We start from the raw sequence: 68526 nt of genomic DNA on the forward strand, positions 1-68526 counted from the left end.
CCAGGTTTAGGAATGAAGATGTAACACTTTGTTTATTTCAAGACATCCAATACTTCACACATGAAGACTCATCTTGTTTTGAACATATCTTTCTTGATCTGTATATATCCTCAAGGCCAAGTTGTTATCTTGGGGTACCGTACATGTACCTTTGAGAAAGAATACCTGCATCCTTACCTGGTTTGCTCCTTCCTTCCAATTTGGGTTACCCTGTCTCTGTTTCCTCTCAATCTTCTCGTCGGTAGCAATGTGAACTCTCAGCCAGTCACCCCAATCCTGGCCCCTGTCTTACAAAGAGTTATGATTGATCCGATCAACGTCAACTATATTATGGAAATCCATCAACGTCATAATTTTTCTTCAGGAAATTTGCACAATGTCCTGTAAACAAAGAGAAGCACATTGGATTTTCAAGCAAACAATGAATGCATGAATATACATCATATCTAGAAAATATTTTGAACAAACATGCAGTTTAGATTAGATGTTGACGTTGTGGGCTTTCCATAGTTGTGATGGACTGGATCAATCACAACTCTTTGTAAGATGGGGCACTGGTCTTTATAAATTTCACCCCTCTTTCAAACAGCTAAATTTCTTGTATATTTCATATATTTTGTTACTTGTATATCGTATTAGTTGTATTTCATTCCATTTAAAGATGTAAAATATATTATCTAGGTTAAGGCCTGACATTATTTGAATAACATTAAATCTTGGTTTATTGTGTCTATTAAAAGGCTTTTGAACTTTGTCATGCCTGCTCAAGAATGACAATTTTTTGATAATTTGAATTATTACGAATGCAGTCTTTGCCCTGCATCATCATGACACTCATGTCACTGCTATTGGTAAATGATGGGTCCAGCATAGTATTATGATTGCCACTTCCACTTTGGATTAAACATTTAGAATATTTCCATATACAAATTTTTAGCTTGGATGTGAATGAGCCTTTAAGAGATGCCATCAGTTTAGGTATTTTCTTTGTTTGAACATGCATCAGCCTTTGTTTCCCCTCTTGATTAGTGTCATTGACTGCATTTAGCTTTGACCGGTTACCCTTTAACAAGCATTCCCGGTCATTATAGGCACTCAGCGGGACACCCCAAGAATAGTGCTACAGTCTTGCCATGTTTGGCGCTGCCAGAGTTCATCGTGATGGATCATTGAATTTTGTTTGCGCTTGAGTTTGTTTCCACTGTTTTTCTAACCTTTGTCCACAAGTAATATTCTTGATTTATTATCACCGACTCCATGGCTCTGATGATTATACTGTCGCTGGAGTCTGCTGCAGGCCAGTCATTTAAAAGGCTGTAAATGCTTGAGGTTGTCACCGGCACTTCATCCAATTAAGAAGTTCAAGGCAGAGTGATTGAAGAAAATATAGAATTGTCATTGGTCTGTTGATAGTACAACAGTAAGAATAAATTTCAGCATCTTATCAGTGAAGATGTTCAGATGAGAAAGTCTCATTTTAGCTGTGGTCATCTGGAAGGTTCTTGGCCTTTGTCATAAAACTTGCTATAATAACAAATTTGCAGTATCAGTTCAAAGCTACTGAAATCATTCAATATGGTTGGCTAATAGTAAATTTGTTATAGAAATTGTACATTTGTTGTTTTAACAATAAGTCCTTATGAAATGGGACCCTGATTTTTTAAAACTTGTTATGCACCAGTATTAATTCAAAGTAAATTTTTCAATGTCAAAATGCCTTTTTACAAAATTTGAGAAGCGTTGTATGTAAGCTATGCTTACTGCTGTATCGAGAACATCCCTGAGGGCCTGTAGTCATATCACATTTCTTTGCATCTCTCAGAATGAACGACTAACATCCTCAAGCTGCGTATCTAGATCATGACGGGAGAGCTGGAAAAAGAAGAAGATATATCAAGAATTCATTTTAAACTTTCATATTGTCTATCGCATATTGGAATACTCAGGGTTCATGAATATTATGCACTGTAAATGCGTGCATGGCTAATCTTTGGTTGGACAGAAAGTTTGATCAATAACGGAATGAGATTCTAGAACGATTCTGAAAATATTGTACAGATGCAGATTTCTTGACTGTTGTGAAAATTTTCTATTGATTGCCTTCTTTCTTTTCATGTTTTTCTTCCCTTCTTTTCCTTTAGAAAATACTTTAAAAGTGTTTATTAGTCCTTTTAATTGTATATATTTTTATTCATTTATTTTACTAATCTATTTGATACTTCTATTTCATTTTATTCATTTTTCTATTTCATTTATTTATTCTTTTTCATTTATTTTTTTGTGTGTTTGTTTCTTATTTTTGAAAGGGGGGGGGGTCTTTCTTGGACATTTTTTAATGAGCCTTGCACATTTGTGTATGTTTTGTCCTATTTATTACAGCTTTAATATGTATGAAGGATGTAATATGTATTTTAAGAGCATTGTAAGACATATGTCAGTTCTAAATGAGATAAAAGTGTAACCAGAATCCAAGCACTAACCACCTTGTCAAGGTCTATACTAATCAAAGTAGAGTGTTGGGATATGGCTAATTGCTTCAATTAACATTGACGTCAGTAGGTGGCAGAAATATCATTTTTCTCTCTCTTGTGATGGCTTCGGACGCTTCTATGTTGGTCTGCGCTTTCTTAATTTAGAATCAACAAGTCATGTACAATAATCAGTTGGCAGGAAAAGTGCAGACTGGGATTGATGTCAAAAGGGTTATGTGTTGTGAATTGAAATACATACATTTGCAGGTATGATAACCAAATGTATGCTGATCCAATGTTAACATCTCAAAATAAAATATTTTGTATTTACTGTTTTGTTAAATTTATTCGTATGAGTTTTTAAAAAATTCTTAAACTATTAAACTTTAATACTACTATTATTATCATCATATTATCATTAATTCAATATATTGATACAACTGCTGCTGCTGCTACTACTGCTACTGCTGCTACAAAACTACTTCTACTATTACTACTATTATTGCTGCTACTACTACTACTACTGCTACTACTACTACTACTACTTCTACTACTAATACTGGTACTACTACTATACTATTCCAGTGATGATGTTCATATTTTTTAATGTGGTTTGCGCTTCAGTTGTTATATCTTTTTGAGGGAAAGGAAAAGGGAAACTGAAAGAGTGACTTAATGTAAAAATACCAAACAACTATCAAGATGACGATTTGTAGTTGGTCTTCACTAGTCCAAACTTTTGATGTGACATTGTGTTGATAATGCAATTGCTTCAGTTACTACTCTGGTTGCCTAGTAATTCAAGTGACATCGAATCATACCATTTATACAAGTATGACGTAGCCAGCATTGCTGCTTGTGTGAAATTCCCTTTCATTCTCTGTATTCACGTCAGCACGTGCTATGTCATATTCAATTTTCTTGAGCAAATATCCAGCTTAGCTTGGCATGAAAATTGTGGTGATTGTGATATAGTAAAAAATATAAGCAGATCTGTTAGTAGCTGTTATTACAGAAGAAATGAACTTCTTAGAACATCCCAACTTTTGCCGTCGCATATTATGATATTTGATATAGGGTTTCAGTTAGGCTATTGAATACTACAGTACAGTATTATATTTCCTTTCCCAACGGTAGAGCTGTTATGTAATCATTTGTGGAGCGATGTGGTTTGTGGAGCGTTGTGGCCAAGTGGATAAGTCTTCTGACTTTGAAACAGAGGGTCGTGGGTTTGAATCCCAGCCATGGCGTAATTTCCTTTAGCAAGAATTTATCCACATTGTGCTGCATTCGACCCAGGTGAGGTGAATGGATGACCCGGCAGGATTAATTCCTTGAATGCATGAGCGCTGAAAGGCATTATGTTTGATAATGGGTGACAGTCTTTAGAACATTCCCTGGTCAAGGGCTAACGATTGTGGTGGGGCTTGAACCCATGTCCTGCACAGTCCTTGTTGGAGGGTTCCCTCATCGTCTAGACACATTTACATATCAAGGCATTCTCTTGATTGTAGACAACAGATGCTGTGGTGGTAAAAATGATCTCATTTAACAAAACCTCTATCTATCACAATACATCATACTTCTAGGATGAGATCATGGATTAGTCTAGGGTCTCTGGCTGATAGGACGCCCCTAGATACTGAACATGAGCCGCCATATGCCGATAACATTTTTTTGTTCAGGTGCTTTCATACCAGGTCACTCATACTATATACCTGTTACAGTCTGATCAAGAAGTTTTGGTACTCTCTGACCTGGAATTTTACCCACATCAGCAAGAATGCCCAAAATTGTGAGTTTTGCAGGGTAGGGCCACTTTTCCATAGAACACATTTCATATTACATTGTAGATGGGGAACTTCAAGAAAGTGCACAAAATATCCTAGTCAATCATGAGACAGGTTTTGAGGCAAATCATGAGGGCATCAAGTACCAAGGGCTTCCTCAGCCATTTCCTTGGTGGCCTTGTATGAATATACCAGGACACCACTTTCTAAATAGTTACAACTTCATGTGTAGTAACTTCGCCATTATGGCAACTACTATTTTAACAGACGTCAGACACCAATCACGATAAAGGTTTCCATGATTGTTGCCATATTGGCAAAATTAAAGATAGTTGTAGCTCTTCATGAAATTTTGTCATTGTGGAAACCCCCAAGAAAATTAATGTAGCTCTTCCCACAAGTAAGTAGGTACTTCAACAATAAATTATGAGATCTTTTGCAGAGGATTTTTGCATTGTGCATATTACAAGAAATTTGATAAATGCATGTAAAGCAAGAAAACTATTGATTCGTTGAGTAGGAATACAAGTCTTGTTGCTGGCTCCTAAGTATGGGTAGACTTTTCACATGTGAATCTTGAATCATGATTATAATGATGATGGGAATTCATCTTTAGAATATTGGACCTTTCACACACTCGAAAACTGTGATTTGAATTTGATTTCCCGAGTTAAGGCGGTATGTGTTCATGGTGACTTGTCAATCAAAGCGCTGCATCGCAAATACAAACTACGATGAGTGCATGACAATTGTATTATCTGCGCTTAAAAGGTCACGTAAGCTCCTCCCCCCAAAAGACGTTTGGAGTTCAAGCCTTTCACACGCAAAATTTGTACCGTAATTTCAGTGCAACTGAACAAGTTCTGGCAATTTTTTTTCATCTTCTGTAATCAGATGGGTATGAGCCTATGAGGGCACCTTTAATGTCATTTTTTTTTGTAAAGCGAGAACAACAACAAAGACACAGACTGGTTAGCGCCAAGTTTGTGTGGTTTCTCCGCCTTCCTGTCAGAGTCGTTAAAACACTGAGCCATCCTTCCTATTTCAGCGTTGAAGTTTTATACAGTGGTTAGTTTGCTCCAGATTCATCAACAATATGCAGCTGTTTGATTCAGGAGCAGACAACAGTCTTTGTTTAGTCTGAAGGTATTTGAAAGACAATAAGAATGTGCAGACTGTTGTTTTGTCATTAAATGAAGTTCATTACCTGGCACACTTTCCTTCAGTAAAAAGATAAAATGAAAAAAAATAGGCTGGTAATGAAAAAACTCAATATACTCAAAGAGAAAATGATTTAATTACAACATTAGCGTATTATAATTGTTTGTGGGTTTGAATCCTAGCCATGGTGTGTTTTTCTTCAGCAAGAAATTCATCCACACTGTGCTGCCTCGACCCAGGTGAGGTTTATGAGTACCGGCAGGAAGTAATTCCTCAAAAAGCTGTGCGCACCAGAATCGGTAGACTATCTTAGCCGGGGTAATATAGGAGTGCCTTGAGCACCTAGCAAGGTGGATACGTGCATTATACATAACCTATATTATTATTATTATTGTTTATTATTGGACACCCCCCTCCAATCCTCAAATACCTGAGAATTAGATGGATGCAATCGATAAATGCAATTTGTTCATCAATTTTTCAACATATTTTCTGAATAGATTAAATTGGGCTCTTACTTTATATGGGGAAGGAACGAGAGGTGGGTTAGTATAAAGTAAATAATTGACTTCATTTCCTAGTATCTTTCATTTTCAATTTATCAAATTGTGTCACATCAGTCATAATTATTATGAATGAGTGAAATTATTGACTGGGAGGGATGGGGGGGGGGGAGGGAGCAATGGTGGGATTTCTTTATTTGCATGACACCATACATGACACCATAATGTTACAGGATATGGTGTTATGATACACCAGAAATTATGTTATAATATACAGAGTCATCATATGACATACAGGTTTCCGACCAGCATGACACCATTCTCACATTTTTAAAAAGAAAACAGTTTGCAAAGGGATTGGTATAATAATGTGTACTATAACATTTGTCATGTTAGCTTGGGGATGTGGTCAAAGTAAATTGGATTGCGGGTAAAATGCCCGTTTATCACCATCACGATACTCTAGTAGCTGTCCTGCGAGTCCAGATAGCAATCAATACAAACAAGTTTTCTCAGAAGTAATCGAATCTCATTTCTCTTAAGGTTTCATGTATCTAGAGCACTCCCGAGTGAATAACTTTCAATGGAAATAAATGCTATAGATGTGAAACTCCCCCTTGGCTGTTATGACATTATTCTCGGTAATATAAAAAGACCCCCAATTTTTTTAAATTTAAGGTACCTTTTACAGAGGAGCACTAGATAGAAATGATATAAAAATAATTATAGACTCTTGTCATAATGGATTTCTGAAAACAATTTGACAAGAAACTAATTATACATTAAAAAAAATACAAATTCTTTTTTTATCTCTCAATTCTATTCAAATATTAATAAATTATTTTAGATCGTAACATATACAAAACATGTTGTCGCTTTCCACCGGAGTTGTAATTTGTAGAAGACAAACTGTACTTTAATAACAGACAAAGAATAAAGACGAATTGAGCAAAATGCCAAATGCTCATTCTCTAAAATTGAAATTGAAGTTCTCTCTAAAATACAGACTACATAAAACTGTCTTTTCAATTACCAGCAGATTTATCATGAGCAGACATTTATGGATCATGAATATTTACTGCTTTTAATGGATCTTTAGATATTTTACATTATGTGCCATTGGGTGTCCTTTATGTGTATATACTGGATGATTTGGTACCTGGTATATTTCAGTGTTTCATTTGATGCAGAGATAAACCTGTCATCAGGAATAAACATGAAGAATTTAAATGCCATGGATTATAGATATTTATATGCCTATTATTACCATTAAATCTTTATTGGTTCTCAATAGAATGAAATTGGTAGTGTAAACAATTTTATGAATTACTTTCTGATTGAATCATAATATGTATCAATACTGATTATAGGATATTTTGCCATTTAATTGTGAAAAGGAGAGTGAACCCTTTTTGTGGATTATATCATCCTCCTAAAAAGACCTCCAATGAACCAAAGTTGATGAAACTTTACATAACATGGATCTCAGTGAAGTTGTTTAACTTATTTTTCACAGATTATAGATTCATGATTATTTATGACTATCAAATCTTTATGACCATTTAAATCTTTATCTTTATGAACTGGTTGTTCGTAGAAAGAAAATGTTAGTGTGAATTATTGATGTTTTGCGATTGGTGTTAAAATTTGAAGACCAAAAATGTACCCTTACAGCATTTTTATGGATCAGTGTAATATTATATTAGTATGTCCAAAAAGGACTGCAATGAAATGAAGTATAAAAAAATTCCATGAAGTCTTCTTGAAGATGCACCCATCGGAGATCCATATACCTGCATCAAATTATAAGTTGCGATTTGGGATGTCCTGGTAGTGCATCCATGGATGCCCTTGGTTGGGGACGGAGGATGGGATCGCCTGTAGATAGTAGGAGACAGGGGTTACTGTTATCTTTTTAATGCCATCCATGTGTCTGTCTGTCCTGCTCACAGAAAGGATGAGTCATCCATGCGATGGTGATGACGTGCAAGAGCTTGCTCTCTCTCCCTCATCCTTGAGTTGTTTGGAGAGGAGAGGGATGAGGGAATGGAAGAAAAAGGAAGGAGGAGATGTAAGAGGAGATGTAGGAGGAGGAGAGGAAGAGAGAGGCCAGGAGGAGAATAAAGGGGAGAAATAGGAAGAGAAGGAAGTGGAGGGGGGGGGGAAGATGGATGAAAGACAATTAGGAAGGGGGGGCGGAGGAGGAGATGGTGGAGAAGGATGAAGACGAGGAGGGGGGAAGTTGGCTAAATCGCCAAAAGCAAGAAAGGGAGAAATAGGAGGATGAGGAAGCGGAGGGGGGGGGGGGAAGAAGATGGATGAAAGAGAATTAAGAAGGGGGCAGGGGAGGAGGTGGTGGAGAAGGATGAAGATGAGAAGGGGGATGTCGTTCCAAGGAAAGAAAAACTTATAATTTATAGCAGAGAGAGAGAGGGGGGGGGGGGGGGGAGGGGTAAAGAATGGGTATGGGGGATATTAAGAGCAATGGGGAAAGGACATGAAATGAAAGCTTTTATGTGGAAGGGAGGTGTGGTGGAGATGGGAGGTACGGACGGGGTGATAAATGGGAGCATTACTAGGGATATTACACCTCGCATTGACATAAGTCATAGCGTGTGCCTGAAATGGGGCTCCCAATCAACCCAGCTGCAGAGTAGAATAGGGCATGAAGTTCATGACAGGGTCACTGGATGAAAACTATTTGATTAATTTATTCATTGCATGATGATAAAAGGTAGACTATGAGTAGTATCTGAATAGTATCCAATTACGGAATGAATGAATGATATGTTTCAGACTTGAAAAGGCGGGAGGTAGATGGGCATAATAGCAGAGAAAAGCGCAAGAGGGGCAGTGATTACCACGTACATGTGACTTGTGCAAGTGTGCACCTATATTCATCTTTATAGAGCCTTTATGATATATTATGGGACCTCTATGATCAAGTATGAAATTTGTAGATGCGAAGGAGACCAGGATATTATTCAAATAGAATGACATTGTACTTGTACTTTTACTAAATCTTAGAAGTGGATTCTTTTTTCAAAGTTCATTTCAGACTCTGTGTGTACTTTCAATATGAAAAGTAAAAACAAAACTGTTTTTAAAGGAAGCCTGGAAGGTATGTGGGATAACCATATTTGGATCAGTTAGCTTTTATCTGAAAGGAAAAACATTAGGTGGTTTCAAACCGCCTCGATCATTAGAATCCCCGTTAAATTACGAGATCTTTTTTAGGCTAAAAAATACCCATTAATTATTCTTACATTCACACCGCCCTGAAACATACCTTCCGGTATGGTCTGATATGCAAGCGAGGCGCGAGATTCAAAATCACTAGCTCAGCAGCCACCCAACACGCTGGGCCAAAAGTTCTTTGGCCCAGCCCAAAAAGGATTTTCTGATCGGGGTAAATTTCCCGATCAGAAAATATCTGGAACTGCCGAACTTCGAGGCGGTCTGAAACCACCTATAGTGAAATCAACTTGTAGATTACCATAATGTTGTCATGTTAGACAGTACATTGCACTTCTTCTGTCAAACGTTCCAAACAATGAGAAACAAAGATTTGTGGAAATTTGCAAAGGGGAAAGCCCCTTCTATGGGAAAGAAAATATCACCCATGTAAAATTGATTTTTATCGCTCACGGTGGGACTTGATTCTTTTCAGATACCTAGGACGCATAATCCCACATTTCCTCATCTTGAGGATACTCAAGCAAAAATTGCTTCATGGATTCTTGAATGTGATTTGATGATAGAGAGAGATTGAGAGGATAATAAGGGGTGTGTTCATATAATGTTGAAATAAAAATTAAGAATTGCTTACCTACATTAAAAAAGCAATGATAACACACGTTTTCTTTATAAAATAGATTACACTGGTTTCTGATTTTTCTCATGACTGAATAAATCAGTGATCTGTAAAATTCAGTAGCAACACCTCTAGAAGGGGGGGGGGGGGTGGGCTAAAAGAACCATAAGTGAAAACCAAATTTTGGACTTCATCATCAGCAGGGGTAAATCTGGTAGTCTTGTCAAAAGTGGGTATGTTCTTGGTGCTTGCATGCCCCAGCAGCCCCAGTCAGTATTCTCTCAAGAAACGCCAATGTTGAAATTAAAGCTTAGCCATTTTTTTCTAGCATGAGATGATTTGTCCCTTTAAAACCAATGAATATTGAGTCTATTGATGTGTCCAATATGTGAGAAGAAAGCCGTTTGTGTGGATGGGGATAGCATATGTGTGTGTATGTGACTGGCCTGTCAAGTGGCGTCTAATGAACTCTGATGAACTGCCATGCTTGCCTTTCTTCTAGTCGGAACCAATTTATTAAGTAGGATCAGAATTATCTAAATACTGCTAGCTGAATCTTGCAGTTAAAATTCAGGGGAACGTTAAAAATTGCAAAATATCTTTGAATCAATAGTATGGAAGATGTTGTTCTATTTTTAATCGTTTTTCATTTTTCAATTAATGGTAAGGCCTATGTTATTTCATTTTATTAAAAACATTTCTATAATTCATTTTTTTGCCTATTCATTCATTTTACTATCTCTATTAATCAAGTAAATTATCAATAAACTATTTTTAATTCATTTATGTTTATTTCATTTATTTCGTAATAAATGAATGAATAAATAATAAATAAGTGATTAGATACATGAATGATTATCAAATACATTTATAAAGTCATGTATTTTGCGAGCTGATAGAGAATGGAGCATCAAACAAAAGATTGATGAGAAAATAGCTTATACAGGAAGATTGGAATCATCCAACTATCTAGCAGTCATCCCCATTAATAATTGGGAGGTCTTTTAAAAAATCCTTTGATATTGATATAAATGATATGTTAAGAAAAAAGAAACCAAAGTTTTATTTGTAAAAGATTTGATATCAGATTCTAAACAACCGTGTGCACTAAACCCAAAATAGAGGTAATGGATCTAAGGAGATCACGGGCAATTTACATAAACTCCCGATGAGAAAAACTAGGCCAGTTAAGTGGAGAAATGGCTGGAGAGAAAGGCTACGACATTTTGAGAGTGACGCCTCCTGTGTGCTTGGGAAGGAATCATCAGAGAGAGGATTCCAGTCCGGTGTCTGGTCAGATTACTTGCAGCCGTCTTAAGTGGCCTGGTGCAGGCAAAATGATATACCAGTCGGGCCCAGCTTCATCGACTCCTCTAATGCATCCAATCACTCTACCGTTGTCTGCCAATCTTCAAGGAAAATGTGTTCACACAGTAACTTGACTTAAACAATCATGCATTTACTTGTTTGGCAAGTTCACTGTCTGAACACAATGTCACATGACTGTCTGCCAATCTTTTAAAATGCATTCTTATAATAACTGAACTTACACTATGATGCATTTACCTTGTTTGGCAAATTTACTGTGTGAGCAGGATGTTGGTCAATCTTCAAGGAAAAAGTGTTCACACAAACAATTTAAGTTAAACAATAACACATAACACATACATACACAATGCTTTTATTACAAAGCATTATAATGAATATAAATTTTAAACGCATGATTCATGTCATAATATGCTATCTTTTGTGAATTTATTTTTTATCTATGGCATTTCTAGCTCCAGAAAATATGCTACTAGGTTGGAGCATGTTAAGTTTAATGTAAATGTCTTTTATAAATTGCTAGATGTAGTGCAGTATAATTATTGAATCACTTCAATACCCACTTATTTCCAATTCTGAATGAAACCAATGAAGTGGTATACAGTTGTACTCAAAAGTTAGGGAACCCCACCACATAATGCACTCCTTCATGTTGAGTGGCTGAGTGTTGAATGCAGACAAAGTTCCGGACAATGTTTAGTGGGCCCAGAGAAACATATGAATGTGATATTTCATCACCTGACTTCACAATTAAATATCTGAGATATAGCAGAGCTTGAACACTTTGATTATTTTCATTTTCTGGTTGGATTCGTTCACTTTTGAGCACAACTGTATATAATTAGAGTGAAAGGAGATGTTATGAAATCCAGAGCCAGTATAAACCTGGGTCATGTGTTGAGAGCTCTGGCCAATCTCAGGTCAAGGCTGCTGGGGAAAATTTCTCTCATTATAGACTTGGCACACATAGCCTGAGGCACAGGTCAAGACCAAGGCCAGCAAATGCAGCCTTGAGGCACACCATAACACATGCATTTCTGATAGAAAGGGGTATCAATCAGTTATGATAAAGATAACGCCTCAGTAGCAGAGAAGATCCAATCAATTATTTTATATTTGTTAACCACAAATGTCATTAACTCTTTTGACTGAGAGCAATCTTGAAATATTTAAATGCAATGCAACATACATGTAAGAAGTTAATGTTGAGAAGAAATATCAAACAATAAACCATTTTTTGTGTCTCTCTCAAAAAGAAAGGTAGTAAAACTTAGACAAAATGGTCTTTATAGGAGACTTGCAAGAGAAATGGCAAGATAAAAAACCTCTCTCAAGGTAATACGTCGGATGAAATCGAAGAGCAAAGCACAATGGACAAATATAATTCTGTATAAAACCTGACATCGTCAAAGTGCCTCACAGACAGGCTGCAGTCTTCATCATCAATCTCCCTTTACCTTGACTTTTAAGTCTTATCTGAATCTTCCAAGATACCATATTTCCTCAAATTTGCTTTCATACCCATCTCCAGCGATAATCATATTCCTTGTTCCGAAAGCATCCATGATTGTAGCAGGCCAGGTTCACTCATGTACGTGTAATTAATCGACCCATGGGCTCGAGACATTTGACTTTCCGTTTCGTTCAGACAATGGAGACGTTGCAAAGAAACGGTGAGTGGTGCATCCGAGTTTGTGTGAATCGTCCAGCTGTGCATTAACTAATGCATATCTTTATTATTTCTGCGGTCTTTGACCGGAGAGATTCCGGGAAAATCTTCCCTCAGTTTACTCTAATTGGATGAGTCACTGTATTTTTAGCTTAATTGCAATTCTAAGAGGTTATGGATCATAAATAAAGTCAGATATGGCTCATGGATGATTGGCACGAAAGCTGTTTTTTGTTGTTGAATTGTTGCAGTACCATTATTCGTGACTGCTGTGCATGAAGTCTTGGATGGATATCTGTGACAAAGATGCCAAATGTCACATAATATACCTTAACTACCAACTATGATTTTCTCAAAGAGTGCCAATAGGGCTGTCTGCACCAGCCTGAGGTTTTGAATAATCACGCTATTTCTGGTCCGGCAAATTATCCCGATCTGAACAATCTTGAGATTATTTGTAATGGAGATCCAATCTTCGATAGCTGAATTAATCTCAAGACTGCAATCCTGAGTCAACTTAGGACTATTTGCAAAATAGCACACTATTTATGAACTATCCCGCTAATTGGCAGGTGCAGAAGCACTCGAGATTCAACTCAGGATCATTTATTCACGGAATCAGACAATAATGCATCGATGCTTTGCTCGAGCATGAATTGCTCTTCTCGCGCTGGTGGAGATGGGGTTTCTTGAATCTCGAGATTAATCGTGAAGAGGGCCGATTGGACTAAAATCTCGGGATTGAGCAAACTCAGGCTAGTGCAGCACTGCCCAATGACTTGACATGGTTCATAATTTAAGCGTATTTGTTACAACATAAATCATGACCATAAGTAATGAAGCATGAATCTCTTTGTTGATTCACACTTCACATTGAAGCTGAACATCTGGGTCAGGTAACAGTAAGAACTATAATCAATTGCAGCTTCATATGATTGATTGATAGTAGGCACAGTATGTAAGTGGAAGCGCCATGGTGTAGTGGTTCTGACTCTCGCCTTGTAATCAGAATGTTGTATGTTCGAATCCCACCATGGCCTAGCATCCCTTGGCACTTGCCACTATCCACCCAGGTGTTAAATGGGTACCCGGTAGGATGCGAAAGCCTATGTAGTATGCCCAGCAATTGAGCCTTGGAACTCTTGTTGGAACGCTCCCCAGCGAGTGGAGATGGTGCATACATTGTATGCGGGCATGCAAGGATCCGATGACCGGGTTAATAATATATCCGTAAAGCGCTTAGAGACTTCTTCCGATGTGTTAAGCGCTATATAAATGCGGAAAATTATTAATATTATTACACTATTTAGAGCCAAAACCTGCAGAAATTAGTTTACGGCAAGTTTTGCAATCAATGGGATTAATTTTGATTGAGTATTACAGTGCTGTGATATCTTAGTTTCACAAGTTCATTCTTATCCGATGATGATACTCTCCATTTTATTAAGATGTTTAAAAGAGTAAGAAGGTGAGACTTTGGGGGTTAAGTTACGGCAGTTGTAGGCCGGAATGTCATGCGTGGCGATAAGCTGATTGTCTAAATAGCCCCCCTCACACACACCAGGGATGGTAGACATCAAATATATTCCAGTTGTAGCGGCGCAGGCTTCATTTAGTGATTTCCCCTGTGATCATCACTCTCTGCTTATTACCCAGGAACGAGTATGGGAAGGGAAAGGGAGGAAACATGGAGGGAAAGGGTAAAGGAACTTCGGCTCTTTAAAGGACAAGTCCACCCCAACAGAAAGTTGGTTTGAAGAAAAAGAGAACAATCCAGCAAGCATAACACATTAACACTGAAAATTTCATCAAAATCTGATGTAAAATAAGAAAGTTATGACATTAAAAAAAAAATCACTTAATTTCACATAACAGTTATATGCACATCCTGGCTTGTATGCAAATGAGGAGACTACAACATCATCCACTCACTATTTCTTTTGTATTTTATTATATGAAATATTCTATTTTTCTTCTCATTGTCAAGTGATACAACGATTAATTCCTCCCTGAACATGTGGAATTAGCATTGTTTAATGTTCAGTCAAGTTGGTCCTTATTGTCAATTAGAGAAAATATAAAATATTGTATAATTCAAACAATAAAAACAAAAGAAATAGTGATTGAAGGTTATCATCGACTGACTCACCTAGTTGGGCATATCAAAATAAGCCAAATTTTAAAATGTCTGAACTTATTTTACATCCGATTTTGATGAAATTTTCAGCACTATGCTAGTTTGATTTTTCTCTATTAATTCAAGTCGGCATTTTACTGGGGTAGACTTGACCTTTAAGATTCTGAAAAACATTGTACAATTTCTTGATGGACCATACATGAGAGATTATGCATTGAATGTCATTCGTGCTACGGCGATTAAGCATGACTTAAACACTCAACTGTCTTTGAAACAAATGGGAACCCTTGAATGTATGCAATCATAACACAAACCAACCAATGGAACATACCCTGAGCCTCATACCCAGTCCCAAGTGCATCTGTCTGAGTTTCCTCTTGTGATGCCTAAAGCAAATAAAGATGTTGAGATATCAAGCTTTCTACCTGGTTTCCTGCGTCTTCATTGCTTTCTGTTTCGCAACAATGGATTAGAGACATACAAAGTAACTAACTGATCAAGATTTCATCAGTCCTTCTGTCCCTTTAGGCGGGTGAGAGCCCTAGATGTTGATAGTGGTTCACAAGAAGGTCACTGTCTTTTGAGACATTCTGGATGGTTTTACCAGAAATATAGGGCTCTTGTTTGTCTGAAGATGTATCAGTGTCCTCTTTGGGGTTTGATAATGGGCATATTCAGACCAACCCGAACACTTAGAATACCTGTCAATTTGCAAGATGCTGCTCAAGGGCCTGTTGCATAAAACTTTTGCCGCAAAAAAACTCTGGCAAACGAGATCATGCCATTGACACATAGCGCATTAAAAAACTCTGCCAAAAAAATTACCAGAGTAATTCTGTCATTAAACAGGCTCCAGGGCACAATATACCCAATAACTACACTATTCCTACCCGAACCAGAGACTTTGAGGGTAAGTTCTCAAAGTCATGAGCACGGTATGGGTCGAGTAGCAGACAATGCATTCATCTGTAACCAACGTATCAATGGGATACAAGTTCCTGAAATTTTTTCTAATACTTCGACAATACCCATGACCTTTGAAAAATCCTTGTGAAAGTTCTTGTAAGTTTGACAAGTACCTACCTGTTTTATGTACAATGTAGGAAGTATTTTCTTTCCCAGAAGATTTCAAGTTATATGCTTCCACATTGGAAATAATACCTGGTATTTTCTGATTAGGATAGAGCGGTATAAATTTCCCAATCAGAGAATATCTGGTATTCTCAGAAGTGAGTCGGTTCGAATATGCCTAATTTCATCTTGAGAAAATTGTGAAGGTTGCACAAGTACATGAACTTAGTCTTGTTTGGGGAATTCACTTAATTCACTACAGACACGTACCCCAAGACTTTCGCAGATGGTAGTGGGGTCTGTCACTGTCCAGTTTCTTGAAACTTTCCAACAGAATTACGATAACTGTTCAATGCCTCTGTGATGCATTTGACTGGATGTGAACAGGTTTGTCACTGATTGTTGTTCATTTGCTATTAATGACAGGGTTTTATGAAATGGGATTCTGGACTGGATAGCCGCCATTAATGACATTTCCAGCAAACTTGTTACTGAGAATAATGACCTAGTGTGCACAGACACTTACAAGTACACCCTTTCTTTGAAAAGTTTTGATGTACGGAATCTATCCCTGCATATTTCATGTTCCTGCACTTGTAAAGTCTTATAAAGAGGGATTAGGTCTTGCACACACAAAAGAAAGATAATCGTCATAATTAATGTAGTAAGTTAAACAATTATGATACAATCCATAGTCAAAACAGAACATAAAACATCATTATACACGATGAGGAAAAAAAAAGGCTTGTTATGGTATGATATGAGTAAAAAGAAATGGAAACGATCTGTGACTCATTCAGAAACAATAGCAGTGTCCCTCCTGGAAACCAGTAAATAATGGGATTACATAGGATGGGAAATACCATTTTGATATTTCGCTTCTTCCTTTGACGACGGTCTGGGTTTGATGATTCATCTGGTTTGAGGGTTGTTAATACAAGGTTACCTCTCTAATCAGCTCGCTCATTTTGCAATATGTGGGACTATCGGTAATTCTAGCAGAATCATGCTTATCAGTCACGGTTATATTGAACATCATGGAGAAACGTCAATATTCATTTTCCTGCACAGAGCTACCATAGTCAGATGGAATGCTGAGGGTTTTTATTATATCTGATGGAAATTGCTTTTTATATAAATTGCTAATTTAGAATTTTTCAACAAATTTGATATTGTAAATAGGCCTTGAGGGATAATAAAACCTCCAAGTTGATGAGCAATCATGCCCAATAGTCCCAAGCAAATTGCAGTGTAATATGAATCTTATTCATATCGTGGAACCTATTCAACCGAAGCAATATCACCACCTATCAGTGATAAGTACTGCATTTGTAAAAAGAAACGAAAAAGAAATTGGGAATCACTTATCAGTGTAAGATGTGAACATGGTGTTACTTCATGATGATTCAACTACATTGATGTTTCCTCTCAAAACATGCATCATTTGCAAACATGCCAGGCTGTAGACAGTACTTCTTCTAGGATGTGTACGGAAATATTCCCCCTTCTTTCTATCTTTTCCCATTTGTTGGAGTGCTTCTTTTGCTGTGGGCACAATCCTTGTGAAGTGTTTTTTTGAGGATGGCAAAGGAGTGCCTGGCATGCACAGTTCTGCTTCGTTTTTTTCTTACAGTAACCTCCTTAGCTTCCTGTACTTCATGGTGTCCTTCGTACCCTCCTAGCATAGCACCCCTTAGGGTTTGGCACATTACAGAACTGCTTTGCTAAAGTGATTATGAACAAGAGATGCTACTGCTTTTTCTTCTCATTATTCAAATGTGAACAAGAGCACCTTCCATGTCTAGCTTTGATGATTCTTCCCATGTGATGAGGTATCAGAACTGTCTGATTTTGAGCTCATAAGTATGATAAATTATCGGTTATACTATAGTATTTATTTTCCTTAGAACAAAAATATAAAAAGAATGGATAGCCCATACTCAGTTTTGTAAACATGGCAATATTCTTCCATGGGGTCCATACTCCACAGTCATTACAGTGATATGAATAGTTAGAAGTACACTCTTTGATTGAAGGTCAGTTTATGTTTTTTGTGTACTCCATTTTGAACAAACAAAGTTTTAGAAAAAAAGGAAAAAAACAAACACAGAAATTCTTTGAAACCTATGGTCGCTCAACGTGAACATGCCCATAATCAGCTTAGATAAAGATCACAAAGCATTATCCTGATTAGACACCTGAGCCTGAAGCATGATAGCAAAGTTCTACGAAAAATGGCATATTAATGCAATAAGAGACATGCATGCATGTGTGATTACTTTTGCCGCTGCCATCAGAATAGGAGGAAACGTGATATTTATCTCGGGAGAACATGAAATAACCTTTAGAATTCCCCAGAAAGCCCATATGTCAAAATACTGACATGCATCGTCAGAGCCATGATGACATTCAAAGGGCTCACGCTGTCTGTATTGATAGCTCCCCGTTACCAGCCTTTTTTCACGAGGTGCAGAAGGTTCTTCCTTCACAAAGTATTTAATGCGGGACGGACTATTAACACCCTTCTGCCTCTGAATCAGTCTAGGGGACCATGACACCAAGCTATCATTGTACACAGCACAAATTGTAGCGTTGATTGGTGTACATATAGGACCACATCAGTCACGTTACTCTGGTGCTAAATTTTTGGTGTTAGTCCAACTCCTGCTACACTCTGTGGCCCATATTCTGAACTCAGGTTTAACTTAGACCGTGGTCTAACTCTGTGCTAAAATTATAAGAAGCCTAACATGTCAAAAACCGGTAGGAAGTAATTCCTTAAAAAGCTGTGTGCGCTATGAACGCCTAGCTTAGCCGGGTAATATAGGAGCGCCTTGATCACCTAACAAGGTGGATATGTGCGCAATTTAAATACCCTATATCAAAATTATTCACAGGGTATGTTTCCTATGTTTAATATGCTCTTTCTTAATTCTTTCATGGTGACGACAATTATCTTATTTGTCCTTCCCAGACAGTTAAGAGTGGTTTTAGAGTCAAATGAGGTAATACCACAAACCTCTACTGTTGACCATTGGCCATCCATACTTAAATCACAACTTTAGAGTCCCAGAGTTAAAATTAAACCTGACTTCAGAATGCATGCCTTTGTGGTAGTGTGGACCTACTACTACTACTACTGTGTAGTAGGTCCATGGTGTAGTATGTTCTATCTCTTGCGTGTAATTTGAAACACCTGAGGGGTAAGTTCCTCCAGGCACATCTAGTGGTGGCAGTTTTAACAGGGATTATACTCCCAACATCCTGGTTTTAACACCCACTTTCTTCAGTAAACCTTTTTGTCTCTGAATTAGTCCAGGGGCTTGTGACACAAAGCTTACCAATCACAGTTTGTTTTTCTAATTCTTACAATTGATTGCATTGACTGCAATGTACAATCAATGATGAAAATCAAGTGTATGATCAATTGTTAATCTTTGTGTAACAGGGCCCTGATATTTATTTGGTTTGAAAGAAAGTGAATGATGAGCCCTGTCAACAAGGGTGACACTCTTAATGATAAATAGCTTTAATTAAGAAGCTTGCATGCAGTCGCTCATTCGCTCATGTATACTATTAAGTTTCCGCTGGTGATTTTGAGTGTTAGGTGGCTGAAATTGGCAGGGGAGGGATGTTTATAAGACATCTGTAAAATAGCAGGTGGTGCTGAAATAATGAATTTGAAAATGGGGAGGTTGGCTGAACAGAACCATATTGTGAATGTTATTTTCATGCTTTTATACATGTACATGAATGCTTAATGAAATTGTTCCACAGTCACTGAACAGGTCCGTATTCAAATCTTGTCAACTCATTACAAATGAGAAATCAGAAAATCAGTATAAAAGTTGAGTCTGTACCAATGCTCATTTCTGTGTATGTCCTGTTAAAAATATTTTAGCTATTTAGATCACCTATTTCTCATACATTTCTTGTCATTGGATGAGACATTGTTAAGCAGAAAACATGTCTTTTTGCTTGTAATAAGCTATACAAGATGCCTGATAAAGATAGGGCCTATATGTGAAACCGGATGCAAGAGTAACTGAAAATTTTGCCACTACGATAGACAGGTGAGTTTGTGGCAAGTTTTACTACAGTTAACTCACCACTAATGCCATGATAATAATATCCCACGCTATAGTCGCCTCATATATCTTGCTCCTGAAATAGAAGTGAATAATTTCTGTCATGTATCCATATCAACCCCAGGGCATAGATAATGATAGCGGAATGAAACTCATGAGGATATGTTTCTGAGAGCTCTGAAGATTTATGAATATATGCATGCTTGCCTTGTTAGATGGTGGTTTATGGAGAGAGGGAGAGAAAGAGAGAGCAATGTCATATCTCGAAGAACGTCTTCATGGGCAGGTGCCGATATAGCGCCCCTTCCACTTTTGACACCTGTGAAATTATATTTTTCTTTCACATAAAAACTGAATTTTGAATCTCTCCTTGGTTGTTCTTGTGATAATTTTGTTTATTTGCCCAAGGCCCCAAAAATGCACCCAGCACTATCCCCTCTTGCAACTTGGTAAAGAGATGGAGAAGTTTTATTCTTATTAAATGAAATATAAGGAACAGGTGCTTTTGAAGTAGAGAATGAGAAAAGAGAGAGAGAGAGAGAGGAGAAATAGAGAGAAGGGGGTTGTTTGCATCAGCTTGAGTTTTCAATCTATCCTGCCTCTTTTTATCCTGAAACCTTTCCTTATCAGAACAGACTTGAGCTTTAACAACTCTCATGATAATTATTTATAATACTAATAACCTTTTTACAAATGGTTTTACTCTAAATTACAATTTAGAGTTTTTTTTTGTCCACACAATAGCATTTTAAATTTGGTGAATTATCCAGATAATTTGCAAAGTGAAACCAATCAGGGGTTAGGTCAGGATATTCTATCAAAGATATCATACCATCCTATGCAATACGAACACGGAGCTAAGTGCGCATGCTCAAAAGCGAGGTCACATTCAAACTGGAAATGGTTCTTCCTGTCAAGCTATCATAGATTCTTTTAATTGAACTTTTGAGACTAATCTTTATTGGACTATTATTTTGAGATTGGGAAAACTCAGGCTGATGAAGAACTAGCTGCCTGCAGAGACCCAGTGAATCTCCCTGAAATCTCTACCCTGCCTGGAGACCCGTCTATCACCCGTTATTGACAGTTCTGGTGCTTTATTGATGATGCTAATGTTTTGATTTATGCTATGTGAGGCAAGGGGTTAGACAAAAAGCGTGTCCCCATGGGTGGTTCCCTTTTACAATCACACTGTCTTAAAATGAACCATCCTTCTTTACTCCTTGCCTTCATAATCTTAGATCTTTGTGCAACGTACCTAATAACGCTGTGCTATGTTGTATTTCCACAAGATAGATCTACCAACCAATTCAAGACTATGAACTAGTCATTGTTTTTACATTTTAAAATCAATTTCAACCGGTTACCTTTGAATGGGTGTTAATTTGTGACAAGCAAGGCCTCGAAAAGTTCTATATTCCAGAAAAAAATTGATATCAAGTACATATCAATCACTCTTGGTATTAATTTCTACTATTCTAAAAATAAAGAGAAAGCAATGTTCATACAACAAAAAGAATTTCATAAGGTGATGGGAAAAGAATTATCACTATATGAGGCCGTTCTCATTACGCTTTCTAAAACTAGTTTACTGGAAACCGATTCAGGAAACCACTTTGGAAGATCGCTTTGCTAGCGTTCTCACTTGATCACACGAAAGTGGTTTTCAAAATCACTTCACGTAAAGCGCTCTTGTTGCTATGGAAACGCTCTCAGTGGGGTGAGACGTTTTGCGCGAAATTCGAAACCGCAGCATAGGCATTCTACACCTGTTGTGTGGAGTAGCGCGCTCAAAATGTGCGAAGATCGCTTCCCGAAGAATGGTTGTGTCCTCACTTACGCTAAAACCAGTTTAACGAGGCAAAGCGATCTTGAAAACTACATCGCGAGGTGGTTTTCCAAACTGGTTTGGAAGATCGCTTCCAAGACCGCTTTGACCGTTCTCACTACGCATTAAACTAGTTTCCACTAAACTAGTTTTAGGAACATAGTGAGAACAGCCTCTATGTTTGCTTTGTTCGTGGGAACATACCCAAGGCAGAGTGAACGATGTCATTCTTCATCAAAGGCGAGTGTCCGGCTGTATCATTTATGCACCACGATGAAATGGAATGTATATTTCATGCCATCAGTAGGGATTTCCCCTCATTAGGTAGTCAAGATGTACAAGCAACACAAGGGTTTAGATGGGGGTTAGATGGCAAGTTCATTTGCATGGAGAATACAGAAAATAAACTTCAATAGCATTCATGTGATATTCTTACATAATTATTACGGTGAGAGGGGGTGTATGATGAATGTATTATGCATTGAGTCTACTTTCATTTTCAATTTCAGTATCACTTCTCTCTATGTTTCCATAAGAATAATACTTGGTATTAATACACAATCTTACTGAATCCCCCAAATTTACATGTACAGTGTATTTGAAATATTATATTTAAACATTATGATTTGCCAGCAAGACTGAAAATACTAAATAATTCTAGAAATCAACATATCATCAAGAAAAAAATCAGGAAAAAGCTATAAAATGAAATCCTACATGGTGTTATTTTTAATTCAAGAATCTTTAAACGTTTATTTAGCCCCCAAATTCCCAGTTCTACAGGATGATTCTGGATTGGGTCACATTATTGAAAACTTTAGAAGATAGGAATGCTCCAGTGCCACATCAAAAATGATTCATTTAAAATCTATATATAAAAAACTAACTGAGAGTCAATGCCCTTTGGACAATCAAGAGAAAAAAGGTGTGCAGGTGAAGTTTGGAAAAGATGGCCTGAATACATGTATGTGTTAAGTCAAGCACAGACTGCACAAGAGGACTGTTATGATCACACCATTGCATTCTATACAAGTATCTGCTGACATATGTTGCATTGATGATTGATGTACATGATTTCCCTTTGATTTGTTGTGGTAAATGGGCCAGCCATTCACATTAAACCTGAATACCCACTCTTTATCTTCCCCTTTGTTTTAGCCAAGTTATCAGGTGTGGAGGATCGAATCTTCGATAATAATAATAATTTTCCGCATTTATATTGCGCTTAATACTTAAGACATATTATTACCCTGGTCATCAGATCCTTGCATGCCCGCATACAATGTATGCACCTTTTCCACTCCCTGGGGAGCATTCCAACAAGAGTTCCAAGACTCAATTGCAAGGCATACTACATATTTGTCAATAGCGACAAAGCTGATAAACTATTGCCAGAATTTCATAACCAGTAAATTGTGTTTCTTTACTGAGAAATGTGAATGGTAAATGGGTGAATTAATGGATTCATCGACCAATAAATGCACAGATTGACCAATAAATGCACAGAATAAGCAACTTAATGAATGAATGAAATCAGTGAATGAATATACATGTATGTAGGAAATTCAGTAAATGAGGAATCATGAATACAAATATCTGTGAATCTGAAAGAATGAAGGAATGATCAAATAAATAAATATGTAAGTGGGTTAACAACATAAGTGAATAAATTAATAGAATATTATAAGAATCAATAAATGGATATACATTTAGATGATAAATAAATAGATAAATAAGTACATTAATAGATGAATGAATGAATAAATAAATAAATGAGCACACGTGTACAACAAGCATTACAAGAATCTATTTGCACAAGGATGTTAATTCATATAAATTTTCATTCATTAAAGATCATTTCATGAGGGATCCTTTGATAGCTTCAAATTGACCAGCTCTGTTCAATGTGCTATCTTCATAAGATCTTAACATAGTACTTTGCCCTTGGGTGTGTTTGTGATAGTGTTTGTACTTATGCCCCTCTACCACTTGCTTAATGAAAGGGTTCACACCTGCGCTTAATGTATACAGATGAAAACATTCCTAGTACTTGAATTCTGATTCATCCATTGTTTACACTTTAGATAGTATTATTAAATTCCAGGAAATCCCTCTTGTTCATTTGTGTAATCATCATGCTCTTTGTTTTTCTATCCCTGTTCTTTTAATATACCAATGTCATTGTCATTTGGCTGTTAATCTCTCACTTTGATAGTACAGATAACCTATCAGCAAGGTCATAAATGAGTAGATCTGTTTATACCAAGGTATGCTTACAGCATGTGGGTTGGTTCACATGTGTCATTTAATCTAGGGGGATCCTGTTCTGATGAAAGGAAATGTACACCTCACCTGACTTGTTGAAAAATACCCCCAGACAAACATTTTGAATATATTTGGGGAGTGGTTCATGAAAGGACAATCAGGGCCCCGTCTTACAAAAAGTTGCGATTGATCCAATCAATCACAACTATGGACGTCCAGCAACGTCAACATCTTTTATGCATGTTTGTTCAAAATATTTGCTAACTATGATGTATATTCATGCATTCATTTTCATGAAAATTCACTGTGCTTCTCTTTGTTTACAAAGGACATTGCACAAATTTCCTGCAGAAAAAAATATGACACTGATGGATTTCCATAGAGTTACGATTGATTGGATCAATTGTAACTCTTTGTAAGATGGGGGCTCTGGGCCCTGTTGTACAAAGAGTTACGATTGATCCGATCAATCGCAACTATGGACGGCCAGCAGCGTCAACATCTAGTATGCATGTTTGTTCAAAATATTTTCTAGCTGTGATGTATATTCATGCATTCATTGTTTTCTTGAAAATTCACTGCGCTTCTCTTTGCATAAAAAGGACTTTGTGCAAATTTTTCGAAGAAAAAATTATAACAGTGTTGGATTTCTATAGAGTTATGATAGATCGGATCAATTGTAACTCTTTGTACAACAGGGTCCTGGTGATACAAAACCAAAATAAAGTAAAAAAATCAGAATAATGCCAAATGGTATCCTTTATTAATTTTTTTTTGCAAATTTGATTTTCCTTTGCTTGTTATATGTTATTATGTGATTGTATTCTTTGGCCCTGAAAACATGTATATTGCAGTTTGAAATTATTTTATTATAGGAGTTTTAGTTCAGGAAATATATTTCAAACCAATATCAAACAGCAGCCTATTTGAATTTATGAAAATTAGACCATGTCCCACCTATCAACTTTCCTTTTTTTTGACACGTTACTTTGCTTTCGATAAAAATTCAACGCTGAAAAAAAATTCTGATGCCAATTGTGTCAGGTTGTTTCATATCTTGACTGGATTTTATACGATGGGTTTTGTTAGTGTGAAAGTGGGGGTGTACCAGATAGGTATTAATGTGACAGATAGACTGTATACTCAGCTGGCCCCATCATATTGTGGTTTCCTTGTTTATTTGGGATGCCTAACCATGAAATCTACACTTGTCTGTCTGATGTGGTATGTCAGGCCAAGAGAATGGGGATGGGGTTGTTGTGTCAAGGGTGCATTTATACTCCACCTTGTTTTAGAATAGACGTCTTAAAGCACAATGCAGTCCAAGGTACTGTAACACAAAGGTTAGCGATTGATCATTAATTTGAAAGAACGATTCTGATTGGTTCCTATAGTCAGTCCACTTAATGTACATGCTACAATGATCTTTATAGCTATCATTTAGCAATTAATCGCTAATGTTTGTGTTACTGGGCTTAGAACATGTTCTGATGTTTCTCATGTTCCTGTGAGCTTATCTATATACATGTATACTGTATATAGAAAGCTTATAGATTCATAGAAAATCTGTAAGAGGTAAACATTTCTCAGAAAACATTGATGCACTTGGGTAAATCACATACAAATAGATTTTATAATATATATCTCACTTGCCCATTCGCATATGCAATCAACAGTTATTTAACCACAGTCGCGTCTGTGAAACTGACTCCAGACTGAATCTAAATTACATTTTTTCCAATGACATACTTTTGGTCCGTTGTGAGTCTGTTTCATTTGTGTGACTAGCATACTACTGGTAGGCTTGCACTATCTTAAGCCTATAACCCACAAGAACTTAGCATACACTACATTTCAATCTGTATATTATGTGCACTTCCAAAACACTAATTTTGTCTTGAAAATTGAGTGTGAACACACCCTTTGGTAGAAGGAATTTCTGATTCATCTCTCAGAACTGTAGTATAGCAGGCAGATAAGCCTTACCATGTGTATCTCACATGTGTCACCATGAATCCAGTCTTCAACTAAGGAATAATGAAAATTGAATATCAAAATCAATTTCCCCTCGATTCTTTAATTGAATTTAAAATGTTAACTAATTACTTGCATCTCCTGATTTTTATATTTGTAGAGACTGATTTCATTAATATGTAAAAAAAGAGAAATCTATGAACCATTTTTGTGAAATGACTTCTTTCCTGCTTGTTAGTAATTAGTTCTCCTGAGAAAAAAATGTTTCCTGAAAAAAGTCTTTATGTACATTTAGTGGTCAAATCTTAAGTATCACAGAGCTGTATGCATCTTCCTCTGGTGCCAGGGTATAGTCCTATTACCAACCCTTCCCATTCCCCTTTCTAGACCACATTCTCCTCATCCTTGATATCTCCATATTCCTTTTCCCATTTCATTTTCTTTCTTCCTCCATCCACTGCTTGCTGTGGCCCTGGAAATCATTCTCCTGCACCCCCTTAGGATCCTACATTCTCCCTATCCTCTTTTTCTCTCTCCCTCTCCCAGGCTCTCCTTCCTTCTCTCCACGTACTGCCTATTGTGTGATGGGAAATCATTCTCCTGCACCCCTTTAGCATCTCATACTCTCCTTACCCCACTCCCTCTTCTCTCTCCTTCCCATTCCGTCCACCACTTCATTTTCTCCACGCAGTCCCTGCTATGTGCCTGGAAATACAAGTCAATTATTCTCCTGCACCCCTCTATGATCTCACACTCTCCCTACTCCCCTTCCTCTATCTTCTCCTTCCCTAGCCACCCCACCCACCCCTTCCTTCTCCCCACCCACTGCCTGCTGTGTGCCTGGAAATACAAGTCAATTATTCTCCTGCACCCCTCTATGATCTCACACTCTCCCTACCCCCCCTTCCTCTATCTTCTCCTTCCCTAGCCACCCCACCCACCCCTTCCTTCTCCCCACCCACTGCCTGCTGTGTGCCTGGAAATACAAGTCAATTATTCTCCTGCACCCCTCTATGATCTCACACTCTCCCTACCCCCCCTTCCTCTATCTTCTCCTTCCCGTTTATGCACCCACCCACTCCTTCCTTCTCCCCCCACTGCCTGCTGTGTGCCTGGAAACACAAGTTAATTATTCTCCTGCACCCCTCTAAGATATCAGCTGTTCCTCTCTTTACATCCATGTTAGCACTCTTCTCAATCTCTGCATTGATGATAATGACACAAACTTTGTGTCATTATCATCACAAAGATCTTGTCTCTTTGTGTTAAGTTGCAATTATACAAACCTAAATTTTTGCCAGAAAAATTGACTTAAACTAAAGATCTGACTTCTACATAATGTATAATATTGATGTTATCTAGAGCTGTTTTCCTACACGGAAGAAAAGATTTTATGCAGGTATATATAGGCCTATATATCTTTTTGAATGATGTAATATCAGTCATTGTGTGTTATTGAGCTTGATTATAACAGTGCCCTGATATTCATCTAGCGTTACAACTTTACAAAGTGATAAAGGTAATCTGATACATGTATATATGCTCAATAACTATTCATGGATTATCGAAAACAGATTTAGATATCAATTGAAATTGATAGAATTTCAATTGAAAATTGAGGGGAAATAGATTGTATCTGATTTTAGACCATCTAATGATCAATGTCAACCTTGAGATGTTTATATTAATGTACATGTAACAATGCTATGGTTTTATAAGAAGGATGAATCAATAAAATGCTTACTATTTTCTTCTCATAAAATTCAAGACAGTTGAATTATAAGTAGAGGCAATGAAGAAGAAGAATGAGGAGTCAGTAAATATTTATTGTTCTGCAATAAAGTTCATATTTTTTGGCATAAACATATACTCTTATAGCCATGGCAGTACTCTATAAACAAAGAAGCTTTTATATCCAAGGTATTGGTTTAGATGGCATAATGTATGATAGCGCTTTAGACAAGTAATATCGGTGTGGACAGTGGTGAATATAAAAGACGAAGCTTTAATAACTAAGGTATGGGCTTAGATGTATTAAAGCGCCCAAGTCAAGTTAGTTATTAGTGTGGTAAATGTAAAACAGAATCTCTTATAACCAAGTTCCATGACATGTGCTCTGGCGACGATTGCTCCGATGGAAAATCTACACGTTAAGCAAAACAAAATGTAACCGCCAGAGCTAAATAAACCCTAATTCTTATCTTTACATCATTCTGATCTGTATTACAATCCTTACTCTAATGCTATGGCATATGCCTTGTGAGATATTAAGACCAGAGCACATGTCGCAGAAGTAAAAGTTGTGTCACCGGCTTGGATTGTATAATGTATGATAAAGCTCTAGACAAGTTATCAGTGTAATAAAAATAAAACAAGAAGTTGTTTATAACCAAAGCAAAGGCTTAGATGGTATTATGCATGATAGCACTCTAGACAAGTTATCAGCATGAGATATGAACATTCCAGAAACAGAGCAGGGGGGTTTCTGGAAAGTTTGTGTGGGTGGATCCTTGCCTGAGGCCGTACGGAAATTATTATGAAATTGATTCAGACGGTGGATAACGGGGCCTTTTCTTGCGAATACATGAATATGTTGTGTGTTCGTGGTGGGGTGCCGCAGAGTGAAAACTAGATCACCTTATTCACATTCACATTTCACGAAAGGATGTATGTTAGATACTAAAGTTTAATGTAAGTTTTAGTTACATATGGGATGATAAGCCAAAGTTGAAATGTGTGGTAGATGTATCTGCATTCTTTTGATTTGCCAGATTCTACTTCCCCTTTCATATCTTCAATCTGTGAATCTAATATGTTTTAAATTAGCATCCTCAATATATGCTAACTCATAATGTATATTGCATATACGATTGTATACAGTGCAACCAAGTGGCATACAAATTTTCCCTTCTTGTTTTACGTCTTGTAAATAGTCTCTGCTGTTTTCTTTGCATTGCACCCATCATGCAAAGAGATATGGCAGGCAAGGCATTTATAGTAAATATTGCATTGACATCAATGTAAATTACAGACACATTTTGCTCATTTTCATGACATTTCACACGAGTACTTGCTCCCCTTTTGCCATTTTAGGGCATGAAAGTCTTGGTGGATCTTTGTTATCTAAAGAAGATGTCAACTTAGTAGATAGTTGGATAGGGGTCCTCCAAGGTTTGTGTAACCTAAACCTCACAATGGGAGTTTCTGGAACTGATTAGGAAAGGGCGTCAGGCTGTGGAGGTCTAGGTCATTTCTTGGTAATCATAAGCAGTATACGACTGACTCATATTATAATTCAGGAGGGAAATAATATCCAATGAAAGATAAAGTTCTAAATTATTGAAGCATTTACAAAAATAAAAGACAGGCTATGGGCAGATCAAGGATTTTCCTTATGAGGGAGGGGTATTTTTGCCAGGGATAATTTTGAGTTTACATGACATTTTCTACAAAATGGTTCTCAAAAGGGGGTACAGGACGGATGTGCCACCTTGGATCCACCACTGAGACTGGTATAGCAACAAATCTAGCAACAATTCTCACTCTCCATTTTGATAAACTTATTTGGCCAGTTGAAAATACTCTTTTATTCTCCTATGTGAACACAAATTTGATTTCATTCTTTTTCAGGTCACAGTTATATAATATCTAAACCATACCTAGTTGTGACACATGGTGATTCTGTTGGTATTCATGCTTCTGCTGGATATTATTTTATTTTTTTTTTTTAATTTCACCAATTGAAGAAAAACCTAAAGAGATGATTAAGAACAACGACATTAACAAAAACCAGCTAATACATCTTTAAAAAAGAACATGATTTTTTTTAAATAAACATAAAACAGATAACCATAAAAAATGACCTTGTCAATCTCTATTTTTGACTCAATGTGAAGGCTTAATCTATTGATATATTACCACTAGCAAGGCAGATAACTTCTTCAAATTATTCATGCCCATTTTTCATTATTCATTGGGTTGGCTAAAGAAAGATTTGGATATCAGCACGTCGCTCGGGGCAATCCCATGCATGGCGTATCGCGAGGGGACATGTCTCCGCGTACGGGCAAGTCACGGGAGAACCACCACTATTGATTTCTTTTCCTTTGCTCTGATCTATAAAGTTAATGATCCTCAGATGATTTGTGGGTATTAATGGAGTGCAGTGGACTTAACCTATATCAAGACAACAACAAATTGACCGTAATTGTCTCCATATTCCACTGACTCACTGGTTATAAACCTTTCACTCAAATGAATTTCAATGGGTGGGACTAGATGTGCACCTACAGTCAATACCCTTACATTTATCCATTCATATCTGTGTGAGTCCATCACACAAATTTTGAGGGATCAGTTATTTTTCAAGACTAAACTAATATTGATTTGATGAATGGATATTTTAGTCCAACTCTTGATGAAGTTGTGGTAACTGAACATCAACAAAGGAACAAATACACATTCCATTTTCACTTTATACCCTATGTGTAAACAAGGATGGTTACTTATGATGGAAGGTGTTAAACCAATGTTGTCCCAAGTTGTGCATGGCGACTGCTATGACAGGCATGCGCCATTGCAACTTGGACGATGAAGATTAATGTTTAGTCAAAAGCCATAAAATACCTGAGAACAAATCAAATGAATCAAGCAACATCTCTGAGAATTTACTCAGTATTTTGCACCATTAAATATTTATAGCAGTGAAGTAGTGTCACATAAATAAGGCATGGAAGGGAACTTCAATATTAGAGGGAAATTGTTTTTCATTTAATTCACTTTCACTCTTACTAGGGAGGAGTCAAATTTGACTCGGATTGGCACCAACCAGGAGTCAACAATGGTAATTGTCGAGTGACTAATTTCTGAGTTATTTTGACTCGAAATTGAGTGATTTCTCAGCTGATACCACACCTTTCCTAGTCAAATTCAGAGTCACTTTCACTTGAAATATAATTTAGTCGACTTTTGGCTGGTGCGGTGAAGAGAGTTGAATAAAGAACATGCAGTTCTCCAGTGTAAGTACCTGAATATTACCTTCAATACCCCCAACCAATCTTGAATCTGTTCAGCAGTTGGTCGGTTTATTCACATTTCACTGGTAATCGGGATTTACCTGAATATTTTATGCACTCCTGACGATGTAAACAAAACCATTACTGCTCTCCGAAGACACATAGATGTCTTCCATCATGCGTTATGTAGTTCTTGAGTGCAATCTGCGCTCTCGCACATGAAAGATCAATGTACATGTAAATGTCCTTTTACCGTCCTCAATTAAATGCAGGATTATGTGCTTGTGAATGTTAGATATTTGTTAAAATGTTATGCAGGATGGACAAAACATTTATTTTTAAAGATTCAAAAAAGCGTTCAAGTTTTTATTCTGAAAGCCCTCCATCTCATCACGTACACGTTAGTATCATTTTCACTGCAATGATGGAAATGTCACTCTGTGTTCAAGATTTTGAATTTATTTTCCTTTCAGTTTTATTATTTTCATTTATTTGTTTTGTTTATTCATTCATTTATTTACATAATTAGTAGATTTATTCTTCAGTTCATGATACTTTTCATTTTAGTTTTGATTATTATTAGTATCAATTGTGCATAAGAAGATAAGTTTGAAGTCAGTTTAAAGTTATTGTAATGTTATGAATACTTGACCTTCTTTAAAATGTTATTTCAATAGGCAAAACTCAGGATACAAAAGAGAAGTAATAATTGTATTGAGTTAAATGAAGTAGCTGTCACATTCTAGGCTATCAAAAGTAAATCCTGAAGTTGGGAATCAAGTTTTTGTGAATTGTCCTTTGTCTTTGATCTGCATAGAAATATGATAATGATTGACCTTTAAAAGTACACACACTAAAACACTAGAGAATCTGGTAACCGCAGGAAGCTTTGACCGAATAATTCTAATAAATGAAGCATGGTTTAATCCTTGCGTCTTTGAATCATACGTGCAATCCGGCAATCAATTCTTTTAGGGGATGAATTGGGTTTTAATCCCCGGCCGTGTGTCTAACCCAACAAGCACTCCAGAAAATTGTGAAGATTAATATTCCTGGTGCATTAAAATGATTGAAGAAATTGCCTCCAAATTGCTGGCAGCGTCGGCCATTAAGGCGTAAGGCCTGATGCGGGCATTAGATAGCTTGTGCAGATGCAGCGTGGTTAAGTTGATGGGGCTGTAGGGATTAGAGTCATTAAGGAAAGGAACATCCCCCCTTTAGAGTTCATAATCGTCAATTATGCTGGGCCATAGTGGTAAGGGAGAGGCCGTCTGGGTTAACAAAGGAGGATACAAGAGGTGTTGGGGCGTCGTGGTTGCAGTGCATGAGATAGAAGAATATATAAGTGGCAGTATGGTTTAACTTCCAATGATGTTTAATAATGCATTATTGAGAGGCATGGGAGCTGAATACTATTCATTGCATTATTGGCAAAATCTATGTCCATTGGTGAGCTAATCGCAATGTGGAGATGCAATTTTAAGAATATGGATAATATTTTGACGAAAGATAGTCATTGAATGTAGAAGATTTGTATTTTATAACATGGCATTTTGTGAATAAAATATAGTCATGGTTAATATTCCTTGACTATTAATAATAATGATAGCAGTGCTCGCTGGGAGAACGGTTTTCGTAGTTACGTTTCGGAACTGAAGTAGCTACTTATTATTATCATTGTAAGATTCAGTGTTGCATCTTTCAGCAAGAATTTCCATTTTAAAGGTGATATGCATCTTTTCCTTGTTTACAACATTGTGTTGTTCATGAAAAATGTAGGGATTATCAATAAAGAACTTTCTTGCAGGATTTTTGCATGAGAGGCAGAAAAAAAATGTAAAGCCACTAAGTTGACATTTCAAACTTATGCATGGTGCGTGTACATCGTTGACTATAGCTCTAATCCTCTGTTCAATCTGTATTCTGTAATGAGCTATTTATTTCTTGCCGTGGGCGTGGGTCTGAGATGATGAGCTGCTTCTCTTGATTTTGCAGCTGTCTCGAAGAAGGAAAACAAACAATCATAATCATCTTTATTTTCACCCTTCTAGCTCGACTAATAAGAGAGCCAAGCCCTTTTTACCTCCATGTTTGAATATATTGCGTATACTCTCCCCTTCTTTGTTTTCTTCTTCATTTATTTCATTTTAAATTTCAGCAGGGTAGCCCCATGAGTAGTCACAATACTGTTTTGCATCGAGGCACTGCATAACATAAAAAATATAGAAATACATATATAAATGAACATACAGTTGTGCTTGAAAGTTACGGAACCCCATCACACAAACACTCCTTCATGCTGAGTGTTGGAAAGTAGATAAAAACACTACAATTTTCTACGAGTCCAGAGAAACCGACTTTATTTAATGTACTATTTTTCCATCATCTTTCTTCACAATGAAATGATTAATATATGGCAGACCTTGAACACTTTGAATATGTTCATTTACTAGTGGTGTTCACTATTAAAGTATTGAACACCATTGAATGCATTATCTCCCTTGTCAAATGTGAAGTCACTGATATAAATTTATTTTGGAATTGTGTTCCTCTTGCCTGATAAACCATCATCGTATCGTGACGCTAATGTTTGTTAGTATGAGGAAGTTCTGTCATGAATTCACATCAATTGTCAAGACAATGATACATAATCTATGGCACTGCATGACAGTAGTGTATGGACTTTGTGGTTGATGAATCGAAGTAAAATTCACAATTCAATTCAATTCAATACAATTCAATTCTATTAAATTAAAATCAATTCGGTTACTGTCCATGAGGAAACTTGTACTGGGATTCACACCAAATTTACATAAAAATGTTGAGTTGATAAAGAAGCCTTGATATTCCATTGCAGTGTAATTTCTGTTATAAAATGGTCTAGATGTACCCACATTTTCCAGGACAATGCATTGATGAATCTACAGATTTTCAAAGTTAACTTGAAGAAGGTTTGAGGGGATGATTGGAGGGGGTAGGCGTTGAACATGGCATGGCCCCTGGGGAACTGTTCAAACGAACGCCTGTGTAGGGAGAGAATAGCCTCCTGTATACCCTGCAGGCATGCAAACATTATGGAAGCATCACATCATTATTATCATCACTTTTCTGCTGCATTGCCGCTGTGTGCATGAAACCTCAGGCGTGCGACCTATATAGTGTGTGACTGTGATGAATCTTAGCATGGCAAATGTTAGTGGTGAAGCGAAATCAACCATGTACTCAACTATTTCATCGACTTCTTTAGTTCACGATACTATCAGACATGATGTACTCACACCAGCCTTTTGAATAACTCTGGTTTCAGAATTATTTCAAAATGACTGTAATGATTGATATGTCTACATGTACTTATACATTAACTAAACAGTAACCAGAATCTGTAGATTGATAGTTGTAAAAGTGCTTGGGAGAAGGGGCAGTGTGACATAATTTCATTAAAAAAGCTGCTCTTTATTGAATAAAGGGCCCCTTTAAACTGTTACTTGAATTTTTTTTTTAGAATAAAGGCCAGTGAAGGGAAATATGTGAGCCCCTGTGCAGAATATTTTTCATGGTTGTGTAAATTTGGTTTTAGCCTCATAAAGGAGGAAAGCAGGAGGGGGGGGGGAATATTGCTTTTTATTGTTAGAAGAATGAGCAAAGATTTTTTAGCAATCAGAATAAAGTATGTGTGATGCAGTTTTTAAAATTCATTTGGGTATTTTTTACAATTCATTTTGGTAATGTCCTGATTCCTGTTTAGCTTTACCATTCAAAAATTATTTCGATCATAGGGAAGTGCATTGTGGTAAAAAAAAATTCAGTGTCTAGAATGTACGAGACTAAACGCAATCACTCGTTGTACACTGTATAAAGGAAGATATTGTGCATTAATGTGACTTTTCCCCTTGTGGCTTTGAAAGGATATTTGAGTAGTCAAGACTCCTCGGGCCATTTTTCCTAAACGGAGTTAAAACCAAGAGTGGGAAGCGAGTGTTGATTCTATATTTCTAATGTCTTGTTGACTCTCATCAGCATCGGTGTTGCTTGTATGGAACCCCCCAGGGTTGGGGGATGTTGGCAGGCATGCACATCATCTGTGTACAAGAAAACATACAACACTTAGAACAGTGATGTATGGGCAGGGGCGGAGTGTCGTCACATCCGCCTAACGATGGCAGCACTAACCTTAGTGCGATGAATACAAAGTATAAGAAATACAATGAAATAATGTCAGAAACAGCACTGAAATTTTCAGAAAAATTTGTTTGCTTTCAGTTAACGAAATGGATGAACTCACAAGATTCAGCACAAAATATGAATGCAATGTTTGTATGTTATACATCATCACTGCACTGCTGTACAGGTCGCTAAGGCATTGCTTTTATCAGCCGGTCAGTTGCTCGGGCTCTAGATTAAAAATGCCTGGATGTTCGCCCTGGCCCATATTTTCAGCTTTTGGATTCAGATTGAAGAAATCGTGTGAAAATAACAACATATGGTGCTAGAAGAGAGTTTGGAAACTCCATTTTTATTTCATCTTTGAATAAAGGGCAGAATACAGACTTCTCTATGAGGGTGTAAGATATTGCCCCCCCCCAAAAAAAAAGATGGCTGATAATTTTCCCTGTTCCATATGTCAAAGTGTTCCACATCTAGGGTGCTCTTCGGAAAGCATTTGGCAGACAATGAACTGTAATTCATGTGATGTACCCCTTCTCTCGCCTCTGAAAATGTATCTTTCGCTGATCATTGATATGGAATACAGTAGGCATGACAATTACGAAAAAAGTTTGAACTTTGAATGACTTGGATAACCTTCTTAACTATTTAACATGGAATGGTTTATCAGTGATGAGCAAAAAAAAAAACAATTATGTAAGGACTAAGAAGGGAACTATACAAAAATGAATAAATAAATTTTAAAATGGTAGTTCAAGAACCCTCCCGGGCCCTGTAACACAAAGCGTAGCAATTGATCATTGGGTTGATCTATACAATTGATTGCATTGATTAAATGATCAATCGTAAAAATCAGCTCCATAATGAATCGCTACGTTTTATTTTGTGGGACCTATGTTATAATATGCCATGTGATAATCTATCTCTCAGCAATTTATCATTTTTGATTTGATTTGATTTGATTTATTTATTTCTGTTTCACAATAGTATAATGAACATAGCAATAATATAATAAACATAACAAAACAAGGTCGAAAATACTACGAAATATAATATGTATACATAAATAATCATAAATTTAAAGAACACAATTGAGTAAATAAATTTATCTGAAATGACATTTGTATTTGAAAGTAAAACGGAGGGACTTGCCGAAAAAAAAGCAAAGCTTGTACAGGCGGCAAGCCCCTAACTTAGTTTCAATATAAAACTACAACAAATAAATATTGGTTCGTAATAATAAATTTGTTTAAAAATAAATACAATTTTTGTGCACTTGAAAAAACGTAACTGATGGGTCATGTAAAGAAATATTTACGTTATACAATACTTTAAGAGAGGGGGGGGGGCAGAAGGGACAGAGCAGTGCAATACACTAAGTAGAAAAGAAATATGGCAGGCAGCAGGAGCAGGTACTTGGCTAATTGCAGTTTTAAGAAGAAAAAATAATGTAAAACAAATAATATACATGACTATATGTATATAATATAAACTCATATACATAAAAGTTGAGTATAATTAAATCAGTTATTTTAGTTATTCAGCTTGACCTGTTTGCGACGAATATTTCAGAATTAACATTTTTTTCAGTTTGCGTTTAAAAATATTTACATTAGGGGATTCTTTGAAATCTTGAGGCAGAGAGTTCCAATAGGCAGGCCCGGAGAAGACAAACGAGTTTTTTGCAAATAAAGTTCTTGTTAAAGGAAGATGATAACATAGACGTTGCCTTGTTGGGTAGCTGTGTACGGAAGCATTTTTACGGAACATATTAAAGAAAATGGCGGGGAGATCGTCCCTGCTTAATTGAAACATAAATTGACTAAGTTCGAAAAGATATATGTCATTTACTTTAAGAATGTTATTTTCAAAAAATAAGATATCAGTATGTGATCTAAAGTGTGTTTGAAAAATTATTCTTAGAGCTTTTTTCTGGAGAAGTAATATTCTATTTATTTGTGTTTGTATTGCACATCCCCACGCAATAATTCCATAATTAATATATGGTAGAATAAGTGTGTAATATAATGTTAACAAAGTGCGGGAAGGGAGAAAATGTTTAAGTTTATTAATAATTCCAATGTTTCTTGAAATTGTTTTACATATACTATCGATATGAGGCTTCCAGGATAATTTGTCGTCAATAAGGACACCCAAGAATCTAGTAGTGGAAACATTATTAAGAACAAAATTATCAAAGAAAATCCTGTCAGTTAGAGTATTGACTTTATTACTGAAAAGCATGTAGTTTGTCTTCTGGTGATTAAGTGAAAGTTTGTTGGCCTTGATCCAATCTGTAACATTTGTTAGTTCAAAGTTTAAGGTTCTAACGAGTTGGTTAATATCATCATGGGAAAAGAAAATATTGGAATCGTCAGCAAAAAGTATAAATGAAAGTAAATTTGATGTATTTTTAATATCATTGATGTAAGTAATAAAAAGAAGTGGGCCTAGTAGGCTACCCTGGGGGACACCGCAAGTAATTGGAAGAGTAGTCGAATTGCAATTATTCACTGATACAAATTGGGTCCTATCAGTGAGGTAACTCCTGAACCACTCCAAGGCCTTCCCTCTAACTCCATAATGACATAGTTTATGAAGGAGAATTTCATGATTTATAGTGTCGAAGGCCTTGGAGAAGTCCAGGAAGATACCGACAGTATGACAACTATTATCGATGGAAGTGGTGACTTTATTTATAAATGACAAAATAATTTCCATTAATTTTCATTAGTTACATATTGTCCTCATTGAATGCTTTTAACAACTATAGACTTCCTGTCAGATTTGAGACTGCATGATTTTATGGCCCCATAAATCACTCAAATTATGCTTTGCATTTTGAAAAAATGGCAGCTAATTTGACACCATAATTGCAGTTGGTATGAAATTAAGTACTATTTCTCATAAGTGTTCTTCCTCTGTGCATGCATCTCTTGTCAGATTATTGCTCATTGACTGTGTATGTCAAAGTGATGCTGACCGTTGACTCGTATCTGTACACACAGTCACTCAATAAATTTAGCATTCTTTTTCTACATGTTCTATTTTTGTGCATGTGTGAAGCCACCAGTAAGCAAGATAAATTTCATTCTAAACGAAGATGAAAGAAGAGTCCCCATATAGCTCAAAGAGCCTTTAGTGGCGAGAAATAAGAGCTCTTCCACCTCTAAGCATGCGTCTCAGTCGGCAAATAGTTCTTTTTTAAAACGACAGATTGAGAAAAAAAAATAATGTACATGTTGGGACTAAGAAATGTTAAGGGTGATAAGCACAGTATGTCAGTTGTATGTATACTAAGAGGATAATATTACAGCATGAGCGACAAAGAACATTAGTCTGCTCGAAGGTTGATGGAAGCTTTGTTAGTCACCGGCTTGGTACGAATGGTGGTGCAGGGAATGGGGGAATCCTGTTGCGTTCTTCCCTTGATCAAGATCGACAGTGGTGATCAAATCCCGTGTTAAGTGTAGACAAGTGGCATTATTTGTGGTGAAAATGAGTGCATGGGTGTGTGAAGACTGAAGAGTGCCGGTAATTCCAGGATAAACTGATGTAATTTGACAAGGATTCCAAATATTTGTAAATGGATGAGCAAGTGGATCATGTTTGACAAATGTTTATCTTGGCATTGGCTGTGTAATTATTTGAATTGGGAATGGGGTTTCCTTATGAGTAATTCTTTTGATTTTTCTCAGATTTTTCTTTTTTGAAGCTTGTAAAAAGTTTTGAAGAGTGTCAGTTAAGTGAACTATCATTTAGCTTTCCAATCTTTCAAAGTATAGTGCCCATTGGTTCATTTGTTATCCCTTGATTTCTATAAGAAATTTTTTTTTCAGCCCTTTGATAATTGGTCTTATTCCCCCCCCCCCGAAAAAAATATGCAGAAATTCTGATAATTTAATTTTGATCAGGCACCAAATCAAGATAAATGTTCTTGTAAAATATATCCATTGTTTCACATTTTTATCAAATATTAATAATAATAATAGGCATTTATATAGCGCCATCTATCTAGATATATTCTATTCCGAGGCGCACATATTCCTTTTAGAACTCCTCTAGCATACATGTACAGTTTGTAAATGCAAAAATTGCAGAAGGAAATTTATAACAATAATGAAATGAATGATAAATGTTCAACTTTTTCAATAACCCTTTCTTGAATATTAAAGATAGTCTTGTTGACATTCATTCACTTCACATAAAATAGTAAACACAGATTTCGCCTGTCCAAACGTCTTACTTACATTTACCAAGGAGAATTATAATCTTCTAAAATATTCTCTTCTGAGGCTTATAAATTTTTATACTGGGTGTAGCTTAAGCTATTTCCATTACTCGATGCATTCTTTTTTTATTTTTATTTTTTACTTACTATATATGCTTTTCAACGCACTTGTAATTTTCCCTCAATATCAAGTGCATTTTATTGAACTCTGAAAGTATTAATATTCACATGCGAGATATGAAAAAGGTTTCTTGTTTAAGATGAGTTCATTTGATGTGAAAGAGACAATCATATTCACAGATATGAAAATAAAAATAATCAATTTATTTTATCTATTTTTTATTTTCAGTGAGAGGAGAAGGAAAGAAAGGATCAAGACATGCAGCTGAAGAAGAGAACTGGCCAGTTCCAAAGCCACAAGAACGTTTCAGGCATCACACTTACGAAGAACCACCCGATGTCTCACCTCCCATCAGGAGATCTGAAACACCCGACAGTTACGTCGGTGAATCAAGCGACGAACTCAATGGACACTCGCCAGCAAGCATGTCACCGTCGCCTCACCGGCAAGTCAACTATTCCAAAGATCACCACTCGTCGTCGCCGATGTCCTCAGAGAGCGCAGACGACAGCTTCCCACCAATGCATTCCTCGTCGCAAAACCACCGTCAGCAGACGCCGCAGCACGACAGAAGACCCACGGCGGAGTACGACAACCCTTGGGAGTGGAGCAATAATCCCATGAAGATGGCTAAGATGGGGCCGAGTCCAGACGGGTTTGAAGGTCCTAGGGGGAGGAGTAGGTCCGAACTACCAGCCAATAGAGTTATGAGGACGAGTCCCGAGTCGGACACCAGGCCAGGAGACGAGTATGACGCACCTTGGGAATGGATGCCAATGAATAGGAAACTCTCACAAGCTATCACAGGTAAGTAATTGTGCAGGAGTGATCAGGGCGCTGTCTTACAAAGAGCTGAGATGGATCCAATCAATCCCATTTCCAACTATGGAAGTCCATTGGAGTCATTATTCTTCATATTCGAAAATAATAATGCAATATTCATATAGCTCTTAATACAATAGGCACTGTGACTATTACCCTGGCATTAGCATGGCTACAATTATCAGGTGCTCATGCATTCATGGAATTTCTTCCTACCGGTCATCCATTTACTACACCGGGGGCCCGTTGCAGAAAGACTTGCAATTAATCGCAACTCTAAAAATCATGCCCGACTTGATTTTCAACCAATCAACAGCGCGCATTTGGGACTTGCGATTGATTTTTTTACTTGTGTTTAAAGGGGAATCCAGCCTTGGCCATAAAATGGTGTGTTGGGAAGGAGAAAAATACATTAAACAGAATGGTGAAAGTTTGAAAGAAATCGGACAAGCAATAAGAAAGTTATTGCTGTTTTAAACTTGAGATCACTAATACTATGTAGATTTAAAATTGGCAACTTGGTAAGTAAATTATGACAAGGGGCAAGGACAACTTTCCCATAGGCCATGTACTTTATTATCAGGGATTTGTGGTTTTCTCTTTAGTACCCATTCCCCTGGGGCAGTAATCTAAATATAACCCAGATAGTATATTGTTTTATGTCCTCATGAAAGAAAAGTATAATTTGAAATAAAACTTTTGGGAAAAAAGACAATTTAGCCCTAATATGTATTGGAGTACATGGAAGAGTAGTCCTTGCCTTACATCACTATGACATCCCATATGTGGCCAATTTGAAGTCTCCATGGGTATAGTGATTACCAATATTTACAACTTTTAAAAATTCTTAACTTTCTTGTTGTTTGTCCAATATTGTTCAAACTTTCAGTTATCAACTTGTCTGATTTTTCTTTTCCTTATAAATACAAGTTTTTATTTGGGTTGGATTCCCCTTTAAACCCAACTCTTTCTGCAACGGACCTCGGGATGGATAGTGGCAAGTGTAGATAAACACCTTGCCAAAGGATGCGAGTGCCGCCGTGGGATTCGAACCTTGGACCTTGTGGTTCTAAGTGTGGAGCCTTATCCACTAAAGCCACAGCACCTGTTAATTTACACAATGTTGCATGGAAACAAAAAAGAGCATACCAATTTGACAAGACAGTGATGCATTTAATAGTATATTTAGAAATACTTTGAATAACCGATTTAGATGTTGCTGGCTTTTCAAAGTCACCATGGATCAGATCAGTCATGGCGCTTATGTAAGACTGGGTCCAGGCCGAACACTCTTCCTCTTATTGTTGGGTAATTATCTGTTAGAAGTTGTGAACAAACACCATTCTGTGGTTCCAGAGACCACAAACTTTTGATATTATTGACAGCAGTTTAAAGTCATAAGTTTGGGAGGTACCAACTTTTATTCACTTTTTAGAAAAAAACCCCTCAGCAATGGACTGCCAAATAAAGATCGCTCTCCAGTCAGGTAATGTGAACAAAGTTCAATTATTGGTTCCAAAAAGAGTTCAAGGACATTGATGAAATTAACAGAATTGATGAATTTTCCAGGTACAATATTGACTTTGGTTATGTTTGAAAAAGACACAACATTGGTGAAACTGGTAAATGAAGTTCACTCTCCTAAGAAAGAGGTTATAAACAGTAACACCTTAAATAAAATGCAGAAGAATGATAATTTGATAAAGAATTGTAGAGTATTTGGTGTAGTGCCTTTTCATAATTGGATGCAAGGGACTTTACAATTTGCTCACAAGATATGAGTGTTGGCCACTCAATAGGGATAACATTCTAAAAGAGACCTGGGGGATGTTTCACAAAGATTTAAGTATGACTTAGAGTCGCACTTAAATGTCTTGTTGCGCGCAGTATAAAAGGCATGACAGCATTGGTCAGATCATGCCAAGAGGACGCACACTACTGCGTATTGATCAATAAGATCGCGCGTTGCATATCATGTACGCGTCGACATTTAAGTGCGACCTAAGTCATACTTAAATCTTTGTGAAACACCCCCCAGGGCTCCTTCCTAAATACTTAAGTGCACAATTTCTATAATAAAATTTCTATCAGCCAATCAGCTTTCAGTAGTATTTCAGTAGCTTTTGACTGTTACATAAATTTGTTACTATAACATGTTTTATGAAATGGACCCCAGGTGACCAATGACAGTATTGCATGTCAATTGCTGTTGACTAGATGATACTACTTGGATATATTATAAGATCGTGGGTTAAGTCCACCCTGGGCGGATGACTGAAGCCAGTGTGTTGTGTGTAAACGTCTCTCCCATGTTTCATAGATGCAGGCTATGTTACAATGGAAAACACTCCGTCCCTCGGAGGGGGATGTTAGATGGAGGCCCCGTGTAGAGGAGAGTCACCACCTTTGCACGTTAAGAACCCACTGCACTATTCGTATAAGAGTAGGGGGAAACCCGGTGTAGTGGTCCACCTGCACTCCCCCCAATCAGTTGTATCGGGAGGAGAGACCTGCATGTCATAGTGATTCAGTTCACCTCCCAGGCACAGGTGATGCTAAACAAATAATTAATGATATTGTCTTCTTTTGCAGACAAGGAGAAGCATCAGCATGCGGGGCGTGTCTCGCCCCTCCCGGAGACACCTACGAGGGGGGCTAAGAAGGGGAACATGAAGCTTGATATCAAGTCAAGACCAGTAGACATGCCCGGAGAGCCGGTAGATCCCAAGATACCACTTACCCATCAAACGTAAGTACATCACCTCTACCAACTTCCCCAAATGTCCTAATACAAATAAAGGTTTAAATGAAGTTTTAATACACTGTAAAAATGTAGTTTTAAAGTTTAAGCACATTGTTAAAGCCCTCTCACAACTATTGTTTAGAATTTTAAAGAATTGTTTAATCCTTATTGAATAACTTATTTAAAACTTTAAACAATAGTAGTTTGAGCGAGAGGCCTAAAAACATGCTTCAAATTTTAAACATCATTTTCACTGTGCAGAATAAAACATCAGACTCTAATGATTTGATGTAGTTTGTTTCATATATCCAAATCGTACAGAATCTCAATTAAGACTACTTAATTTTTTTGGTGATTTCATTGATAATTGGCTATACATGTTTATCACAAAAAACTATTAAGGCTCTCCTGTGCTACATACCCACTGTCTCTGGTTTTTGTTTGATTCAGCCCAGACGCTGAGCACTGACTTGATTAAGAATCATATGACCTGGAGTGTTAAGAAAGAAACAAACAAAAAAAGAAAATCATGTTATTTATCAATTGTAGTATTTCATTTTCAGTCTGAAATTGAAATTAAAAGCAAACACCCACACACAGGGAGGGGTTAAATTGATTGAGAGAGAAAGAAAGAGAGAGCGCAAGGAGGGGAAGGGGGGGGGGGGTGGAGGAGAAGGAGGAGGGGGGGGGGGGGTAAGTGGGGATAAAGCAAGAAACAAAAAAAAAAGAAAGTCATGTTATTTATCAGTTGTAGAATTTCATTTTCAGTCTGAAATTGAAATTAAAAGCAAACACCCACACACCAGGGAGGGGGTAAAATTGATTGAGAGAGAAAGAAAGAAAGAGAGAGCAAGGAGGGGAATGGGGGGGGGGTAAGTGGGGATACAGAAAGAAAGAGAGACTGACAGACACTAACATATCTATCCCAAGAATTAAGACAAACATTGGATATATAGAAAAAACAGGCAGAAAGAGAGAGTAATAGAAAGTATAAAATAGACGTAACGGAAAGCGAAAGATAGTGACAGGTGCCTGTCAAATGTATTTTAAATGTGTGCATTCTGCTTGACATGACATCATCACGATGTCATAACTGTGTCCCGTAAGTGCCCTTGAGCCCTGATGATGATGTCGTCATCAATAAAACGCCCAGCCACTCAAAACCTCAACTCCGAGGATCGTCACAAACCGGGTTGATGAACTATGAAGCCATGTTTATTCTCTTGAAACAACAGACAATCGCCACGGCAACTACATGTTCAGTATCTTGTCATAGGAAAAGTTTAGAGTGCTTTCTGATGTCATAGCTTTTGAGGTGGTGTTTAGATTGTGATGTCAAACACATGTAATAGTTAAAACGGTTTTGATAGTCCAAGGACTGCCAAAATTGATTGTTTAGCCAGTAACCTTTTTTGTCAGGTTTTTTTTTAATTCAAATTATATTGATATAGGATTGTCTCCCTTCATCCTCCCTATGAATAACGATTATTATGCAGTAGTTCTTATTTGAAGAATAATATATAAATTATATCAAGTGTATGATTTCATGTCAGATGAATCAGAAATAAGATGAATTAGATATAGGACAATATAAGGCATTTACCAACAGTGCAGACCTGAATAAAGGCTTTTATAAGAATTGAAAGATAATTTTGTCTTTTCTTCTTCAGACAAGAATGAAACTGAGAGCTTGGATAATGAGCTGTAACAATAGAATTTTCCATGTTAGTTGTAGGGCGTAGCTTTTGTTTTTTAAATGCAATTATGGCATTTGTCCAAATTGGAAGTATGAAAAACTCTTTGTGCTGTTGGCTTTAATCAAATGCAAGTTATCCTACATTGTCTAAGTGCCTTTGTAAAAGGTAATATTTTTGTTCATGGCAAATTATACCAATTGTTTCTTCACATCCCACACCCATAATTTCTTTACTATCATTTCTAAAATATTCTATCAAGTGGCTTCCTTGTAAATGTACATTTCATTTTACCATGTGACAAATGATAATAATAGCCATGACTTCATTGGAATGGACATTAGAAGCAGTCTCGCAATGGTGTTTATGAAACAAAAGACTGATTTGATATTTCACAACAAGGAAGTGTACCTACCTCTCTCACTGAAGGAAACGATTCTTGGTAACGAAATCTATGATTAGTCAAAGATATCATGTATTTACTTGTTTATGAAGTACAAAGAGTTTCACTCCTTATATCCATGTAAATTTCATCATTTCTTTTAATACTATGCTCACTATGCGCATCAAGTATTTTCCAATTTCCTTGTAGGCCTATATGTCGTCGAAACTGGTCATGTATTTTTTTATTCTTTATGACCCTGGATATTTGAGCATCAAAACATACGTTTGAGTTGTATTTCCTTTTAAAGTTAGACACTAAAACAGTAATACTACTTTTACATTGAAATGCATTGTATATTCTGAAAAATCAGGTATAGTAATGACTTTTACTAGCATTGCTTATAAAGAGAAAAAAAAGAAGGTTTGCATTTATGACGCAGATGTAAAGATCCACTTTGCCAACAAGGAAACTATCACAATTCAAAGCTGTTTTGAAAGCCTTCTAAAAGAAGGAGTGGCGCGTAAATGCTCTTGAGCTTAGTCGAGATGTAAATGCTCTATGACGTTGGATAAGGTCGTAGGTACATGCAACTCTCATTGTGACATCATCGTTAGTCTAACCACCGATTTAGGAGGGCTTTGGCATCAGGTTCAGGAAGTTATGAGAATTGCGTTTGGTTTCGCTCTCTCTCTCTGTCTTCGCAAGGCATGTCTACATCAGACAGAGTTTGCAAATTATCCTGCTATGTTTGATCCGGCAAAAATTAAAAATTTTCAAGATTATTTGTAATGAAGATGCATGCAATTAGCAGCTTTCATGATTTTCCATTTTTTGTCAGTGGTTGCTCTCGGCAAATCAGATGCAAATATTCCAATAGCTTAAAACATATGCAAGATGATGCAAGGAATGCTCCTCTGGTAGTGGAAATTGTGCACTTTTGTGCAGGATTGAAATGAATCCAATGACTGGGTAATAATATGCTGTAAAGCGCTCTGGGCCGTTCTGGGAAAAGCGCTATATAAAAACTAGCTATTATTATTTATATGTCTTTTAGTGAAATCACTGGCAATTCTACATGAAGTACTCCTGGTTTCTGGAATTCATTGGAGGGTTGGTGGGGGCTAGAATCTTTTACAGAATTGCTACTCGGACTGATAAAGAACTGCTTAAATACTCATTGTACCACCGTGTACAATGATTCAATTTCAAACTCTTAAGGGGGTTAGGTTACATATCTCTCCAATATACCTTTTACTTGCCTGCTTTTTTCATCATGTGCTAATCTTTTTGATTTTCCTATAACTTTTGATGTACCTTGTTTATATGGAATTCTGTAAAACCTCTTTTCATTTTGTTATTTCACTTCAACTTCAATTTTTATTCAAAGTGATTTTTGTTATGTTTTTCTGTCCTTTACCATATACATGTATTGTCGGCTGTCATCTGAACCGTTGTATCGCGATACAACAAAGTGAAACTTATTTCAGAGAAAATCTACTTCAAATTTTGCTACAAGAAAAAATAATTTCCACTTTCTCTTTCCTACAGTACAATGGGATCTGGGCATTTTATAGAAAATTTGTGTGACGTTGCCTTGACTTTGTCACATATTCCAATTTTTTCTTGTGGACCATACATTTTTTTTCTATGGCTCTTTACTTAACTGTAGGGTTATGACAGACAACAGTTCTTTTTACAAAATTTTAAAATTTATCAGAGAAACTATTTACAGTACATGAACCAATCTTTTGCAAGTAGCTCACATCAGTTGTCACTGGAAATCATTGGCTATTTGCTTTGTGAAATGCTCCCCTTATGAGCATTAATAACATTCAGATAAAATAACCAGTACTACATGTAAATCAGTAACGTCCAATTTCCGATCATGTTGGTAGAGCATCTGTCTCACAAGCGGGAGGTCGGGAGTTCAAACCCCGCCGAGTCAGACCAAAAGACGTTAAAAGATGGCAGTTGCTGCTACCCTGTTTGGCGTTCAACAATTGAAGGGATAAAGCATCATCAATATGGCGCTGCGCAGTGGCTGACGGGCCCACGATCGATTGGTCAAAGCAAATTTATGGAGTATTTCATTTCATGTCTATTTTGGACAATAAAATATGTATTTTTTATATTTAATTTTCATGTTTTTGGTTTTTCCATTGCAGATGGTACCACGGGAAGCTATCAAGATCAGATGCAGAGAAGAAGTTAAAATCATGCAAGGAAGGAAGTTACTTGGTTAGACAGAGTGAGAGTGCTGCCAGGGATTACTCGTTATCATTAAAGTGAGTATCATGGAGGTTTGAGGGTGGGGCAGGGGAAATGGTTAACCTCTTGATGAGGCAATTTTTTTTTTTGGGGGGGCATATACTTATTTTCAGAAAACCAACAGCAAAGGAATGTCACCGATTAAAAAAAAACTGTTTTAAGTCACCCCTGTCCGAAGTATATACACAAAAATATGGCAGCAGTGGCAGTTATTGTCATTGCTCTCATAGTAGATGTAGTATGAGTATTTCACTTGACAAATGTAATCTGCCGTAAACCAGGTTGACATTGGACAGTTCTTGAAGCGAGTTACCTTTTTTTGGTTTTTTTTTTTTTTAAATGATTTTATATGTTATGAAAGTGGTATGATTGACACTCAGAAATATTTTCAGAAACTCCAACAGCAAAGGAATGTTACTGATTTTCAAAAATTGTTCAAAGTGTTCTCCTTGTATCTTGGGTCGATGAGAACAGATTTGTCAGTGGAAATTACTAATAAGACTAACTTAATGAAATACCCCTCAACAACAATCATAATGGAATAGACTTTGGAATGCATGAACATTTTGCCGGGTTCTTACCCTCATGCATACGGGCTATCTTTACTCTTGTGAAGAGCAATATTTCCTTAACTGCAAGGACAAGTGCCACAAGAGTGGGGGATCCGATGACATTTCCAGAACAAACATGGTCTGTGGTTTATTTTAGAGGAGGCGATGTAGGAAAATGTATCAGTAATATTGACAAAGGCAATAGATATTCCTTGAAAATGTCACTCCAGAGAGGAATGGATATGCAGATACTCAGTGTCTATATTGAACAGAGCTGGGGGCATCTTGTTATTGACAGAGGCCCTCTTTATATATATATATATAAGAAAAGAAGCAAGACTAGACTAACCCAGGTGGGCAATCATTTTGAGAGAAAGGCTTAAAATCATTCTTGGTCCATTGTTATTGATCATGTAAAGTTTGTGCCGTTTTAGATGGTTAAACGTGAAATACCCAATCCTGTTAGTGTAAAGAATGTGAAATCATTTCAATTCAATTCAATTCAATTCCGATAAAAAGAAATGTACAGAGATATACATGTGGGCAAAGTAACAGGTTGTCAATACAATAAATACATAATTAAGTTATACATAAGATGGACATGCAGTACATAAATGGACACAGATATTTCAGGAAAAAGATGGAATTGAGAAAAAAAACATTAAGTTTTTGTTGAGGCAGTAATCATATGAGAGAAAGTCACAGAATCGTAGAATGAATATGAATGATTACATTGATTATCTGTTTCTATATCGAAGAGTGCTGGGCCATATTGGTATTTACTGGGTCAGTGTTTATGATACAATAATCCCAATGGGCAATAATTTTGAGAAAAAAGCTTTAAAACTTGATTACTTCATTATAACTTCATTATAAGACATGGGACCAACTTTAGATAGTTTAAGATTGAAATTTAATACCCAATGCTAGTGGTTTTGTTCATTTTTTGTTCTTATATTTTATATTTTGTTTTTCAGAATGTAAATAGGGTTCAATAGAAGGGTGATTATTTTTCTGGCTGAAGTGTTTGAAGCAAAATATATCAAAATTCATCTACAGAAATTTTTTTTTCATCCTTGAGAAGAATATTATCATAAATATTGGTCTGCAATCTCTGTCTCATTTTCGAGGCTGCTTGTTGAGAAGTGGGTGGGGGCTGTTAGTATATACATTGAAATAAAAACATATTATTACTGCATTATTTGCATTCATTATTTGGGTCAGAGCAACGGGGCTCTCGGTCCTCCTACACGTACTGAATGAGTTCAAAGCTGCCTCTGATACAGGCGTGGTTTGGATTGAAGCATAACTTAGACAAAAGTGCAAATGGAATAGGAACTGTCTTTCACCAATGAAAAGAGGTAAAAATATATTTCACACTTTCCAAGGTTGGTTTTATTTCAGACTGAGTCATTGGTGTGACATGGAATGGTAAAGAACTCAAAGCTTATTTGTCTTCCTTAGGAATGGTGATGAATAATTGAAGAAGCATTTATCCCTGTTATTGAGATAACCTTAAGTGGAGCAGGGCAATAAAATATGGGACTTGAAAAGATAAGAAACAATTCAAGTAATATGCCAAACAATTTTGATTGATGCTGTCTCCAAAGTCAACTAAACATCACCAAGTAGGACATGTTGAATCTCAAAACCTGGGCAGAGGGTGTCATTTCCTTTTCTTGTATATTGATATTCATATTTTTCATCATAACAGTAAATATTAATGGTATTTGGTGACTTTGGTGTCTACATAAATCTTACAATGTGGGATTTTTTTAAATATTTACAATAAACATTGTAAATCCAGTAAATTTACTTATTTATCATTTAATTGCACATTCTTTTGAAAATACACAACTTGTAAAATACATTTGGTTACCACATCAACACATTTAATAAGGTTTCATTCCAGAAACTTTTCTCCCACTCTCTAAACTTGATATATTAAAAATATTGTTTGGTTTGATGTGCATGAAAGCCTACTTTCCTTTTTTTTTTTCAAAAGCATATAGTTTTGAATATTTGCTGTTATTATTATTTTTTTCTTTAAAAGATATTTTAAAGATAATTGACCTAAAATAATTTGTCTGTTAAATGCTTATAATAAACTACAAGTTAATTGTTAATTATGATAATTAAGTTGGTAGAGCAGGGTTTTTGGATTCCGGTGACCCAGGTTCGATTCCCAATTGGTGCGCTAGTGCCCTTTGGTCGGGTATTTATCCTCATAACCAGGTCCCTCAGAGAGGACCTTAAACCGTTGGTCCTCTGGTTGCTTGCTAACAAGCATTCATGCTTTCTGTAGCAATCAGGTAAAAAATCACCATCTATTACTCTTTACCTGTGGCACAGAACGTTTTGTCCAAACAGAGCTAACATATGGCAACAATAGCTAACCCCACCCCGCCCCGATACTTTGCTCGGAACTAGTGGGTTACACTGATTATTATTGTTGCTTTATATTACAAAATTACCAAAAGAATGACATGATGATAAACCTGTACATTTCAATATTTCCTTCTGGAATATGATACATACTTGTAACCTACCCACTTGAAACATTCTGCCAAGCGTTGTGGTCTCATGACAGATATATTTATGTTTTCTAGTGGGGTTATTGTCTTAACACTTAGATTTTCTAATTTATACCGGGAAGTAATTTTTTTTTAATTGCATTTGGGTATTCTTGTAGAAATACTTCAAATTGTGATTTATTCATTAATGCTGGAAATGAACACTTGTATTCTTTTGTTTCAAATAAAAACAATGATTTATTATCAGATCACTTTGCTGGAAATAGAAATTGATGACTTTTCAAATTGATGTGATGAATAGATGGAATATCATTCGGAATTGCAGAATTTGGTTTGCAATCGTTAAATAACCTTCGTAAAAACTTGGTGATCACCTCTATTACAAATTTCTCTCATTTTTCTTTCATGGAAACTGTAAACTGTAAGGCCAGTTTAATAATAACGATCTGTTACTCAGTGCTCAAATTATGAGAAGCTAAAGAAATGTCAAAGTTTTGTTTACAATACTACATGTACATATATATGTTTTTTCCTCACGTTTCAGTGCTTCAGAAAATCTATTAGTTTTGTATGATTTTAGTGTAAAATGAGCTAATGTTCAATATTTGTGTAACATCTAGCTTTCCAGAGTTAAACCATAAGTTTGCACCAGAGTTTGAATTAGATCCAAGTTCAGAATCCTACTCATTGAGTCACATGCCTGAGATTATCAAGTGAGGGTCTATGGAATATGTGCATTGTACGTAGATCAAATTTTCTTCAAGGGGTAAAGTTGGCAATATAGAAAACCAACCAAAATAATCACATATTTCAGAGAAATAATAGAATTTCCCCGAAAACGCAGTATTTCAGGCCCACAAAGTTTGAAAATCATAGGATAAACCCAAACCAGGCATGAGTGGAAAATAAGCCAATCAAACCTCTTTGCAGTGTTTAATGTTAGCCAAGATTTATGCTGCAGGATGTATATAATGGAAGCCTTTTTTTCTAAAATTTCTCTATTTAGCATTTGTTTTGTAAAATTCAGCTAGCTGAAGCACTGGTATAGTTTGTTCTGGCGGACGTGCATTCAGCCATGGAAACTCTTGAAGATCTGAGATTGATAAAAGTCAAAACAGCAGTATTCTTGTCCTCTATTCCTGAAAATCTGGTTTTTATATGAAGGGGAACTTCATCCTGACAGAAAGTTTGATGTAATAAAACAAAAAAAAATATGGGTCAAGACTTGAGGAAAATCAATTAAAGATGAAGAAAGTTATTTAAATATCAAGATTTTTATGTCTGACATAAATGAGCAGCTGCCCCATATGTTATGCAATATAAAATGCATGAATTCAAATTTTTAATGGGTTCATAAGGACTAGGAGCGGGTGTGAATATATAAGAAATGAAATGCAGTGTAATATTGAAAAAAATATGCTGTAACCTAACCTCTGTGTATGTAATTACCTGACCATGATGTTTTTCTTTCTTTTTTTTAATGCAGGAGTGCAAAGGGTTTCATGCATATGAAGATTGTGTTCAACCACCAGTCAGACGGATATATATTAGGAGAGTTCAGTAAACCATTCCCGAGCATCTCAGAAATGATATGCTACTACACAAGGCAAAAGCTCAACATCAGAGGGGCAGAGCACATGGCATTGCTACACCCGGTCATAGACCAGTTACTATAGGCCTGATCTTGGCGTTAGAACCCCCGTAGAAGATAGACTGTTCTAGAAAAGACTGGCTGGCTGTGAGAGAGAGACGATGAAGATGGTTATCGGTTTTTCCTCCGTTTCTGTTTCGTATGTCTTGGATTGATTCGGGCAGAGCATACTGGAAATGATGAAAGACTAGTCCTCGAAGGTCTAGAGGATTCCTATCTTCTGCAGGTCCAGACTGCTACAGTGTCCTACATTGTTCTAGAAGATGTTGTGGACTATCTGATAGTCCAAGCTTTGACTGTCTGCAAGACAAGCCAGCTTGTGAGACCTATACTGAACTAGTCCAGGTCTAGGAGATAGACTTCATTATATATTGTTAGAGATATTTATGGCTAGAGACACCCCTGAAGACGATCTATCCTTGAGGAAACTGTTCCTGAACCCTGGCATCTTGAAGGTATGATGGATGGGCAATTCTTTGACATGTACCAGACATTGAAGCAGAATGAAGAGATAATGCTACAAAGGTACAACTCCATTCTGCGAAAGACAACAGAATGTAAAAAAAAATTAAATAAAGGCATATAAAGAGTACTGTGTAAATATTTTCAACCAAATGAAGTTTTGGCAGTTTTTCCTACTGAGGAGAATATGTGCAGCTGTCAAACAGGAAAGGACTGGATTGAAAGGATGGACTGCAACATGGGTATTGTCAGAGGATTACCTGAACAGCAGCAGCCTAGACTGTTGATGCTTTAAAGTACAAAAAATGAAGTTATGGACACGGCAGGTAGTTATTAGGGATTGGCTACCGTTTGATCACTCTGCCTTTCCCTATTGACTGAAAGATTGATGGATGGATGAAAATCAAAGAAAGTGTCAGAAACTCCCATGTTTCTGGATTACAGGCATCATTACTTGATAAGTGCTGTCTGTAGGTTAGCATTTCTTCATGAAAAAAAGAGGTTAAAACAGTTTGGTGTTGCCCGTGTTGGGTGGATATATCATACAGGAAAGATATATATAAATCTATCAAAGACTTATCTTTCATCACATATACTAAAGCTATGGTGATTATAAATAGAAAAATAATTGTGGAAAAAATATTATGTGTGCTATTACTATAAATGAGCAAAGATTTTGAATGATAATGGTATATGCGGTACTTAATTTTCAAGTCATACTACATGTGTCACAGGGTCATATGAGAAATACATGTATGTTGATATTTCATGTTAATGTTAATCAAATCTTAACTCCTTAAAAGCCCTCCTTTCTCCCTCGTTTTACAGAGATTTTTCATTTTTCCTTCAATTGTGTTATACTGGGAAGAAGGTTTATTTTATGCATGGTATTTAAACCATATATGTACCAGGTACATCTTTTTAAATAAAAATTCCCCAAAGGAATTCGAACCTTAGCAAAAAAAAAAGAAATAACAGAGAGCAGATCTGTTGAATATTCTTATTAAAAAAAACCAATGAAAACAATGAAATATTTTGAAATATTTGCAATATGTACACATTGATGCTCGTGACTATATGATATTTCGCCATTTCAATATGATAAGGTGCGGGGCCCATCCCCATGTGTTGCAATACAAAAAAAAGTATTAATAAATTTCTTTTACAATTAAAAGACCATCTAAAAACAGTGATGCAGGTCACTGTCTTTTAATCGTAAAAGAAACTTATTCTATTGATAGTGCCCTTCAGTGTGAAGGGACTTCAGAGGAAGAGGGGAACAAAAGGTACAACCAATTTCTGGCCAAATCCCCCCCAAATAATTTATCTGAATTCATCGACCACAAGCTTTAAAGAATCATTATCCACTTTCTCCAATTAATTGTGATAATTTTTCCCCCTTTTGATAGTAAAACATTTACATATTTAGCCTGCTTATTGTGGCCCGGATGAATGCATTCCTTCTTTCATACTAGGGAATTTATCTGCGAGGTTTGGGTTTCATTTCTCGTTGATTCTTCCTCATGCACTGAAACTACAGATATATTGGGATACATGTGTTCAATGTGCATGTTCACTTTTTCAACTTTCTGACGACAGTCGTTAGCCGTGGCACGTTATATTTTCATTGTACATACATACTGAGGATGGCTGGTCCGTCTCGACCACCCACATCAAGCTTTAATGCAATGCAACGTTATATGCAATATAATAGTAGGATAAATTGATGTATTATATGAAATATTCATGGCATGGTGTATTTTTGGGGGTAATTCTCTATTCTTTCTAGCCTGCAGTGGTTCCAATAGATTATATGTCATTAATAGAAACTATATAGGATAGTACAACTGTTTTGAGCTCCATTCTTAGTTGAAAATAATCACTATGAAATGGCTTACTCACAAACCCCTTTAAAATTGCTTGGATATATAGAACCTTTAAGAAGAAAATGAAATATAAATTTCTTGTAGAATGAGCCAGAAATAGATGTTGGTTTTGGTGGGGACCCCTTGCATCTTTAAAACGTTAAATATTTTGGAGAGTGAAAATACAAGGCACTTTATCCAGGGAGCCAGTCTCCTGTTTGCGTGATGGCTTCATTGGATGAGAAAAAAACAAAAAAACAAAAAGGAATACTAGATTATCACTTGATTGATTTTTTCTGTCATTGAAACAAAATAGTGATTCTCTCCATAAAGGGAAGTTCACGCTTAAGAAAACTTTGTTGTAAATATAGCAGAAAAAATAGTAAAAAATATTGAAGGTTTGAGGAAAATCTGTTAAAGAGTAAGAAAGTTACTAGAGTTCAAAGTTTGGGATTTGTGACGTCATAAACGAGCAGCTGCCCCATGTGTTATGTAATATAAAATGCATGAATTTCAAATTTCGCATGGTTCCTGCATGACTTAATTTTGTTTTCTATTCATGATCGGGTGAGAAATGATTTGTCTATTGATTACAAAAGGTACAGTGAAAACCATTTTCGATTTTCTGAGAAAATGACATTTCATTGAATATTTACCATTCACTATGTAGGAATGCTGCTCGCATATGACGTCACAAATCAAATATTTGAAATTCTAATTTTTAAATTTTATTTGATGAGTTTTTCTCTAACCTTCGGCATTATTTTTTATTATTTTTTCTGCTATTTTTACAATAAACTTTTTGTCAGGGTGAACTTCCCCTTTAATAAGAGATACAAGATCCCCCCCCAGCCGTGGTGATTGTGACATCTATAGCATTTTGAAGTCCTTGCTACAGCATACTTTATTCTAATTACACTTGGAATCTTTTAAGCTGCAATTTGACTTTAGGTGAACCAACCTTTAAAGGACAAGTCCACCGCAACAAAAAGTTGATTTGAATAAAAAGAGAAAAATCCAACAATCATGATACTGAAAATTTCTTGAAAATAGGATGTAAAATAAGAAAGTTATGACATTTTAAAGTTTCGCTTAATTTCACACAACAGTTATATGCACATCCTGGATAGTATGCAAATGAGGGGACTGATGACATCACACACACTATTTCTTTTGTATTTTATTATCTGAAATATGAAATATTCTGATTTTCTCACCCATGTCATTTCAATTCAAGCTTTATTCCTCTCTGAACTTATGAAATTACGGTAACATTGTTTAACATTATGTAGTTCAGTCAAATTTAAATTATTTTCAATTCTGTATACATTGAAATATTGTATAATTCAAATAATAAAAAACAAAATAAATAGTGAGTGATGGACATCATAGACTCGCATTTGCATATCACTGAGTTGTGCATATAACTGTTTTGAGAAAAATATGTGAAACTTTAAATTGTCATAACTTTCTTATTTTACATCCGATTTTGATGAAGTTTTAAGCATTATGCTTGTTAGATTTTTCTCTATTTATTCAAGTCAACATTTTTCTGGGGTTGACTTGACCTTTAACTTCAATAGCAATTGCATTGCTATTTCCAAACATGACAAGATTGTAGTCCCATGTGCTGAAAACGGTGTGCAGCTCATTTTGATCTCAGCCTGTATGCATACTGCATGTGCTCAAACAGATGTCTCGTCTATAGGCATGTGAATAGCATGCATAAGTGAGTGCTATGTACAAGTGTTAGCCACTCGTAGCGTGAGATCCGTATCGTGGTAATGATGTAGTCCCAAGTGCAGTGAATCGTGTCTTCCTCGAATCCCAAGGTGCATACGTATTCTCAGTCTCTAGAAGTTCTGGGTAAATTTAAGATGAAGAATAACATTATGACCTTCAGTCAGACGATTTAGATGTGATGCATGCGTGCAAGCAAGCTAGGATCAATACCATTTCTCAGGTTGCTAATTGCGTGGTCCCTCTTGGGGAAAATCATGTCATGTTTCAAATGTATAAGGTTATATTTCTTGGGATTTGGAGCAACCAATATCTTTTAATACCACAAAATTACTTTATTGGTCCTACTCCCATGTATGTTATTTAATATTACAGAGGTGATAGGGTCAACATTAGCTGTCTATCGAGATTATAATTGAATTTAAATCTAGAGTGAATATTTATATTGGATCCCCCCAAAATTATATACATATGTATGTACATGTATAATAGAAATAAAATCTGGGATATTTACAAGGGGAAAAGAATATAACTAAAATAACATTTAATTACATTTTTTCCCCAAGAAGAAAGGCCTTATTAGTCACCCATGCTCATAAATTTCTTTCTTACATGTGTATATGATTTACTTTTTCTGTTTTTTGTTTTACAATACCATCATTATGTATTTGTTGTATATTCAATGGATCATGAAATATTGTGTCTTTCTGTTCACCGTTTAAGAGCAGTTTTATTTCCACTGTGCAATTTAAATGTACCTGATTTTAATTACTGGTATCTATAATTACTTTTTTTTAAAGATTTTGTTTTTTTTCTTTTGCATTTCCTTTCTAAATTCACATCATCTTTCATTTCCTTTATCACTCCTTATTATTTCGAATTTTTCAAAAACTCTGTCATGTGTTATATTATATGACAGGAACACATACAGACTTTCCATCCAATTAAAGACAGGATTTTTATTACCTAAAACATATGAAGGTAAATTCTGTAGAATGGAATACCGCAGTCTACAACTCAGCAGATTGCTTAATTTTATTTAAAGTAGAATGCTTTTTAAACTAATATATGAGATATTCTTGCACAAATTGAATATTCTAGTTTTTTAATGCATAATGTTCGCAGAATATTAATGCAAGCTTGGGATTTATAGTCCAATATTAAAGATGATTGATGCATTTTGTATAATTTATAGCAAATATAAGCTATCTTGAATAGTACTGTGCACAAGAGGACCAAAATTGATATCATTTGAAGAAATGAAAAATCAAATCAGATTCTATTATGAACTGGCTATTCCAAAAATCATATCGTTTGAAGAAATGAAACATCAAATCAGATTTTATTATGAACTGGCTATTCCAAAAATCATATCATTTGAAGAAATGACACATCAAATCGGATTCTATTATAAACTAGATATTTGATCTATTCTTATCATCATGTGGGCTTGTAACACAAAGCTTTATAGCAATCATTGTAAAACACGTTTTTATGATTGATTGCATAAGACTACAATGTAAAATTAATGGTGAAAATCAAGTGTATGATTAATCACTAACCTTCGTGTTCTGGAGCCCAAATTTAATTTTTAGTTTTTTCTAAGTGATCTGAAGGATTTATTTCGATTTTTTATTCCTTTCAAATTATATTTGCGTGCTTTCCTCTTCTTAACAATTGACCATGCTGATATCTACGATTGATTACATTGTTGATTGTATATGAACGGTCGTATTAATCAGTCCCAGGATCCTTTGCTTCAAAGGTCTTTTGTTGTGGGGTCTAGGTTATAAATCAGGGGCATACCATTTTCTCCTTGTTAGTTTGAATGGTTGGTCTAGCACGAGTCGCAAGTGAGGTAGCTATTGTGTAATTTGTGTACAACTGTGTCTCACGGTTTACTGAGGCCTCTACATTATTAACAAAAATGATAATAATAATGATAATAATTATGATAATGATAGTGATAATAATAATAAAGATAATGATAATAATAACATTAATAATAATAATATTGATAATCATAATGATAATAATAATTAAAATAATAATGTAAATAATTATAATTATGATAACAATATGCAACATTTATATAGTGCTTAATACAAATGTTTCTAAGCACTGCATACTATTACCCCGGCTTTAGCACGGCTACCCTGATCGGTGCAAAACTTTCATTATCAGCAAGGAATCAAAGCATGAGGTTCTTTCTATGGTCTTTCTCTCTTTCTGTCTCTCTCTCCGGATGTTATCTATAGAGAGATGATGACGTTGTGGTTTGTGAAGATGAATACCAACATCATCATGTAATTATTGTTCTCCTCCTACCCTCACACCCCCTTTCAAGCCTCGACCCAAGCTAGGGGGCTCGCCAGAAAGCCTTTACAAAGACCAGCCGAAACCCTATCCCCCTCTCGGGACGCACCGTTCGTCGCCCGACCGATGATTCAGCGTGGTCTCTCCTGCCTGCCGTGAATGCTAATTGTGGTGTTCGCAGCAGTCGGTGGAGACCGGCTAATGCTCGAGAGGTCCTTTGAAATATTATCTCCCATACAATCACCTCCCAAGACTCCTTTTATCCGATAGAAAGTCACCTCGTGCCCCGGTGGGAGGGGAGGCCAAAGTTTGGACAGTCTTTCTTTTCAATTTTCCTCCACTTGCATTCTCTGTGTTTTTTTTGTTGAAAATTCATTCTCGGTCCTTTCTCAATTCTTTCTCTTTTATTTCTTTTTTGTCCATGTATCTTTATTTTACCATTCATCTCCTTTCATATTTAATCTGTCACTTTCCATTCGTTTATCTTTCATTTTTTTTTCTGCTTTGTCCCCTTCAGTCTATGTTTTCTGTTTTTACTTAATTCTCTTTCCTACATTTCACTCATTGCATCTTTGTCTAGCTCTTTCCTATTCTCTCTCCATCGATTTATATTTACTTCTGTCTTTGCTTTCTCTCTCTTCCTCTTTCTCACCCCTATTAACTCATTTGATTAAGACCAATACTGCAAGAAATATGAGTTCCTTGACTGAATGGGATGAGAAACGCAATTTCCTAATGAAGTTATAATTTTGTTGATCCAGTATGAGGCTAGTCTCAAATTTAGTTACCCTGTGTGATGAAGGGGGGGGGGGGGATGAATGAGGCGATGACGAAGACACAGTCATGAATAAAAGGAAGATTAGTGAAGAGGGTTTGCCCTGACCGAATACGAAGTAATGTGTAATAAGAAAACTTTCTGAATGAAGTATTAAATGCAATAGATTTAAAAAAAAATAATAAGGCCATTAATACCTATGTTGTCATGGAAAACATTGATCAGTATTCCATTTGAGAAGTAGTATAAAAATGCTGAAATGCCCCTAAAAAGTTTTTGTGAAGTCATCACGGCTGTACTCTATTGAAACCAAAATGACATCATGGGGAACTTCTCCTTCAAGTAAACAGCTTGTTGAAAAAAAATGTTTTTCAGATACAAATTGATAACAAATGCTGAATTCAATCTGCATGTCAGTGCCCTTATGTGTACCATGTCTTCTTCATCTCTTTAATTTGTGTTCCCCCTAACCCTCTTGGTTTATAACGTCCCATGTCTGTTAGGCGTTTTGTAAGAAAAGCTTCAATCCCACCGCGGGGCGAGTGTAACATCACCACCACACACCTCTCAGTCAGTGAGCAAGGGTGCTCTGTCTTGGCGTCGAGTAATGCCCCTCCAACCTAAAAAGCAGAATGAGTATCTCTTCCCCGCTTTTCCCAGAAAGACACTGTTGCGCCGATGATGCGACGACGGCTGAGACGATATGAAATTCCAGAACTTGTATTGATCCTTCGGCATGATGGTTAGATTTGTAATCAAATCTTGAGGTATACACTTTGAGTTGTTAGGTTCCGTCTTGCTTCTAGAGTGGAGTAGGGTATATTTGGTTCCTCTTCAAGCTAACTGACAAGAAAGGCTTGGTTACCTTGGCAATAATCATTATGAGAGAGACGAGCATGGCTGAATATAGTTATATTTTGAAAGTAATACTTAATTATAGTGATATTGGCGAACTTAGTTCAGATTACTTTTCTGCACTTCAAAGCTTGCGTTAATATTCTGCAACCATTATTGACTAGGAAACTATCATTTTCAATTTGTGAAAGAACTGCTAGGGTGATGGCTGTCTCAGGCAACAATTGGAAAGGAATTCATTATACTTATATCCACACACAGTGATGTCCAGCCTGTAGCATGAACAATATTATCAATTGTTAAATTGATTTTAATTCTAAATCTATTGCAAACCATTTACAAAAAGTCACAATCAATCATAAATGTTGGTTGTATTTCACAGTGACCTGGGTCCCATCTTATATAGTTTTGCAATCGATTCAAGTCAAACTCATATTGAGATATTGTACGGTTGCAGTGAAGTGATAGGGGTTGAGATGAATATTATAATTTGTGTTTGATCTTAATAAACCACAGGTTTGGTGAAGATAGGCCCAAAGCATACTTTTATTTCATTCTTTCATTAATTATTAGCAATGATGACTATCGTTGAAAGAAAGTTACATTGTTTTAAAACCTAGTATTGTGCAATTTGTTTTGAGATGTACATTGGCATGAAAAAAGTAAATATAATTGTTTTGTTCCCTAAGACATTTAAATGATTATTTCTGTAAGTTGTAGGCACAAGAAACAGACATATTCTCATTCTCCTTTCTTAAAAGGTGCGTATGAAATAATAGCCCCAACCTACTTTCTCGATCTAGGGTCCTTTTTATAAAACTTGTTATAAATAACAAATTTACAATAACAGTTAATAGCTACTGAAATCCTTTATTCTGATTGGCTAATTACAAATTTGGTATAGAAAATGTGCATTTGTTATTATATTAAAAAGTCGTTATGGAACGGATCCAGATTTCTTTATCAATATAAAATATTCACATTTCACTCTTCTACATGTAGGATAGACTTTGTGTTTCACTTGTATAATTGTGTTATTGATCGATCTTCTGTTTTTTAATGTTTCAGTTAAATTTTCTGTGTACTCGATGCTTCTACAAGGTGCTCACAAATTCAGATTATTACACCAAAATGGATAATAATTTGTACATATCAATATGAATTTTTAACTGCCTTAATATGTGTATACAATTTTTTTCTTTCAGGTTTAATGGTTGTGTTTCTTTTTATGCTTTTTAAATACATGTATGTTTTGGTTGATAATGGTGCCAGAAAGTCACTGAAGTTTTGTTTAAGTGATATCGATGTGATCAGATTTAAAAATCTTTCAGCATACACGTAGACCCAATTGAATACATGTATGTTATGATGTCATGCACATTTGGCATTTGTTTATAAGAAAACTAGTGGGTACTTCAATTTATGCACAAGCTTTCGGTAATCACGACATGCTTTCGTCAGATCTGTCCGTTTTTTTCTTCAAAATCTGTGGCATTGATAATTTGATCAAGCCTGTAAGACCCTAAGTGAAAATATGTTTGTTTTTTTAATTTAAATATTTTGTTCATTTTATACCAGTATTATCCATATGTGGCATGATTGTGTGTGGGTGATGGGATGGGAAGTGTATGTACTTTTAATGATAAAAAAAATTACATGTTTGGCAATTTCACATTATTCGTTTCTATATATATGTAAATCATTGTTATCACTCCATTCAAGTCACATAGTCTCATTGTTGAAATTTTCTTCCTGTATGCTGCCCTCTCTGGTGAGAATTTTATAGTCCCAAGAAGATGACTTTCACTGAATCAAAGGTTTTGGCCACAATTTTTTTGTCTGTTTGTTTATAACATATTTTCACTGTGGAGTTTAGTTACAAGCTCAGAGCACTATGCATTTAATTCAAATGCATTATGATGAAAGATGGCTGCTAAAAATCGATAACAAAATCTGTACGAGTTTGAGTTTAGAAAAGATATGCATCCTGAAAACACTTTAGGTATACATTGATAAAACCATATGTTTCGACACTATGAGTTCATTCATCACGTTGCAATAAATGGGCACAGTAATGAATAGATGTAATTGTATATGAAGAGATCTTAAAACTAATTATTCACTAACTATTGTGCAGATGTATGAAGAAGCTGCAAATTAAATCATTCTTTTCTCTTACCTGTGATATTGTATTGCCATTATTTCATCCAAGTATTATATTTAACCATGTTTACAAGTAAAAAAGTGGATATTTGTTTATTTTCACTGCATAATACACCGTCAGAAAATCTATTGGATGAATAGTTGTACAAAAAGTTCTAAACTATATATAAAAGAAGAAATTATGAGATATTGTGTGGATTTTTTCCCCCTGTTGATCGATGATATTGTTTATTATTGTTGTACAGCCGAGAATGTTTGTGGATTTGTTTTGGTTAATGTAAACAAATAAACAACTCTGCTGTGACCAAAAAACTGGAAAGTAAGTTATCTGTCGTTTCTTTTTCTCTATTGTTTCTTACAGGGGTGCTAAGATGGAATTTCAATTAAATACATGTATATGGCATTTCGTTAGGCCTATTGTTATGTCACCTATTGTAGTTAGATCCTTGTCATTTGATTGGTTGGTTGATAGATCATTCAACCCATTTTACTATGTCATCTGTGCAATTTTGGATCCATACAATTTTGTACTTTGCACGAGCACAGAGACCACCGGCGCTACACGTAAAAACACTCATGTTTACAATGCGAGTGTTGTATACGGCAAGGTCTAATATTAGGTGTCATACAGAACAAATAAGGAATGTTTTTTTCATTTGAGCAATGGACAGTTTTATTTGGTGTCAGATGAAATGAATGTTCCATTCAACTCTCACCTCATGAAGTGTTCTGTCCATTGAATTCATAAACATTCATTATTCGAATAATGGTACATTTCTATTCAAGATCTACGGAGGAAGAAATCACCAATTTTGACCAAAGCTCTGATAACAAATCTAAATACTATTTGATTAAAACTTTTGAATTTCAACGTTTATTTCATGATTTGTACACACAGCAATACAAAACGAAAAAATGAACTGTCTAAAAATGCATTCAAAAGGATATGGTTACATATTCTTTTTACATATCAACCCTGAAATAAGATTTTTTAAAAATAAAGTTTGAAGCCCAGTATCACATTCAAATGTATCAATTAATATAATTTATTAACATATTGTATACATTTTTCATTCATATGAAGAATTAAATTACTTATATATCCTGAAATGGGATACCATTATGTGGTATTATTAGTTACACCATGCTTGTTCACGTAATACGCGAAATATCTACGTGCTGGTTCCATATTCCATGAGGCCAGAGGCCGAATTGAATATGGAAGCAGAATGTAGATAATTCCCGTATTTCGTAAGAGCAAGCAGGGTGTAACGATTTTATCTCTTTAAGTGTCTCCTTAAAATATTGCAAAGTAAGGGAAAACAACTCATTGTGGTTGGTTTAGCAAGTTTGCGCCTAACAGGCTGCTTGGAATGCTATGAATCCAGTGACCGGGTAATAATAATTGTGAACCACTTTGAACAGTCGTAGATTGATAAAGCACTATATAAATGCCTATTATTATTAAATCAATAAAATCAATAAAATAGAACTTAAAACAATGGCAAATCATGTATTTTGAGAGTGAAATTTGAAAGAAAGTCATTCATGATATCACAGTAAAAAGGATGTGCCTTTCGCCATTGATGCGCAAATAGTAGTGCGATGCTTGAATACGCACATAATACCTCCTCATATTACGTGGTTGAAATCAGCACTGGGCATGCACGTAACAATGAAAACAACATTAAAACAACACCAAACAGGTAATGCAGGCTCATATTACCTGTTTGATCTTTGTGACATAGTTAAATAGGTTAATACATGTTTGTCTCCCAAACAAATCATCTGATCAGATTACAGAATTCATGAGAATTATGGCCCACTAAGAGATAAATATTTATATTTGGATAATCAGAAGATATCCCTATCTCAGTCTCTTACTGCAACTCTTGAAGGTTTTGGATTCATTCATTGAAACCTTGTCTTTGACACAAATCAAATTACATCACAGCATAGAATACATGTACATGTACCTCTGATAGGTGTTTCATAAAGCTGTTCGTAAAGTTACGAACAACTTTACGCATGACTGAAACATGTTCTTAGGTCATAACTCAATTACATGGGGATATCACATACATGTAGCACAAGAAAGGATCACCAAGTCGTGCGTAAAGTCATTTGTATCTTACAAACAGCTTTATGAAACACCCAACTGAACATATTTCACATAAACTCTTAGGACACTGTGTTATTTCCCCATTACATTGGTGATATGAGGTGTAAAGATTTTCTGAATCACTCTTTACATTCCAACTGGCGAAGACCAAAATTAAACTAGTATATCACAAGAAAAATAAATCCATAGAATAATGTTCACAAGATTAGATTCATAGCAAATATATACAAATCAAGTATATCAATGATGCAAATATATAAATATACTTTCCAGTATATACGGGTACAAGTTCTTTGGCATAGATAACATACGTACAAACTGCAACAATGTCAATAAATTTTTCAATTAATCTTCAAACCCTTTCACATTTTTCAAGATGTATACACAGCCAGATATTAGGTTGAAAAAGAGGCAAAACATGAGTGAAAAATTTCTCAAAATAAGACTTATTTTCAAAAACATTCATATTCTACGTATTAGAATCACAAGACCTCACTTTCACGGTGTAAGTGTATGCAGACTGGCAGACTGGATTCTATTAACTGTTCAACCTATCAGATTAATGCAACAACTCCTAAAGGTGAAAGTACATCTGTTTAAAGAAATCATACTCTGCAAACATTTTTAAAACAGTCTTTTCTTTGAATGAGGTATGAAATCAAAGAACAGGCATGGAACTTTGGAAATACTGCCTCAAGACCTTTTGATAATCTTTCTTCCAATAGCTTTCACTCATAATTCCTCATTTATGCATAATGATTAATTGAAATACTTCTCAGGGGTTACTATCAAATGTACTTTGTACCATGGCAGAGGTATACCTGACACAATTCAAGAGTACTATTGGATTATAAATGGTGGTACTGATCAAATTCTGTACAAAAAGTGTTTTAAAAAAATGTTACAAATGATTAATACCTTTTACTCATTCAATCAAATTTTAATGCATGTCATCACTTTTCACATCATTTCTTATTTCAGAAAAAGGAATGGAAGCTAAAATAAATTTCTTAAAATCACATTAATATAAAATATCACCACCTCTCTTCTATTCAAAATGTACATTGTAGGCAGTACTTAAAAAAGATATCTTGACCTGATTTTGTACAAAAGTTCAATCATGTCGCAAGCTATGCTGTGAAGGAACACAATCTTTATATGCAATTCAGATTTGTGACAAATATGTAAAGGAGACCCTCCAATAAATATGATACTTGTCCCATGACAGAGGACAGGGACAATGAAGAACTATTTCATATTGCTTCACCTACCTATGTAATTAAAGCAGATGCTAATCTAATGCCAATTTGATTTGCCCCTGGCAGGTAAAAAATGCTTTGAGAAGTTTATTTTCTTTTGTCGGAGATTCCACACAAAACTAATTACAATGTAGTTAAAAAGTCATGTTCTGGTATCATTATTTAATGAAGAGACTTAACTGTAATTTGCAATATATAGAAATTGAGTATGATTATTATTGTACTATTATTATTATCATTATTAAACACACACAAAACAAGAATCTTGAAACACACACCAAAGCACAACAAACTTCTAAAGCCAGGTTTTCACCAGGCTCACAAACTTTTTAGCAAGGAATGCAATGAATTTCAAAAATTGGTTGAGTCCAACATTCACATTTAAAGCGGAAAATGTGTGCAAGACACGCGCCTAAGGTTTGGAAGCTTCACAAATTGTTTGGGAGTCCCTTTTTGATCGTTTTTATTTTATATTTCTGAATGATTTGCGCTGTTGCAAAACCCTTGCAAAATGTTTGAGAGCAGCATGAAAACTAGGCTTACAAGAACCAATTACAGTAAAAAATTCCACCAAACATTTATCTCATCGAGCTGGAATTCTTCTGGCACATAAATTAAATGGCAGTAATCGTTAAAAATCTAGTTATCGATTTGTAATATACATCGATTTCAGTTGATTTAATTAATCAGTCATTGCATCAATTCACTTCTATTCAGTAATAGACATTGCAATGAAAAATTATTTCTGTAAATAAATTGATTTTGAGATTAAAAAACAACATCAAATGAAATACCTCCTGCTAGAGTCATTGGGGGAGTATTGGAGTAAGATTAATTTTTGGACTAACATTGATTGCTTACCTGAGTAAAATGTCATTACAACCCTCAGTTAAAAATTTTCATTACAAGGATCAGGATAAAAAATTGCTAACAAACAAATCTCGAGTTTTTGAAATGAGAGCAGGGACATTTTTATACATGTATGCAAGAAAGCCTGCAAGAAACAAAGAGGCACAACCTTTTTCAGAACTGACAATTGCATATATGCATAAAAACAATAATTGGTGGTACAGTATTCTTTAAATGATAAGTCCACACCAGAGAAACTTGATTTCAGCACATAAAGGGTGACAGTGGCGGTCAACAGTGGCGTGGAGCGTTGTGGTCCAGTGGATTAGTCTTTGGACTTTGAAACAGAGGGTCGTGGGTTCGAATCCCAGCCATGGCGTAATTTCCTTCAGCAAGAAACTGATCCACAGTGTGCTGCACTCAACCCAGGTGAGGTAAATGGGTACCGGTAGGAAGTAATTCCTTAAAAAGCTGTGTGCGCTATGAACGCCTAGCTTAGCCGGGTAATATAGGAGTGCCTTGAGCACCTAACAAGGTGGATATGTGCGCAATATAAATATCCTATATTATTAAATATCCTATATCAACATACAGCGCCATCGATTGTCGCCTAGATAACATGCTGTAGCGAGTTACACATAGATAGTACCCTTTTGATTCTCAAGCAATGACATACACAGATTCGAATCTGCCTGTTCTAAACATCACTCAAGATACGACAAGAAATTTCTTAGTACTGAGCATTGAGGTTCAGTGATTCTGACTCATGCTTTGTAACAAGATGGTCAGGTGTTCAAATCCCGCCGCAAACTAGCAACCTTTGAGAAATTGTCAATCCACACTTTGCCACTCTCCACCCAGGTGCTAAATGAGCCGACACATTTTTTGCTCCACCAACAATTGCTCTGGGCTTTATTTCATCTAAAGATAAAGGGTAAGGATTGCAATAGGGTTTTATGTAAGGTTTAGGGTTAGGTTAAGGATAGGGTCCTTCCTTTAGTGTAAGGAATTTACAGTGGAGCAATTGTCGCCGGAGCAAATGTCGTGGGACAAATGGGGTACCTGGTAGGATGTAAAACCCTCAGATAACATGACTAGGAATTGAATTTTGAAACTCTTGCTAGAATGCTCCCCAGGAAGTGGAAAAAGTGCACATAATTCAGTTACGATAGATCCAATCAATCGTAACTCTTTGTACAACAGGGCCCTGGTGACTACAGTTAAGATGTATCCTTCAGAACGTACAAATTAACAGAATATATATTTGTTAAGAACAGAAAATCATTACGGAAATGAGGTCATGAGAGTGATGTCACCAGAAAAAAGGTTTTGATTGGTCATCAGCTTTTCTCGTGAAGAAAAAGCTCCCTTCCATTTTGTAGGTGCCATGTAGCAATTTGACTAGGTACACTTATCTGGGGGCCGTTTCATAAAGCTGTTCGTAAGAGCGACTTTAAGAACGACTGGTGATCCTTTCTTACGCGCGAAACCATCTCCAATGAATATACCATTTACCACAAGAAAGGATCACCAGTCATTCTTAAAGTTGCTCTTAACTTACGAACAGCTTTATGAAACACCCACCTGGAACCAAACATGTAAATAATAGAGCATCACTCACTAGTATTCCCTCCAGGGCCTATTTCACTTATAATTATAATTCATTATAATAACATGGCTCAGTAGCCAATCAAATCAAAGTTTGAATTAAAAGAATCGTAAGCCTTTATCAGGGTTGCATAAAAATTGTAGGCTTGATTGCACATGATCAAGCATACACATATCTGCCCTGCAATCAACCATTGCATACAAGCAAGGGTGAGGTTTCATACAGCTCTTCGTAA

The 68526-nt window shown here is 36.0% G+C and overlaps 1 protein-coding gene across 1 annotated transcript; it reads left to right on the forward strand.

Moving 5' to 3' along the window:
- Positions 1 to 8409: 8409 nt before the first annotated feature.
- On the forward strand, positions 8410 to 52669 carry LOC121414807 (SH2 domain-containing adapter protein F-like). Its single transcript, XM_041607862.1, has 5 exons — positions 8410 to 8470; positions 39857 to 40435; positions 43043 to 43199; positions 47438 to 47557; positions 52112 to 52669. The coding sequence occupies exons 1-5, from the start codon at positions 8410 to 8412 to the stop codon at positions 52299 to 52301; spliced, it is 1107 nt and encodes a 368-aa protein (XP_041463796.1). The 3' UTR covers positions 52302 to 52669.
- The last annotated feature ends 15857 nt before the right edge of the window (positions 52670 to 68526 follow it).

Source organism: Lytechinus variegatus, chromosome 5, assembly GCF_018143015.1.
Source record: "Lytechinus variegatus isolate NC3 chromosome 5, Lvar_3.0, whole genome shotgun sequence".
NCBI lineage: Eukaryota > Metazoa > Echinodermata > Echinoidea > Temnopleuroida > Toxopneustidae > Lytechinus > Lytechinus variegatus.

What these genes read in the sequence shown, in the direction of transcription:
- LOC121414807 (XM_041607862.1), top strand. Translation starts at nt 8,410, where the DNA reads ATGGGGAAAGGACATGAAATGAAAGCTTTTATGTGGAAGGGAGGTGTG. An exon ending in AGGTGTGGTGGAGATGGGAG is followed by an intron (nt 8,471 to 39,856) that starts GTACGGACGGGG and finishes TTTTATTTTCAG; the next exon opens with TGAGAGGAGAAGGAAAGAAA. An exon ending in ACTCTCACAAGCTATCACAG is followed by an intron (nt 40,436 to 43,042) that starts GTAAGTAATTGT and finishes CTTCTTTTGCAG; the next exon opens with ACAAGGAGAAGCATCAGCAT.